Raw genomic sequence first — 70,265 nt, forward strand, 5'->3', positions numbered from 1 at the left:
TCTTTGTCCCCTACTTGCAAAGATAAGCCGTTAACTTACCTTGTCAGGGAGAAATTCAGCAGAACTGCTTTAGGGTAAAGATCTTAGGACCTGTAAGGAATTTCCTTGTGGGCAAATTGTGACAGAGCACCCCTGGGGAGGGATGTGGGCTTTTATCTTTGTAGTAACAAAAATAGGAGGCAGTTTTGTGCGACTCAGGTCCCAAGCTTGACATTTTTCTTTGGCTTAGTGAGTTGGGGTCCCAAGATTTTATTTTCCTTTCATAAACATAAAACCTGTTGAAACATTCCAACTTTCATAATTCTATCACCGCTTGCATTTTCATGTTCTGGTCTCAGGCACCTTGTCCTGCTGCAGATCATTTTACCCTCCCTGGTGAAAAAGACTTTGAGTCCCCAGCAGGGGGCGCTGAATGAAGGAACCCTGGCTCCTTTCATCAGTCTTCTCTTCATGAGCAAGGTCCCAGACGACTGTTGTTCAGCTTTCTCATTGTAATCTCTGCCCTCATATTTTTTTTCATAAATCTCTCCAATCTAGAGTAAATACAGCAGACTGATTTGGGGCCCTTGGAGGACAAATGTTAGAGGACCTGCTGGGACTTCCTTTGCTTCCCCAACTTCTTCTTCTTTTTTTTTTTTTTCCTTAAAACCCTCATACAAACACCCAGCTTTCAATGGTGTTGTAATAAGACCTTTATTTTAGCACCAATTTTCATTTTGTTCATTTCCTCTTCTTTTTTTTTTAAATTTGTATTATTTTGAGGTGGAGTTTTGCTTTGTCACCCAGGCTGGAGTGCTGTGTGATCTTGGCTCACTGTAACCTCCACCTCTGAGGTTCAAGCAATTCTCCTGCCTCAGCGTCCTGAGTGGCTGGGATTACGGGTGCTGCCACCATGCCCAGCTATTTTTTTGTATTTTTAGTAGAGACAGGGTTTCACCATGTTGGTCAGGCTGGTCTCAAACTCCTGACCTCAGGTGTTCCACCTGCCTTGGCCTCCCAAAAAGTTGGGATTACAGGGGTGAGCCACTGCGACCAGACTTCATTTCTAATAACCATCTAAAGATTTCCACCCTGCTGTGAAAGTTTCCATGATTCTTCCTTTCTTTTTTCTCTTAGTTTCACCCCATCAATTATTTTTAAGTTTTGCCTTATTTTGTAAAAAAAAACATTTGAAAGTTCCCACCTTTTTGGGATGATTCCTTTCACTCCCCCTTCTGCCCTCACAATTTTTTTTTTTTTGAGAAAGAGTCTCACTCTGTTGCCCAGGCTGGAGTGCAATGGCGTGATCTTGGCTTGCTGCAAACTTTATATTCTGAGCTCAAGCAATTCTCATGCCTCAGCCTCCTGAGTAGCTGGGATTACATGCGTGCACCACTGTACCCAGCTAATTTTTTGGATTTTTGGTAGACATAGGGTTTCATTATGTTGGCCAGGCTGGTCTCAAACTCCTAACCACAAGCAATCTGCCTGCCTCGGCCTCCCAAAGTGCTGGGATCACAGGTGTTGAGTCATCATGCTCCTGGAAGCCTTCATCATTTTCTTGTTAATTAACCTAATGTGTTTACTAGCATCTGTAAGATCCATCAGGAGAAGTTAAGACAGCAGATTTGATAAGGCCTCCTGAACTGTCTTTTGGTTTTGCAGTGGTGTTACTGGAAAGGGTCCCAATCCAGACCCCAAGAGAATATTCTTGGATCCCATGCAAGAAACAATTCGGGGTGAGTCTATAAAGCGAAACCATGTTTATTAAGAAAGTGTGGGACTGTGTTAGAGGGACTCCCGGGGTTAGCTGGGGGTGTTGTTGAGAGTGCAGGAATTTTCCAGTTTTCCGCTGCCTGCTTGGGCCCTTCGTTTAGTTTCCCGAGCCAGGTGGGGCCTTTGTTTTTGATTTTCCACCACTGGCTTTTGGAGGTGGGGGGCTTTGTAACTCAGGTTAATAAAACAAGTAGCCAATCTGGTAACGGGAGAACGTGAATGGGGAGGGAACAACTCAAGGGTAAAAACTCCAACTGTCCTTGCCTGGACGGTATCCTCTTTCCGATCCCCTTCCAAGAAAGCCTGGGAGCTGTCCTTTCACTCTGCCTAATAAACTGCACTTTCGCATGCTCTGGGGTCACAAGTTTTATTTCAGCTGTAAAACTCACTGATCCTCTGGGGCCCCTTTCCCCATTCTTTGGGGTTAGAAAGGCCAAAAACCTAAGTGTCGGCTGCAGTGGTAGTTTCTCGTGGCCTAGTGGTTAGGATTCCTGGTTTTCATCCAGTCAGCCCAGGTTCAACTCCCAGTTATGGAAACCTGCGAATCTGGCAGAATTATAAAGGGAAGGAATAAAGAATGGCTACTCCGTAGCAGCCCTGAGGGCTGCTGGTTACCCATTTTTATGGTTATTTTTGATTATATGCTAAACAAGGGGTGGGTTATTCATGCCTCCTTTTTTTTAGACCATATAGGGTAACTTCCTGAAGTTGATTAGAATAAGATATCTCCAAAACTTTATTTTCAATGATTTACTTAGTTCTAATAGTGACTTAATCCAAAAGCCTCTTTCAAGCCTAGGTGGAAAATTTCCAGGTTTTACCAAGTAAGCAAGAGATATTCTAGAGAGGGTGTAGAGCAGTCATCTTCATGATCCCTCAAAATTCACTCTTAGAAATAGACTTAAGATAGCAAAAGATGACAAAAGCCCTGTGGGGATGAGACCTTTTAAGACAAAACTCCCATAACAGCCTGATATTTTCAGAATAAAAAGTGTGCTGCTTAAAATACTACGTGTCTTGGACCCTCAGAAAATCAGATGAGGACCCAAAAATTCACATTTTTTGGATGACAGAGACCAAGAGTACCCCATGTAGTTACAAAGTGAAGCTCTCAAGGACATGAAACCAGATGAGTGGGAAACTTCATGTGGTTTTTGTTTCAGGAACCCACAGCAAAGTTTGTCTTAACAGACACTGGTCTGTTCAGAACCACAAAAGACTGGGCAGGCTGCAGTGTTGTTTTGAACAGTAGGCTTACAGAAGCTTACAAGAGTTCTAGGCCCGTGTTCTACCCTATGGTACCCCCCCTTTATTGTTACTGAAACCCCAGAGGTTTAGGCTAGGTCCACTGCTCACCACACAGAGAGTCACTTACTGAGACCACCAGTCTTGCTAGGCTTTAAATGGGTGCTGCAGTAGGGAGATGGGAGATGGTCACAAATCTGTCTCCTCACTGATTAAAGTTAAGCATTTATACAACAGAAATCTAACAACGTGCAGACAATAAGAATTAGGAAGGGGTAGGAAAGACACCTTGGTCAACAGACAGCAGGTGATAGGTTAGGTAATCATAAAGGGAGAGAGAGCTGGCACCTCATTATCCAGATGTGGTGATCCAATGAGTTTTAATCCTCTGATGCTATCTGGGAAACCTGATGGCTGGTTTCTTGAGAAAGGAACTCACATAAGACAAATGTAACTTTCTCAAGTTTCAAGATTGAAAAGGTCAATTTCTGTTTCTTTTTTGCTGTTGTTGTTCCTTTTAAAGGTCAATTTTATGTTTATTCAAAAGAAAGTGTAAACATCTATGGGATGGTGAACTGTAAAGTTCTATGGGATAATTGGGTCAGTTTCACTCTGACAGAAGGACACAGAAAATAGAAGGAAAGTGGCAACATAAAAGAATATTAGGGGAAAAGGGATCAAATGATGCGAATATTCATGACACAAAATACCAGAGTTACAGCAGAGTCACCACAAGGCAAGACTAGTCACACAAATCCTTGTTTCCCATAATCAAAACTTTGCAGATGAGGTTGGGCATGGTGGTTCCCAACTGTAATCTCAACACTTTGGAAGGCTGAGGCAGGAGAATCACTTGAGCCCAGAAGTTTGAGATCAGCCTTGGCAACACGGCAAAACTCTACAAAAATTACTAAAAATGTTAGCTGGGCATGGTGGTGCATGCCTGCAGCCCCAGCTTCTTGGGGTGGGGGCTGAGGTGGAAGGATCACTTGACCCTGGGAGGTCGGGGCTGCAGTGAGCTGTTTGTGCCACTGCACTCCAGCCTGGGTGATGAAATGAGATCCTATCTAAAACTAAAATAAAAACAAAACAAAAAAAGAACCTTGGAAATGAGACAGTGATTTTTACCATCTATCCAGCTGGAGTCCACAGAGAGCCTGGCTGGTGAGAAATTCTTTGTTCTTGGCCGGCAGATCAGGTTCCTGGGTTCTCTTCACTGTGGTTTCCAGAAGAGAAGAATGGCTTTGTCCACCCTGCTTGCCATGCCACACTGTGGGAGTCATAGGCCCTTGACCCCCTAAAGGTTCACTGAAAAAATCACTGGTGTGAAGCAGATTATTAGTAGGAAAGGCAGTCACATTTATTTAACACGTATACAAGGGAGCCTTCAGAATGAAGACCTTAGCTAAACTTTCCTAGATCCAGACTAGAGAAAGTCTGGCAGGGCTACTTTAAAATATGTCAAAGATATATATTTTGGCCAGCCTGGGTCACATAGTGAAACCCCATTTCTACCACAAATACAAAAAATTAGCCAGGCATGGTGGCACACACCTGTAGTTCAAACTACTGGGGAGGCTGATGTGGGAGAACCACCTGAGCCTGGGAAGTCGAGGCTGCAGTGAGCTGAGATTGCGCCACTGCACCCTAGCCTGGGAGAATATGTATACATTGCGGGGTTGGGGTGGGGGGGGTTGAAATACTGATTTTTCTTAATCAGCTAGTGTTCCTAGGGTTGAAACTTGATTTTCTTCAGCTGCAGGGGGGTTTTAGTCAACATGGTGGTGGGGGTGGGGGAAAGAATTGGTCAAATCTAACAGAAGATGGACTGAGACCAAAAAAACAAAACAAAACAAAAAACAGAAAAAGCAGTAGCAAAAGTTACATATTGCTGGGATCTCTGAAGATAAATAAGTTATAGTCAGCTATCAATAAACCTTGACCTTCAGCTACCAAATCCCCAAATGAAATCCCAAACCACCTCCTACCTGGAGATGCAGCCCGAGCCAAAGACTGCTCTTTGTTGGCATGGAAGCAGAAAACTCCCCTTTCTTATCTGAGGTAAGCAAACTCCTTCCCTAGAGGAGTTCTCTAGCAAAATAAACCTTGAATCTCAAACCAAAAATTTCGGGAGATCAGGGAACCTCAGTAGAGAGAGCAGGCTTTTGAACCTTTTGCAATTTGGACAGTCAGAGAGAATCTCTTGCTGGCAGGAGAATTGCTGCAGGTCCCAGGAGCTAATCTTTTCTCCTTGATCCCTTTGTGGTTACCAAAATGACAACCAAAATGAGTGACTGAGGCACTAGGTCTCAAACCACCGAGGTTTATCGAACCAGCTTGAGGGTGCACAGGGGAAAATCACAAGTCATAGAAGAATCTGTGGCTAGTTTTCCCAAAGAGATTCTTAAAAGATTCAGTATTTATTACATTTTCCTTAAAAGAGGGTGGGGGGCAGTAGTGAGGCAAACCGATTACATACTTCTAAGACTTTAGTTAGTGCTCAGAAAATCTACATTTTTCATAAGACAAGGTGAAGGGTTGGAGAAAAAGGGAATAGAAAAGGCAGAGTCTCCGGGAGGGGTGAAGGAATGATTAGTCTCATGTTATCCTTGTTCTGTGCCTGGGAAGATGTGCTAAGTAGTCTTTTGCAAAGACTGGTTTGTTTAGCCTTTATGGGAGAAAACCTAAGGACGGTTAGTGAGGGAGTCAGTATAATGAGGCATGTTCCATCTCTGATCTTATCATGGCTGTGAACTCAGCTTTCAAGGTTTCTCTGGAGTTCCCTTGGCCAAGGGTGGGATCCATCTAGTCAGTTAAGAGGCTTAGAATTTTTTTTTTTTTTTTTTTGAGATGGAATCTCACTCTGTTACCCAGGCTGTAGTGCAATGGCATGATCTTTGCTCACTGCAACCTCTGCCTCCTGGATTCAAACAGTTCTCCTGCCTCAGCCTCCCGAGTAGCTGAGATTACAGGCCCCTGCCACTACGGCTGGCTAATTTTTGTGTACTTTTAGTGAGATGGGGTTTCACTGTGTTGGCCAGGCTGGTCTGAAACTCCTAACCCCTCAAGTGATCCACCCACCACAGCCTCCCAGAGTGCTGGGATTGCAGGTGTGAGGCACCGCCGCTATCCGAATTTTTTTATTTCTCATTGGGAAACACTTTCATTGTGCCTTCTTTCTCAGGTCGATCACCATGTTCTCCTCCAATACTCATGGTGAAATGTCTAAGTCTTATTGGGAGGGGTGTGTGTGTTAATCTGTAAAATATAACTCTTGTTAAAAGTGTAACTACAACACCATTATCTCATGTTGTTTTTTTTTTTTTAATGAACTCTTAAATATCTAGCTAGTATTTAAATTTCCACAATTGTCTCATTTTTAAAAGATACTTTATTTGAATTAAGATCTAAATAAGGTACATACAGTGTTATACGTTCCCTACCGTTCTTTTTCCTTTTGTAGCAGTTTATTTCTTCAAAATTTCTTCTTTGGTCTTGAAAAGCAAGTTTAAAGCTTTAAGAAGCATACAATTTTTGTAATTAGAAAAATTTTAGGCTGAACACAGTGGCATTTGCCTGTAATCCCAAGCACTCTGAGAGACCAATGCAGGCAGCTTGCTTGAGGCCGGGAGTTCAAGACAAGCCTGGGCAATGTAGCAACACCTCATCTCTACAAAAAAATAGAAAAATTAGCCAGACATGGTGGTGCATGCCTTGTGGTCCCAGGAGGGACCTGAGCCTCCTGGGACCAGCCTTTTTTACTTGGGAGGCTGAGGTGGGAAGATCACCTAAGCCTGGGACATTGAGGCTACAGTGAGCTGAGATCATGTCACTGCACTTGAGCCTGGGCAAGAGTGAAACCCTGTCTCAAACAAACAAACAAACAAAAAACAGAAAAAAGTTTCAGAGGAAAAATAAACTATAAAGGAAATAAAATTCACCTATAATTTTATAAGTTTCTGAAACATTATTTTTAATATTGGCAAAATACTTCACTGTGTGACATGCCATAGTTTAATGATTGTTGTATTTGTGGACTCCTTAGTTGTGTCCAGTTTTCTCTTCTGGTTAGTCGTGTCTTATTGTGTCTGTAAAGCATGATGCACATCTGATTATCTCTGTGGAAGGATAAACTCCTAGAAACAGAATTAATAGTCACAGTGTATCTATATATATGAAGCCTGCTGGGAAGATTCTTCATAAAGACTTACATTTGGGCCAGGCAGGGTGGCTTACTAGTAATCCCAGTGCTTAAAGAAGGCCAAGGCAGGAGGATTGCTTGAGGTCAGGAGTTTCAGACCAGTCTAGACAATATAGTAAGACTTCCATTGCTACAAAGAGTTAAAAAAAAAAAAGTTAGGCTAGTGTGGTGGTGTGTGTCTGTAGTTCCAGCTGCTCTGGGTGCTGAGGTAGGAGGGTCCCTTGAGCCCAGGAGTTTGAGGCTGCAGTGAGCTGTGATTGTGTTCACTGTACTCCAGGCCTGGATTACAGAGTGAGACCCTGTTTCAAAACAAAGCAAAAAACAAAAAAACCCAGACATATTTATAGTAAGGTATCTTAATCCATTTTCCATTGCTTATAACAGAGTATCTGAAATTTGGTAACCTATAAAGAACCAATTTGTTTCTTACAATTCTGGAGGCTGGGAAGTACAAGATCAAAGGGGTACATCTGGCCTTCTTGCTGGTGGGGACTCTCTGTAGAGTCCTGAGGGGGCTGAGCATGCTAGCTCCGGTCTCTTTTCCTCTTGTAAAGCCTCCAGTCCTACTCCTGTGATATCCCACTAGTCCATTAGTCCATGAATGGATGAATCCACTCATGGGGCAGGGCCATGAGCCAATCACCTCTTAAAGGCCCCCCTCTCAATAATGCCACATTGGGGGTTCAGGTTTTTTCTTTCTTTTTTTTTTTTTTTTTTCTGAGATGGAGTCTTGCTCTGTCACCCAGGCTGGAGTGCAGTGGCATGATCTTGACTAACTGCAACCTCTGCTCTCTGGGTTCAAGTGATTCTCCTGTCTCAAGCTCCTGAGCAGCTGGGATTACGGGCACCTGACACCACACCCAGCTAATTTTTGTATTTTTAGTAGAGACGATGTTTCACCCTGTTGGCCAGGCTGGTCTCAAACTCCTGACCTAAAATGATCCACTTGCCTCAGTTTAACATGTGTTTTAGAGGGAACAAAAATTCAAACCATCGCATCAGGAGTGTAAGAAAATACCACCTCTACTACAGTCTTGCAAATACCAGGTATTAAAAATAAAAACACAAACTTCCCAAGTTGACACATAGTCTATTTGTTTTAGTTCATTCTTTATTATTCATAATGAATTTGGGATATAATTTCTCCATATTCTCAGTAGTCTGTATTTCTTCTTTGTGAATGATCTGTTTAAGATATTTGCCCATTTCCTATTAAGAGTTACATTGGTCAGGGGTTCTAGCTGTCTGTTACTAGGTAACAAATTACCCCAAAATGTATTGGCTTAAAATGACAACGATTCTTATGCTTCTGTGGGCCAGGGAATTCGGGCAGGACTGAGATGATCAGTTCTTTTGCTTCATGTGGTGTTCACTGGAATTTCTTGGTGATATTTATTGGTGGCCGGGGTGGTCTGCAGGGTTCAAGATGGCCTCAGTCACAGGCCTGGGCCCTGTGTGGGGACCGCCAGGCTCAGCCAGGTTGCCTCTCCATCCCTGAGCAGCTTTAGGACTTTTCCTTATGGAGGAGAGCTGCTGCTTCTCTCCACAGCTAGGTGGCTTAGTGTTATGGGTTTTATGGCCGTGAAAAATATACATTGGGATGAGTCTGCAAATAAACCTTACTAAAGTCACCTTTATCTTCCATTACTTTCCCCCGTATATTTACCTTCCCACAACTTACTGCCCCACAGGAGCTCAAAACCCTTTTCCTTTGTCATGTCCTGTTTCCACAATTTATCGTTCTTTGATAAAATGGTATATTCTCAGTCTAATTGCTTCTTTGGGTCTTCACTTTTCTATTTATTTATTTATGAGACAGAGTCTTGCTCTGTCGCCCAGGCTGGAGTACAGTAGTGTGATCTTGGCTCACTGCAACCTCCACGTCCAGGTTCAAGTGATTCTTGTGCCTCAGTCTCCAAGTAGCTGAGATTACAGGCATGCACCACAATGCCCGGATAATTTTTGCATTGTTAGTAGAGACAGGGTTTTACCATGTTGGCCAGGCTGGTCTCAAACTCCTGACCTCGGGGGATCTGCCTGCCTTGGCCTCCCAAAGTGCTGGGATTACAGGCATGAGTCATGGCGCCTGGCCCTGGGTCTTTACTTTTCTATGAAGACCTCCATATGCATATGTAATGATAAACCTTTTCTCCTGTTAATTTAATTTGTCACTCTAATTTGCAGGGACCTAGCCATTGAACCTAAGCGGGTAGAGGAAAGGGTTTGTTTTCTCTCTCCTCTACAATGACTTGCTTTACTGAGTGGCATATTGGTAGATGTGATACAAACGTAGTTTTCAAAAGTGTGTGTATGTGTTGAGGCTTGCTTTTTAAAAAAAAAAATTATTGTTGTTATTAAGACAGAGTCTTGCTCTGTCACCCAGGCTGGAGTGCAGTGGTGAAGTCTCAGCTCACTGCAACTTCCCTGGTTCAAGTGCTTCTCCTGCTTCAGCCTCCTGAATAGATGGGATTACAGGCCTGTGCCACCACACCTAGCTAATTTTTGTATTTTTAGTAGAGACAGGGTTTCACTATGTTGGCCAGGCTGGTCTCGAACTCCTCACCTCAAGTGATCTGCCTGCCTCGGCCTCCCAAAGTGCTGAGTTTATAGGCGTGAACCATCACTCCCAGCTGAAGCTTGCTATTTTTTTTTTTTTTAAACTAAAGGACATTTATTTATTTTTACCAAGACTTTATCTTGAGGACATGGCTAAACTGTGTTTCCACCCACTACTCCATCTTGAAGAAGGGTTAGTACAGTGAATGTTATAAAGTAGATATGAACGGTTGAAGGACTGGAATCAACAGCAACTGATGAACAACTTCCATCTAAATCATTATAAAAATGTTTAAGTAAAAAAAAAAGAAAGAAAGAAAGAAAAGATAAAAAGAGGGGGCAATGGGGGCTTCCGATTGAACAAGATCCTCACATTTCATCGAATACAGTCAGTCTTGGCTAGAGTATAACAAAGTGGAAACAGGATTAGTATGATAGAAAACTTCCACGACAGCACGCTGTACACGCTTGTGTTCCAAGCCCACCTCCAGCCTCCCAGTGCTTCCAACACAATTATTTCCCAGCCTGTCGGGCCTGCTGACGAAGGAGCTGCCACAGTCCCTCTTTGCTTACTGATTTGTCAAAGCTCTTTATATTATCAAGGATATTAAGTCCTATTCATGAGGCTATTAATGTTCTCTATATTTGTTTATATTTTCTTTTGTTTATGCAGCTTCTTTGGTGTATCGAAGTCATCAATATAAGTGCACCAAATCAATCGTTGGCCTGGTAGTTTCTTGTCCACACGTCTCATTTTTGCCATTCTCCTATGCAGATATCCTCTTGCCATCTGATAATATTGTTTCTAAAAATATGCCTAAACATCTTAAGAATTCATCCCCAAAATAATTTTTTTTTAAACCTAGAGTCTCAGATTCTTCAAAGTCAGATGACTTCCCAAACAGCAGGGTTGGATTCAACTTTCTTGAAGTCAAGGCTCTAGGCAGTGACCTGGGAGACTGCTTTCCTGAGACTTGCACATCAAATCTTTTGGAACTGGGCAGAAGGGACAGTTGGACTGTCTTTGCCTTCCTCCCTCATATCTATAGGAAATGAAAGGCCATATTTTTGACCTTTACCCTCTTATCATACTTTTGAAGTAAAGAACTGGTCTAATTACTGCTGACTCAACTGTTTCACTGAGATAAGTTTAATAATTATAGCCAAATTATCTAACTAGTGCAAAGTTCTCTGACGAATGGCTCATTTTTAGCAATGTCATTATGGAAATCTGAGAATAATCTATTCATTATACTTTTATATAAGGAACCCCATCAACCCCCATCATCCTGGTTTAGCAATGAACACATTGACTGTCCTGTTTCATAAAATCTCCCTTCACTCCCACATTCTTCACCCCACAGATTTGTTCTAAAATCAAAGACAGCTTCCACGTCCAATGGTAAAAACTGCTTTATTGGTGGTAGTTAGTCTGAGTCAATAAATATTGATACCCAAAGAAGAGCTCAGTTGTTCCGTATAGAGCTCAATGAAATTGAACCAAGTGATCGCAGGGACAACTGAAGTCAGTCTTGCTTCTTGGGAAAGGAAGCCATGGCCAGCAGATATGTGGCATGTGTTGTCCCACCAACTCTAAGAACCATGGCAACTCTATGGAGGAGTGAGGGAATGTGTTCTCTTTCCGAGTCCACAAGGGGGCGTAGTTTTAAGGGCAAGAACTTCTGAGCGCCATGCCCCACTCCCATCTCTCTCCATCCGGAAGATTTAACGGTTTATGTTTAAATATCGCGGGCATGGGAAGAAACTAAGAGTCAATCACTCCAGCGGAAGTTCTAAGGAACTCCTTTCATTGGCTTGGGGTCTTGGAGAAGGTGGGGGTTCCTCCCAGATTAAAAGTCCCCTTCGTCCACACCCCTTCCGACTCCACGTTTGGGTCCCCTTCCATGAACACTCTTCATGGAAACCATCTTTCTCTCCTGGATTTCCCCTCTGGAGTCCCCTTCCACACCCCCTCGTGGAAGCCTCTCTTCCCCTCCCAAACTCCATCTCTCTATTCCCTTCCACTCAGTGTGGAAGCTGCTTTCCTCTCCTGGATTCCATCTTTCTGGATTCTCTCACTCAGTGTGAGAGGACTTTCCTTCTCTGGTTTTCCCCTTCTGGGAACCCCTCTCACTCAGTGTGAGAGCGGCTTTTCTTTCTCTCACTCAGTGTGAGAGTTAGCTGTTTCTCTCTCCTTCTCCTTTTTCTCTCTCTAAGTAAATCACTTTCTACAAACACTTTTGAGTCCGGCATGTACTGCGCACTGTGCCGTGGTTCCCTCTCTCATTGTTGAGAGGGCAGGAGACCAAGAACCTGGAGAAACATCCTCTCAGGGGAGCTGAGGGCACCCTGAACCCCAATATTACAAGAGGGCATCAGCTACCCCACCCTTAAGCTGTACTGGATTTCCATTATCCTCCTGAAACAGCTTTTGCTTTTCTAGAACTTTATTTTCAAAATACCTATGAAAAGCAGTGCTTATGGTCCTCTGGGTGATCTCACAAAAAGCCAGTAGACTCCACAGCATCTTGGCTCAATTACTGCCCATCAGCTATGTCAGTGGAACACTGGGAACCCAAAGACATCTTATTTTCTCCACAAATATTCACTATGGGCCAGGTGCAGTGGCTCATACCCGTAATCCCAGCATTTTGGGAGGCTGAGGTGGGCAGATCACTTGAGGCCAGAAGTTTGAGACTAGCCTGGCCAACCCAGGGAAACGCCATCTCTACTAAAAATACAAAAATTATCCAGGCATGGTGACAGAGGCCTGTGATCCCAGCTGCTCAAGAGGCTGGGGCACGAGAATCACTTGAAACCAGGAGGCAGAGGTTGCAGTGAGCCAAGATCGTGACATTGCATTCCAGCCTGGGCAACAGAGTGAGACTCTGTCTCAAAAAAAAAAAAAAAAAAAAAAAATTCATTATGTTCCCCTAAGAGATAAGGATTCTAAAAATAAATGACCAAGCTAGGTGTGGTCACTCTGTCACTAGGCTGGAGTGCAGTGGCGCAATCACAGCTCACTGCAGCCTCAACCTCCTGGGCTCAAGTGATTCTCCTGTCTCAGCTCCCCCAGTAGCTGGGACTATAGGTTGACGTAAGATTTTTCTTTGCAGTCACGTTGCAAGCCAGGGATCCCTGGCCCGCGATATCCCACCCAGGCCTCACTTGGCCATGCTGGTGCGCCCCAGCTTGCCTGTGTTATCGCATGTACCTGCGTTCGGTGGTTCCTGAGCTCTTGTACTGCATCCAAGAAGAATGAGGATATGTAGGACATTGAAGGATGAGGAGTGCAGAGAAGAATTTTATTGAGTGATGAAAACAGTTTTCAGCAGAGAGGGGACTCGGGGTTGGTTCCCTTATTTGAAGGTGGGAGAGTTGCCCCCCACTCCCAGGTGGCTGGATCTGGGGCCTTTTATGGACTCAGAATGGGGAGTGTGTGCTGACTGGTTTGTGAGTATGTGAAAAAGGTTAAAGTGAAGACACCACTCAAAGGTGGGCATGGCAGTATATGAAACCAACTAGGAGAGGGTAGGTGTGTATAAAATAGGTGAGAAGGGTGGGGATTAATCAGAGGAAAGTGCGCCAAACAGGTAGACAAGTTCTCAGTGCAGTCCATGGATTTAACTTACAGCTAGGCTTTCAGGTTTTCAACTTCAAATCACTTTCTCCTGTTAGTCTGCAAAAACTCCCTCTGCCCCTTTTCTCCTTCCAAGGATGCCTGTGATTCTGGTTATGGCTGACCCAGATAATCCGGGATTAAGCTCTGCCTTCAGAATCCTTCACTCAATCCCATGTTGCTATGTAAGGTGATATTTAACTATTTTACCATGTACATAATGTTTACAGCTCCTGGGGATAAGAAACAGAAGTTTTTAAGGCGGGCGGATCACCTGAGGTCGGGAGTTCAAGACCAGCCTGACCAGCATGTTGAAACCTTATCTTAAAAAAAAAAAAAAAAAAAAAAGATACAGTAGTTTTTGGCATTTCTTTTAGTCTACCACAGAGGTTTGTTAGATTAACCTAGTAGAAATCTCATATTTACATGCTGCCTCCAGCATTAGAAAATAAACTCGAGGGCTGGGCATGGTGGCTCACACCTGTAATCCCAGCACTTTGGGAGGCCGTGTGGGTGGATCATTTGAGGTCAGGAATTCGAGACCAGCCTGGCCAACATGGTGAAACTCCATCTCTATAAAATACAAAAATTAGCTGGGCGTGGTGGTGCGCACCTGTAATCCCAGCTACTCAGGAGGCTGAGGCAGGAAAATCATTTGAGTCTGGGAGGTGGGGTTTGCAGTGAGCTGACATCATGCCACTATATTCCAGTCTGGGCGACAGAGTGAGACCCTGTCTCAGAAAAAAAAAAAAGAAGAAGAAGAAAAATAAACTGAAGGCCGGGCACAGTGGCTCATGCCTCTCATCCCAGCATGTTAGGAGGCCAAGACAAGAGGATCGCTTGAGCTCAGGAGTTTGAGACTAGCCTGGGCAACATGGTGAAACCCCACCTTTACAAAAACTACAAAAATTAGCCAGGCATGGTGGCCCACACCTGTAGTCCCAGCTAATCAAGAGGCTGAGGCAAGAGGATTGCTTGAGCCTGGGAGGTTGAGGCTGCAGTCAGCTGTGATCGTACCACCGCACTCCAGCCTAGGCAACAGAGTGACACCTTGTCTCTAAATACATAAATAGAAAAGAAAAAGAAAAGAAATCCAAGCACTTAGCCCCAAAGAATTGGGGTTTCTTATTTTATCTTCATGAGTCCAACTGGATCTTCCAAAACCCAGCATCCTGTTAGAGCTAACACTGGCAGGCCCCAGATCCTCCTGAGGGCAGTTGGCAGAGGGCCACGAGCTCCCTGGGCAATGTCCAGTCACCCACTAACTCTTCAGCATCCAGGAACAGAGGAGCCATGCTCTGAAGGTTGCAGAGATTGTGAATGACGGACTGGAGGAGAGGGAAACTTCCAGTCTCTTCTTCCCTTAAGTTTCTCCCTCTCCCGCTTCCTGATAAACCCCTTCCTTGGTGGGAAACACGAGCTCTCACTTGCCCTCCCTCTTTTGTGTGAAAGGGCAGGCAGCTGAGGTTTGGTGGCAGCTGAGGGCTGCCTGAGTGTTTGGCAGCCTGGTGCTGAATGCCAATGAGGCCTTTCCACACTGGCTAGCAGTAGGATGGAGGCTTGGATAGGCTGGTACTTGGCATTGTTCAAAAAGAGCAACAGATAATACTGGCTTTGTTCGCCGGCAGACCATGACGTAATCTCAACACAGAAAATGACCCAGACCAAGGATACACCCTGGGGACAACTCCAATGTCTCTGCGTGATGCTGGCGAAGATCAGGGGCCTCTTGGACATGCGTTGCACCACTACAGGCTGGCTGAGGCCAAGCCCAACATGTGCCTTAGTAACTTCAGAAAGGATGGCCATGGATCACATCGGAGGCAGAGACTCTGACTCAAAGAAAGACAAAAACCTTAAAGCTACTACATATAAAAATAAGCGAATGAGCACTACTGAATTATGAGTCTACCAAAATAGATGGAACACAGACAAATGAAAGCTGAGAGAACTCACCAGCGCTAGACCTGTGGCAATTAGAAATGCTAAAGGGAGTTCTTCAATCTGAAAGAAAAAACACTAATGTGAAAAAAGAAAGCAATTAAAGGTATAAAACCCACGGGTAAAATTAAGTACATGGACAAACCCAGAATGTTTTAATGCTATAATTATGGTGTGCAGTTCACTCATCACTCTCATATGAAGCCCAAAAGACAAATCTATCAAAAAATAATAATAGCTATAGCAACCAGTTAAGAGGTAGTATCTGATAAATAAAATGAGACAATTAAAAGTCATGTGTGTGTCGGGGGGATGGAGTTAAAGCGTAAACTTTTTTTCTTTGTTTTTTGTTTCTTTGTGATCTAAGCTGTCATTTCTTTAAAATAACTTGTCATATCGCTAAAAAAAAATTTTTTTTTTAGATGGAGTCTCGCACTGTCGCCTGGGCTGGAGTACAGTGGCACGATCTTGGCTCACTGCAACCTCTACCTCCTGGGTTCAAGCGATTCTTCTGCCTCAGCCTCCCAAGTAGCTGGGATTACAGGTGCCTGCCACCATGCCCAGTTCAGTTTTTGTATTTTTAGTAGAGACCATGTTTCACTGTGTTAGCCAGGCTGGTCCCAAACTCCTGACTGTGTGATCCACCCGCCTCGTCCTCCAAAGTGCTGGGATTACAGTCATGAGGCCCTTTGCCTGGCCTAAGATGTTTTTGTAAGCTTCATGGTAACCACAACACAAATACCTATAATAAATTCACCAACAATAAAAAGCAATGAATTAAAACATATTTCCAGAGGAAATCACTTAACCACAAAGGAAGACAGTGAGAAAAGAGGAGTTACAGAATAACCAGAAAACAAGCAACGTAATGGCAGTAGTATGTTCTTACTTGTCAGTAATGAAACAACATGAATGGACTCAGTTCTCCAATTAAGACATAGAGTGGCTGACTGGATAAAGAAACAAGACCCATATATGCTGCCAACAAGAAACCTGCCCTATAGGATTAGGGACCCTGACAATGAGGAAGCAGGGAAGACTGAAGAATCCTTGGGAGAGGCTAGCATAGCTGGGACCTGGATTGTATCTCTAGGTTTTATCCCTAGTCTCTCGTTGGCCCTGGAGAACCTAATCTCTAGCGTTTAAAACTTGAGCCTGGTTGGCATGGAGATCTGGGCTGAGGGAACTCTTGATGCCTCCAGTATGTGGGAAGTAGCCATTAGAGGTGGAATCCATGAATGTCAGAATGGTTATTCTTGGGCTCTGCTTGGTCTGCTTGGTCTGTGCTTCTTTTTTTTTTTTTTTTTTTTCCTCCTTCGAGACAGGGTCTCACTCTGTTGCCCAGGCTGAGTACAGTGGTGTAATCATGGCTCACTGCAGTCTCGACCTCTTGGCCTCAAGTGATCCTCCCTCCTTGGCCTCCTGAGTATCTGGGACTACAGGCACACACCAACCATGCACAGCTAATTTTTGTAGCTGGGACTACAGGTGCATGCTACCGTGTCTGGCTAATTTTTTGTTTTGTTTTTTTTAGAGACAGGGTCTTGCTGTGTTGCCCAGGCTGGTCTTGAAGTCCTGGGTTCAAGCAATCCTTCTGCCTTGGCCTCCCAATAGTGCTAGGATTATAGGTGTGAGCTACACAACACCTAGCCTGGCCTGTGCATCTTGACGGAGTAGCATCAAACCTGTGCACAGCAAGCCCGTAGTGAAGTATCACCTGCTGGGACGTTGAAGACTTCTTGCTCAAGCTGAAGCCAGCAGCTGATGAGCTCTGCGTGTGAGTGCCTGATGTCTTCCATCTGGACAGGGAGCACTCTGCTCTTAGCATGAAGTTTCTTGTGAGGGACCATTGCTTGGGAGACTGTGATCTTCCAAAAGCTGGTCTTGATAGCACTGATCTCAAGTGACCTTCACCTACACAAATTCTGCTGTCGAGTAAGTCTGAAGCCCTTTCATCCAGCTACTCGTGATTCTGACGATAGTCACTCCATCACAACTGCAATGCTACAACCATGGTGTGTTTTGGATTAAAATGGCAACAGGCTGCATGCATGGAGACTTTTTTTAGGTGGCCTAGAACTTTGCTCGAAAGCTTCAGTTCATATTGGCCAAAGAGGATTAGGAGTTCTATAATTTTCTTTGTCAGATTTTCCACACCTTGTCGTAGATGGTGGGGACTTCATAAGCTGGGTTCAGAAAGATGTTCTCCAAAATCGGCAACCCGAATTTTGCAGGATATGCATTTTTGTAGGCTTGTAGAGTGCCTCCTGAATTTGTGCCTTCTGTTTGAATCTTCAGATCTTCCCCCTATACAGAATAGCGTCCCCACACTTGGCTTCCTTCTTCATCTTGAAAACAGAGGTTAATGCATTCGGTCCAAGAACTCAAGAATTCTTACTGCTTTTCAGGAGTCCTAGAAGCTGGTTTTTTTTTTGAGACGAGTCTCACTCCTTCACCCAAGTTGGAGTGCAGTAGTGCAATCTCGGCTCACTGCAACCTCCCCTTTCCAGGTTTGAATGATTCTCCTGCCTCAGCCTCTCGAGTAGCTGGGATTACAGGCACACATCACCATGCCTGGCTGATTTTTTTATTTTGTTTTATTTTGGTTTTTTTGAGACCGAGTTTCACTTTGTCACCCAGGCTGGAGTGCAGTGGCACTATCCCGGCTCACTGCAACCTCTGCCTCCTAGGTTCAAGCAGTTCTCCTGCCTCAGCCTCCCAACTAGCTAGGATTACAGATATGTACCACTGTGCCCAGCAGTGTACATTCTGTGTTTTTAGTAGAGATGGGGTTTCTCCATGTTGGCCAGGCTGGTCTCAAGCCCCAACCTGAGATGATCCACTGCTTCAGCTTTCTAAAGTGCTGGGATTATAGGCATGAGACACCAGGCCTAATTTTTGTATTTTTAGCAGAAACAGGGTTTCACCATGTTGGCCAGGATGGTCTTGAACTCCTGATCTCAAGTGATTCACCTACCTTGGCCTTGCAAAGTACTGGAATTACAGGTGTGAGCTATTGCGCCTGGCCCTAGAAGCTGTTTTCTTCTGTGTCTTTCACAATTGTCCAAAGACCAGCTCTGCCAGGGGCCTGCTTGTGTTTCCAGTGGTTGCAGTCCTTTACGGCCTCTGGCATGAAGTGGATACACAGGAGGGGTGGCAGGGCTCTAGTGCTCCTGAGCTTGGACACGGGGTGAGGACCAGCACCAGCAGCACTAATGATGTGAGCAGCAATGGCACTTCCAGGCCCCACAACTGGGACCTTGCTACCTCTGGTGTTTCTCCCTGCTGTGCTCTTCCTTTTAACCATCCCCATCAAGCCCTCACCCACCCAGAAAGCAGGTGACATCACGTGGCAGAGAGAGATGGGAGTAGTGACTTGAAGAGCTGCTTTTTGAAGTTACGTTTTTTGCAAGTGCGTGTGTGTGTGTGTGTGTGTGTTTCAACATAGTTTCACTCTGTTGCCCAGGCTGGAGTGCAGTGGTGTGATCTTGGCTCACTGCAACCTCTGCCTCCCAGGTTCAAATGATTTTCATGCCTCAGCCTCCTGAGTAGCTGGGATTACAGGCATGCCACCAGGCCAGGTTAAATTTTTGTATTTTTGGTAAAGATGAGCTTTTGCCATGTTGGCCATGCTGGTCTTGAATTCCTGACCTCTTTTTATGAGACCAGCATCATCCTGACACCAAAATCTGGCAGAGACTCAACAAGAAAAGAAAACTTCAGGCCAATACCCATGATGAACATAGATGCAAAAATCTTTAATAAAATACTGGCAAACTAATTGCAATAGCATATCAAAAAGCTTATCCATCACGATCAAGTAGGCTTCATCCTGGAGATGCAAGGCTGGTTCAACATACACAAGTCTATAAATGTAATTCACCACATAAACAGAACCAAAGACAAAAACCACATGATTATCTCAATAGATGCAGAGAAGACCTTCGACAAAATTCAACAGCGCTTTATGCTAAAAACTCTAAATAAACTAGGTATCTACGGAATGTATCTCAAAATAATAAAAGCTATTTATGACAAACCCACAGCCAATATCATACTGAATGGGCAAAAACTGGAAGCATTCCCTTTGAAATCTGGCACTAGACAAGGATGCCCTCTCTCACCACTCCTATTCAATATAGTACTGGAAGTTCTAGCCAGAGCAATCAGGCAAGAAAAAGAAATAAAGGTTATTCAATTAGGAAAGGAGGAAGTCAAACTGTCTCTATTTGCAGATAACATGATTGTATATTTGCAAAAACATTTCTTCCAAAGAAAAGATTTACAGATTCTGACACATGGACATATCTTCTTGGCGGCTACCCTTCGATCTATTACTGTTCCCCAAAACGGGAATTCTGGGATAGATGACTTAAAGTTATAGAATTGTGGTGATTACAGAAAAGGTAGGGGCTGACTTTCTGCAATGCTAGTATGACCCTAAATCTCCATTGTTGTCTTTTAGCATCAGGATTGGGCAGTTCTGAATGGCGAATCCTTGCAAGGGATATACCTTCCTGGGGTAGTCCATATCCTAAGAAAGGTACCTTGTTCTGCCAAAATTATACTTCGTAGGGTATGGATGCCTTCTCCCCTGTATAGATCCGAGTAAGTAACCCAGCTAACGGAAGGCATGGATTCTGACCCTGTGTCGTGAACAGCTCTTCTTTCCCTTGTATCTCCGTGTGCCCTACTGGATGCTGCTTTGTTCACAGCCAACATGTCTGTCCTGTTTATCTGAGACTAACACCTTGTACACATTCGAAGTGGTATTGAGACCTGTTTTTATAGAGATGTCAATTCTCTGAATTGCTCCAGGCTGAAGGTGACTCATGGCTGCAGGCCAGCATGGCTGGGTTGGGGCTGTGCGGTGGAATTAAGTTCTGTGTTCCAGTGCTGCAACTCCAGAGGTCTGAATGTTCCAAAAAGTTTTCTAATGCCCCCATCCTGGGTCTACCCTCTCCCCGAGCTGTGCATTGGGTCATGCCAAAACATAGCCCTCTTTTGATCCTACCTGAACCCAGCAACGGTTTGCAGGGTTAAGAGGTCTGCCTCTCTGAAAGCAAAACTGGATAGTGGTGGGTCAGTAGGGGGCCTGAGATAGGTAGCAGTTGATCTAAAACTATTTGGGAGAACCCCAAAGGGAGGAAAACACATGCCAAGTAATTTTCTTGGTTGTGCATCCATCACCCACTGCAAAACGCAGACGTTTGCTCTATCTTAAGATGCAATGAATTTATTTCCACAGTAACTGCTTCTCAGGACATCGATCTCCTTTCTTAAGAGAAACTGAAACTTAAGAATTTGAGAAAAAAGATATCCTGTAATTAGACTTCCAGGCATGGCCAGGCAATCTCTTTGTGGTTCCTAGTGTACCCTCAAATGGGAGAGAATGTTTAAGAAGCTTCTACTCTGCCCTAAGCCGTTTATTGGAATGTTTTATCTAATTGTTACATAACCCGTTTGCTAAAAGTGTCTGCATTTTGTTTTGTCCAAAGTGACAGTTAATATGTAAAATATACAGCATCTCCCCATGAAATGTGTACCCAGAAAACAAAGGAATTGCCAAAGGCGTGTCAAGGTCAAGGACGGGCAATTGGATCCCTTCATTCATCGTCTTCAGTGTAACCCACATGTGTTTGACCTGAGTGTGTTTGATTAGTGACTCTGAGATTAGCAGAGAGCTACCATCTCATCATGACTCAGCTTCACTCAAGCAGGTGTGGTCAAACTGTGCCCTGCCACCCTGAGTCCACTTTCTCTATCAAACTCAAGTCAATAGCTGGGCACCTGCAGTGTGTGGTTCCTTTTATGCCCCAACCACTATTTCTTTATTTCCATTTTTTCCAAAGAGTATTTGAAACCTCATTTTACAGATATAGAACTATTTAGGTTTTCCATTTCTTCAGTGAGCTTAGTGTTTTTTAAAAAAATATTAATAAATGTGTAGATTTTATGTAAGCTGCTAATTCCATTGATATGAGGTTGTTGGTTATATGCTCTTATTATCTTTTTTTTTTTTTTTTTGTCAGAGTCTTACTCTGTCGCTCAGGCTGAGTGCGGTGGTGCGATTTTGGCTTGCTGCAACCTCTGCCTCCCAGGTTCATGCGATTCTCCTGCCTTAGCCTCCAGAGTGGCTGGAATTACAAGTGCCCACCACCATGCCTGGCTAATTTTTGTATTTTTAGCAGAGACGGGGTTTCACCATGTTGGCCAGGCTGGTCTTGAACCCCTGACCTCAGGTGATCCACCCGCCTCAGCCTCCCAAAGTGCTGGAATTACGGATGTGAGCCATGGTGCCCGACCCCTTATTATCTTTTTATTAATCATAATAATGCTACTTTTCATTTTTGACACTGGAAATCTGTCCCTTTCTTTTTTTTTTTTTTTTTTTTTTTATCTGTCTGGCTAGAGGTTTAGCACTTTTTTTTTTTTTTTTTCCCCTTAAGGAACTGGCTTTTAGCTTTATTGATTTTTTTACCTTTATTGCTTTCTTCTGATTACATTGGTTTCTGTCCTGATTTTTATTTCCTTTCATCTGCTCATTTGGGGTTTCATTTGCTCTTATTCTAATTTTTTACCATGGAAGCTGAGGTCATTGATTTGAGACAGGCTCTTCTTTTCTAGTGTAGAATTACGTGGTATAAATTTTCCTCTAGGTGCTGCTTTAGTGCCATCTCACAAACATTGATATGTTGTGTTTTCAGGTTCATTCAGTTCAGAATACTTTTGAATTTAATTTACAATGTCTTAAAAATTTTTTAAAAATTTTTTGTTGTCTTAACTTTTGGACTAATGGTGTTTGAAAGTGTTTTTTTTCCAACGATTTGGAGATTTTCTGGCTATTTTGCTATTGCTTTCTAACTTAATTCCAGTATGATCAGAGAACATACTTTGTGTGACTCAACTCCTCAGTTTTAAAAGCTGGGAGAGAGATATTAAAGCACTTTTTTTGCAATGGTAATCTCAGAGAGGTGAACTTTGGTGAAGGAAAGAAAGGGAATAATTACAAGAACAAGATGTTTGGGAGGATGATAGTGGATGAACCAGGACTCAGGTGGGGTGCTGCCTGGGAAGCAGTGCACCTCTTCTTGTAATGGAAGGGGAGGCCGGGGTGTTGTCTGGTTGCAGGTGTGTTGAGTGACTGTCCTCAGGGGCATCTATTTTCTTTTTTAGGGAACAGATTGGAGGACATCATCTAGCACGATTAGTCTGGGAGATGCGGAAAGAATAATCATCTTACAGAGTAGGAGAGTGAATTTATTAGGGGAAAAGACAGCATTGGCTAGGAGAATTGCTTGTCCGTTTGGGATTGTGGTGGGAACATAAAAACGAGCACAGTCAGCTTCCGGTTTCCTTTCTCCCCAGCGACATCATCTGTTAGGAGCTGCTGGAGCAGGCTGGCATGGTTATTAAGCATGGGGACGGGTGCTTTGCCAGACTCAGACAAAGGGTGTTTGCAAGGCAAGAGTTGTAGCATCGAGCTGTGGCCCTGTTCATTCTTTGCAACATTTTGCATCTTTCTAAATTGTAGGTAATAGAGGTGCAAGTGCTGTCCTGTCTGGCAGTGACTTAATTGACCTCCTCCTCCCTGTGAAAACACCAACTTTGTCTTCATTTGCAATTCAGCTCAACATTTGTTGATTCCATATAACCTGTGCCCTTTTAGCTTTACCTCTGAACCAGTTATAACATTTTCCTGGTTCCCTCATGAGTAAAATATATTTTTGAGTATTATTTTTACATCTGTATGACAGTCATGATTTTACCTTTTTCCGAAAATTTTATTTTTATTTTTTTGAAAGGGTGTCTCACTTGCTCTGTTGCTCAGAGTGGAGTGCAGTGGCGCGATCATGGCTCACTGCAACCTCCACCTCCTGGGTTCAAGCAATTCTCTGTCTCAGCCTCTTGAGTAGCTGGGATTACAGGCACCTGCCACCACACCAGGCTAATTTTTTTGTATTTTTTAGTAGAGATGGGGCTTCACCATCTTAGCCAGCTGGTCCTGAACTCCTGACCTCATGATCTACCCATCTCGGCCTCCCACAGTGCTGGGATTACAGGTGTGAGCCACCGCACCCGGCCTGAAAATTTTAGCCTCATATGCCTATGACCTCGCATGAGAAAGAAATCCTTGGCAATGGAGATGAAACCATGTGTGTGCCAAAGAAATCCTTGTGAATACAGACGAAACCTCCCCGACCCCCAGAGGTAAACAGGTACTTGAATTTGGAACGATGCTTTCTCTAAATCTCTTGAAGAAGCTAGGTGTTATTTTTAAGTTATTAAGGGAAAAATATCTTTGCAATTCAGGTGTACATTTCTAAACTAGCATTTGAGAATACCAAAGTCTTGCTTTAGACATGGTTGTTTTCTAGTGTCTGTTTACAAAAACTAGGAAGAAAGGAACAGCCCTATTGAAAGGTGGAACTTGTTAGAGTAAACTTCACTTTTAATATAAGGGACCAGACCAGGTGCAGTGGCTTAGATCTGTAATCCCAGTACTTTGAGAGACTGAGCCAGGCAGATCACCTGAGGCCAGGAGTTCGAGACCAGCGTGGCCAACATGGCAAAAGCCTGTCTCTACTAAAAATACAAAAATTAGCCAGGTGTGGTGGTGGGCGCCTGTAATCCCATCTACTTGGGAGGCTGAGGCAGGAGAATCGCTTGAACTCCGGAGACAGAGGTTGCAGTGAGCCAAGATTGACACTTTTTATAAAAAAAAAAAAAATTAATAAATAAAATAAGGGCCTCTTCTGAAGCAGTTTGGAGATTTAAAAAAAAAAAAGATAAAATAAGGGCCCTGTCCTTGTTTTCATGGGCGATCACTCTTTTTCTCTAATCCTCAATTCTCACTGGTGAAGCATGAGAGGTCAGGACAATGTGATTCTGTAGAAGAAAGAATGGTGTGGGCATTTACCAGGTATTAGACAGTGAACATCTTTACCAGTAGGGAGTGTCAGGCCCATTTACAGAAACTAATGACAGCAGGGGCTGTTCTCAACACTATTTTTTTTGGAGATGAAGTCTCGCTCTGTCACGCAGGCTGGCGTGCAGGGTGCAATTTTGGCTCACTGCAACCTCCACCCCCTGGGTTCAAGCGATTCTCCTGCCTCAGCCTCCCGAGTAGCTGGGATTACAGGTCTCTGCCATTGCCCGGCTAATTTGTTCTCAGCACTTTATCTCAACACATATAATCCTATGACTGTCATCCCAATTTAACAGTTGAGGAAACTGAGACAAAGCACTCCCAACCCCAGGTTTTGAAAGCTTTCAACAAACAGAAAAGTTCAAAGAATAGAGTAACAGATACCCATGCCCTCACCACAGTTCAACAATGTGCACATTTTGTTACATTTGCATTATCTGTTCATCAGCCAGTATATCCTTTGCTGAAACACATTAATGTTGCAGACCTCCTGACACTTCATCCCTCCATAAATAACACATTCCTATGGAGTCGTGATAGGTCCCTCAGCAGCTCCATGTTCCATACAAGCGCACACTCACGTTTCACACATTACAACTGGTTGTTTTCTCTCAACGACTCTGGCTTTTTAAAGAGACCAAGTCAGCTGCCTTTGCCTTTGTGGTACTGTCTATGTTTTCCTAGAGGCTGGGATGGGCCAGGGCCAGCTGTGCTCACTGGCTTACATGCTGTCAGCTTTTGTTACACAATGCGAATTTGGAGAGTTCCAATGGACTGTTTGACCTACAACATTGAAAACATTGAGTAACTGGCCCTTTCTTTACTTTCTGGGTTTGCTCACCCCCGAGTTGTACTGTCCCTTCCCTTGACCTTTTAGGTTGATTGTACTTGAGACAAAACTTATTTAGCATCTAGACAATCTGTACAAATGGACACTTATAAAGAACCATTTATTCATCTGTTGATTTTCATTATTTTCATTAATTACAATCTCTCTCTCTGCATCAGAGGAAATTATAAGATGCCACAGATTTAGGTAGTCACAGATTTAGGTAGTCAACTGAGTGCGTAGCCTGCTCAATTAGTAGTGCATTAATAAGTACTTGACAGAGATATATATTTTTTCTTATATAAGGGTATTTATGACATTGTAAATGCCCTTTGGGTCAACGCAGGACAGCATACAAAATGGGGCCCATGGATGGAGCTGTGAACCCAGCTCACCACTGTTCAACTTTCTTCTCTGAAACAAACTGTCCATGGGGCCCCTCAGCATCTGGGGGCAAAAGGGCCAAGTACACAGGGGTCTCTGCTCCTTCTTCTGGGCTCTTGGTGGCATTGGGTCCCGCCATGTCGGTTCTTACCCACCCTGGGCAGCAGGCATTCAGGAGGATCTTGTCTCCTTTCCTCTGCTCACTCAGTTTCCTGGCGTGGATCCTGGACAGCACGGTGACGCCGATCTTTGTCACCCCATATGCGGTGTTGGGCCAGCCTGCTTTCTGGTGCACTCCCTTCTTTGTATCCTCCACGAACTTGTTCATGAGCCCCACCAGCTCCTCCTCAGTGATGGTCTCACTGCGGAACTTCTGCTGCAGCTCAGGGCTGCAACTTTTAAGGGCCCTGAGACTCACGGTGCTAGATACATTCACCACTCTCCCTAAAATACACCACAAAGCATTATGTAGAAAGGTGTGCACTCATCCTGTAGAAAGGTGAATGCCAAATTTGCTGGGATTTTGGAGCAGCAAAGGTTCATATGAGAGACAGTTACTGGATGAGTTCCAAGAGGAATGAGCATAGGTGTGATAGTTGCATAAAGAACTTCATCCCTGCCTTCAAATTGAGGCTGAGTGGAGTCAGGTGAGAGTTGGAAGAGCTGCCCTTTGACGTCCTGGTGAACCAAAGCCTTAGAAGTAGCACAACTTAACAGGATGACAGGACGTGGAACAGGATAAAAGCTGAGAGTAAGCTATACATGCAAGTACCCAACTCGAAGGCACACATTTAAATTTTTCTAAAAGTGGCTGCTTAATTGCTGTGTTTTTTAATGGGTGGGTTCATCTCTTGTCCCATTACTTAGGGTAACTATCACAGCAGTTCACAACCAAAGAAATGTGATAGTCATGTCCAGCACCCTGAGCACACTGAAGGGGAGTTAAAATGAGCCCGGAGTTAAGCAGGGACAGATTATGGACATCTCTGTGATCCATGCTAAGGGCTTGGACTTTCCTCTTGAAGGATTTTTGGGAGAGGCATGACCACACAGACAGTATGCAGGATGCTGGGAAAGGAAAAGACTCAAGACCGGAGGCGTCTTGTGAGGGTTTGCAGTCGTCCAGAGGGACAGCAGAGGGCCTGCTGTAGAGCCGGGATGAGATGGATTCAGCAGAAACTCAGTGGGCACAACTCCTAGGACCTGTTAAGTGATGATGAGGCGTGGGGCATGGTGACCTGCAAGACCCTGGTGGGTGGATGGTGGGGTCAGTGTCCAGATGACTTAGGGAAAAGGATAGGGATTCTCTGGAAAGATCTTAGATTATGGGGAAAGGCATCAGGAAGAGATGGAAAGGCAGGAAGACAACTATGTGGTTGGGAGCTTCAGGAGTGTCCCAGGCAGGTGACAGATATGAATTGGTGGTAGTAAAAGCTCCACCAGCCTGAATAAGATCAGTCTGAAAGAGCAAAGAAAGGGTACAGGATGGGCTCCCATGCTGACAGACACAGAGCAAATAAAGAGCATCTCTCAGAGGAGACATTTGAGCTAAGACCTGAAGGATAACAGAGAGTCAGCCAAGTGTGCAAAGCCCAGTGGGACAGGGAGGACCAATGGCCAAGGGAGTGGGAGAAGTCAGGACAAAGTCCTGAGGCAAAATGGCACCTAGCTGCTGGCAGGAGACACAGCCCAAAGTTCTGTGCTTCTGCAGCGTGGAGAAGAAGCAGGGGCCTGCAGAAGAGATCCCAGGCAGGCAGGGGCCAGATCAAGCCCCAAGCAGAAGGCGCGGCTGTTTCCCATCAGACTCACCGTGGGGTTTTATTAGAGGGAGTAACTCTGTGCAGACATCTCGAGTACCAAAGAAGTTTGTTTTCATCGTCACTTCAGCTTGAATATGAAAGGGTGTGGGATCAGCAACTTTTAGGAGAGAAAGAGAACACAGTTAATAAATTGTACATATAGGGTAAAAGTCTATAGAATGACACTGAAAAAAAAAATTAGTGCCTTCTGCCTAAAGTCTGTGTCTGGTTACAGTGTTGAGCCAATGTCAATCTCCTGGTTTGATAACGTTCTAGTATTTTTGTAAGATGGTACCATTGGGGGAAGGAGGATGAGGGGGGCACACACCGGATCTTGGAGTATTTTTTTGTTGTTGCAATCTATCGTTTATTTTAAAATTAGTTCAACATTCATCCAATTGCCCTAAAGCTCAATTCAGAAAAACTGAAAAAGTTACAGAAAACCTCAAGAGGCTGAGCCAGGGAAACACAAAGTTCCCGTTGGCTGGAAATCTCTCTCTCTCTCCATGGATTCTGCACTCCTTACATCTCCTAGCTCCTCCCTGTCCTCCCTAGGGTGCCGTTCTGGACCTCGCAGCCGACAGGGGCCTCAGTGCAGCGCTTCTTCGACAGGCGCAGCCCACCCTGGCAGAAGGCTGTCGGGGAGGCCAAGTCCCCTCGGAGGACCCCAACCCCTTACCCTTGAAGGCGATGCCCGCGTTGTTGACCAGCACGTCCAGGCCTCCGTACTCCTTGCGCAGGAAGTCGCGCAGGGCGCGGATGCTCTGCAGGTCGTCGATGTCCAGCTGGTGGAAGCGCGGGCTCAGGCCCTCCGCCTGCAGCTGCTGCACGGCCGCCTGGCCCCGCGTCGCGTCCCGCGCCGTGAGCACCACGTCCCCCGAGAACTGCCGGCACAGGTCGCGCACGATGGCCAAGCCGATGCCTTTATTGCCCCCAGTCACCAGCGCTACTTTGATGCAGGATGACATGGCTGAACGGGGCTTGCGGGACACCTGCGTGGAGAGCAGACCAGGCTCAGACCCTGGAGCCGAATGGCATGCCCGAGAGGCTGCGCGGGTGTGGCGGGCGGGGGCGCGCACCCGTAGGTTATACGTCCGGCCGCTGAGCGCGCAAGCGCAGGCTCAGGCTCCGCCCCTGGATGGGTGGGGCGGAACCACCCCTACCCCTTCCCACCGGAGCTTTCTCGGAGCAGGCGGACAGCGACCCGGCCTGAAGTTGTGAAACTCGCTGGCTGAAGACCAAGGCTGTCTCTAGCTGCTGGCTGCCCACATGGCAGTGAAGAACCATTCCTACTGGCCACGTCCCTAGATCTGAACTCACTGCATGTCTTTGGTTCTCTGAGGGGTTTTCTTCCTATTCTTCAGATGTTCAATCATTCCTAGTTGTGTTTGAAGAAATAGGACGTTTGTAAGTTTTTTTTTTTTTTTTTTTTTTTCTAGTGTTCTGAAAATATTACTGCAGGAACTGCAGTGTCTGGAGCTAGAGTTGCGGAAGCTAGAAGAAAATGACAGGTCAGGGCATCAAGTTTTTGTTGATTTCCCCCCTAAATATATGAAAGCAAAGCTACTGACATATCCGTAGCCAGATTTTCCAATAATGGTGGGAAACATTTACTAAATCTTTACAAGGTTACTTCTCTGGGCACTTGCAGGGCCATCAGTTTACCTGTGCACAGGTGTAAGGAGGTTTCACAGCCCTATTTTACACTGAAAATAACACTCTGGGATGCACCTTTTAATCCCCATCTTAAAATGAAGAAACAGGAATCCATCCTCAGAGTTTATAACTTAGTTCAGTGGTGGGAAATTGTTAGACAAAGGCCAGGGGTTTGGTCTAGATCCGGTAGTTTACAACACAGAAAGCCAGTCCCTATTATTGCCAGGGAAGAAGGCATTATTCGGTTGCTACAGCCTAGGGGAGGAGATCAGTCTCAAATCCATCTTCTCAACTGATTAAAATTAGGATATAGTGGGGAAGAAATGTAACTGCATACGGGAAAACAGGACTTAGGGAGAGGTAATGAGTGGGTCAACAGGCATCAGTTAGGCAGTTGTGGCAAGTGAGGGGTCTGGTGTCTGTGCAGTTGTGGTGATCTGATAAGTTTCACTTACTTGATGCTATCTGGGAGGCCTGATGGCTAGTTTCCTAAGGAACTCAGATAAGACAAATATAAATTCCTCAAGTTTTTAGACAGAGAGGGTCAATTTGTTTATCCAAAAGAGACCATAAACATGTGTTTTGTGAGACAATTGCGTGGTTTCCAAATGAGTGTTCTTCCTTCCTGCTTACAAGGGAACAGGGAATAAGGTCAAGTTTCATTTCTGTGCTGTCCCCATAGGTTGCCACTATCACAGACGGCCATTTAAACATAAATTCAAATTAAGCAAAATTAATGCAATTTGTAATTCAGCTTTTTAGTTGCACTAGCCACATCTCAGGTGCTCAATGTGCACATGTGTTAGTGGTCACTGTATTGGGCAGTACAGACTTAGGATATTTTCCTCTGTGCAGAAGGGTCTGTTGAGCAGCACTGCTTTAAACAGATTGCAGTTACACTGCAATTTCAAGGTAGGTTTCCAATCAAGTCACTTTCAAACAAGTTAATAATCAAGGAAAGACCCTTGCTTTTTTCAACTGAAATTTTTGTTTAGATAATTATAGATTCACATGCAGATGTAAGAAATAATACAGAGATTCCTTACCCTTTCCTCCGTTTCATTTGATAGTAACATATGCAAAAGTGTAGTACAACATCACAATGAAGATATTGACAGCAAAACAATCCACCAGTCATACTCAGATTTCCCCAGCTTGATGTGTACTTTTGAAGATGGAAATTAAATAATAGCAATAATAGTAAAAACAAAACCTTATAATTTGTAGTTGCTGTATAATAAATTTTGCTGTGTTGTGTGCTGTTTAATATAAAACCTAACACCCAGCTCTGCTTAAAACTAACCAACTCCCTGTAAAACCTACCTTACCTATTCTCACATTCTCAGCAAAGTTTCCAGGCATCTCAAGACTCCTGTTTTTCTTGCTGACTGGCTGCAAGGTCACAGGGCAAGATAACATCCAAAAAATGTACAGTGCATTTCTCAAAGTGCAATTTTTCAAAAGTAATGTACATCACAACACATGTTGCAAATTAATTAACTGTTCTTTGTTCTGACTTCTGTAAACTTGTTAGCTGCTACGTCATCCTGAATGTACAAAAGTACCTCATTTTCTTTCTCCGGGGCTCAGACCCCGGATGAGATGGGATGGTATGCTAATCCTCTGAGCCGGTGGCCACATTAATAACATTCTCCTGTTTCACCCATTGGTTTCTCTGGTCTCCTGGATATTCTGTAACACTTTGTGTGTGTGTTTAGTCCTATATACTTTTATCAAATGTTGGTTTGTGTATCCAACATGACAGTTAAAAGATAATGTTTCCATTAGCACAAAGAGCCCTCCTGTTACTCTTTTATGACCAAACATACCTCTCTATTACTCCCCAAACCAACTCTATTTCATGGCAACCACTAATCTGTTCACCATTTCTACAAGTTTGTTGCTTCAAAAATGTTAGATAGATGGAGTCATACAGTAAGTAGTGTTTGTTTTTTTCCCACTCACTCACTCTGATAATTGAGAGCTCTGTTTTGCATTTTCTTTCCTAGTCCAGTGTGTGTGTGTGTTTGGTCTGTCATTGGCTGGCTTCTCTCCGCCTCATTAGCCCATGTCTTCTGTAGCGGGGGGGGGAGTCAGTGTTACAGTGGGATGGATTACATTTATTTATTAAGAGGGCCAGTCAGCAGTAGCACATGGTGTACGGGGAACTTTGGACAGGGTGAGGGTCCTGCTGTTTCAAAAGGCAAATCCTATGAGGGCAATGAATCATGAGTTTGAGTCCGATTTATTTATTTTTTTTAGGACTGGTACCAACATAAGAATTGACAGGTACATTGGGCAAGATGCTCCAGAAAATATATAAAATATGTATTAACAAGGATGTACGATATGATAAAGGTGGCCTTAATAATTAGTGAGGGAAAGAATTATTCCAAAATTGGCCCTGGGGAAAGGGCATAATGGTTGGAAACAAAAAAGATCCCAGCAGGGTGTGGTGGCTCACGCCTGTAATCTCAGCATTTTGGGAGGCTGAGGTGGGTGGATCAACTGAGGTCAGGAGTTCGAAACCAACCTGGCCAACATAGTGAAACCTTGTCTCTATTAAAAATACAAAAAATTATCTGGGTGTGATGGTGGGTGCCTGTAATCCCAGCTACTAGGTAGGCCGAGGCAGAAGAATTGCTTGAACCTGGGAGGCGGAGGTTGCAGTGAGCTGAGATAGCGCCATTGGACTCCAGCCCAGGTGACAAGAACGAAACTCCCTCTCAAAAAAAAAAAAAAAAAAAAAGAAAGAAAAAGAAAAAGAAAAATGATCCCTGAAAACATATACTAAATAATTTCTGAAGAGAAACAGTGATTTATAAATGAATCCATAAGACAACTAAAAGAAAATAAAGGTAACATTTATGTTTTCAATAGGGGAAAGTGCTTTATTTTATAAGCATAAAGACAGAGGAAGAATCATAAATGTCTGATGGGTTTGACTATGGGAAACTTTTTGAAAATTTGTTTTTGAAAAGTGTAATTTAAAGCCTGTGAATTAAGCTCTACTTGGATGATTTTGTATTGTTTTCTGTGTTACATCTGGGTCTTGATTCTGGTGGCGTGTGTGAGAAGGCTCTCATACGTAGCATCTTGTCTGGATTCTGAACAATTTAAGAAATAAAACAGAAATTTAAAGATGGAGTTTCCAGATCTCGGCTATTACTGCTATTGGCTAAATTGGAAGACACACCTTAGTTGTGAGAATCAAAAGTCTGAGACTATATTGGCTCTATATAGGTAAAGAATTTTATCACATCAATTAATCTGGGGAATACATTCGTCATATCTTTACTACCCACTTTTTTTTTTTTTTTTTTTTAAAATTAAATGCTTCATGAATTTGCATGTCATCCTCATGCAGGCACCATGCTAAATCTTGTCTGTATTGTTCCAATTTTAGCATATGTGCTCAAACCAGCACTACTACCCACTAGTTGAAAGCAATCAAACAACACAGTTTCCACAGCCATAAAAAGAATGGAATCATTTCCTCTGCAGCAACATGGATGCAGCTGGAGACTATTGTGTTAGGTGAATTAACGAAGAAACAGAAAACCAAATAACACCTGTTCTCACTTGTAAGTGGGAGCTTAATATTTGAGTACCCAGTGACACAAAGATGGGAACAATAAACAACTGGGGATTCCAAAAGGGAGAGGGGTAGGCAAGGGTTGAAAAATGACCTATTGTGTAAAAAACCCAAAACACAGTTCCACGGTGTATATTAAAAGAAAAGATGATGTTAAATTACGAACAATGAGGCTCTCTGGGTCGTTTGCCATGCTTATTTGCCCTCACGGAATTCTACATGACACTGGCTATGCTCCTCTTTCATTTTATGCTTGTTTACAATGTTCAATAAGCCTTCCTAGAGGGGTAGACCATGGACTTTGAGACCTGGAATCAATCTGTGGCTCAGGTGCATAGTAGTTATGTAACTCAAGCAATTTACTGAATTCTGTGAAAGATAAAGCCAGACACTAAGGTGATAAGGACAGATTTTAATCAGTAACGAACTACTGTAATGGGAAAGAGGGTCCAGTGTGAACGACCTTTCATTTGTACAGAGGCGACCGTGCCTTTTAAAGGGAGAATGAAGGATCAGGAAGTGGAAGCAGGGTTGCTCACTAGAAATGTTGGTTAGGCCAGCTGTGTCTGATAGCTGGCAATTAGCAAAGTTAGGATTCTATTCTCCCACTCTGAAGACTGAAAGACAGAGGTCTCAGCATTTCTGATGAATACGTTTCAAAGGAATGGCTTTCAGGCTCTTGAAAAAGACACTCTTCTTTTTTTTTTTTTTTTGAGATGGAGTTTCTCTCTTATCTCCCAGGCTGGAGTGCAGTGTCACGATCTCGGCTCACTGTAACCTCTGACTCCTAGGTTCAAGCAATTCTCCTGCCTCAGCCTCCTGAGTAGCTGGAACTACAAGTGTACACCACCACGCTGGACTTTTTGTATTTTTAGTAGAGACAGGGTTTCACCATGTTGGCCAGGCTGGTCTTGAACTCCAGACTTCAGGTGATCTGCCTGCCTCGGCCTTCCAAAGTGTTGGGATTACAGGCATGAGCCACCGCGCCTGGCAGAGAAACACTCCTGAGTCACAGGAGTTACATCTCAAAGGGACAGAGGAAGAATTCACAACTGTAAGCCCTTTTCAGTAAATGCTTTAAGAAAGGGCAGTCAGGGGCCTATTGTCAGAAGTTGGTTAGTACAAACACCAAATTTTTGGCAGCCTATACATTCTCTGGAAGGGGCTAGAGTCATCCTAGTGGTGCTAGGGTCATCATAGCCATGCAGCTTTGAGCTATGTTAAGTTAACCCCCCCACCCATGTATAAATTTAGAAAAGGAGATGGAGACTGTTTCTTCCAAAGGGTTACAACCTGCAAGGTAGCCATTCCGGAGGCTGGGGAGCTGCCTCCAGCAGAAACTCAGAGACCAGCACTTTGAAGGAGGAGGCTTTGAGGTAGGAGCTTCATGTGGAACAGGTTGGCTAAACCTATACATTCAACAGGTTACAGGAGGAGCTATGAATATTCATGAAGGTGGTCCTGCTACAAGTGTATTGAAGAAACATGCATGTAACATACAACTCATGTATATTCACTTGGGGATGGTGACTTAACATTTAAATGTATTATGATTAGGCCCTATATGTCTAAAGGTCTTTCAGGACATAAAGACATGCAAGTGCACAGCCTCTGTAAACCAGAACCAGTGCATTTCATAGTCAGTGATCTTCTTATCCGGAGAAAGTTATTGAAATCAGTCTCTTGTCTAATCAAAGTTGTAGTTATGGCTTGTGGGTAAGAGTTAAAGAGGATCAGGTGCAGTGGCTCAGACCTATAATCCCAGCACTTTGGGAGGCCGAGGCGGGTGGGTCAAGAGGTCAGGAGTTTGAGGCCAGCCTGACTAACATAGTGAAACCCCATCTCTACTAAAAGTATCTAAATTAGCCAGGTATGGTGGTGCGTGCCTGTAATCCCAGCTAGTTAGGAAGCTGAGGCAGGAGAATTGCTTGAACCTGGAGGTGGAGGTTGCAGTGAGCCGAGATCCCACCACTGCACTCCAGTCTGGGACTCAAAAAAAAAAAAAAAAAATGTTAAAGAGGAAAGAAACACAAAATGCGCTGGCAGTTGAAGACAGATTTACTTTAGATGAAACCTGAGAGGAGCTCCTGGCCCACTTTGGTCAGGAGTGCTTTCTCTTACAGATTAAGAGTATATATTGGTTTTAGGGTGAGGGGGCTTATCAAGCAAGCTTGGAATGTTTGTGCGTGGAGACATTTACGGTGGTTTGGAATCTCTCTGGGAGGCAGGGAGGCATCTTGGGGCAGACATCTTTCCAGCCCAGAGGGGAATTATCTCGGGGCTAGAATCTTCCCAGCTGGAGGGGGGTTTATCTTGGGTTTAGCAGGTCTCTGGTCGGGGAGGAGTTTGGGATGTTTCTGGTTGGAGATGTTATTTGTGGTTTATGGTCACGCTGGCCTTAGCCATTAGGCTGATGCCCTTTGGATTTAGGTGTTTTTTTTTTTTTTAATTAAGGTGAACTTTAGAATGAGGGGCTTTTCCAAAATGGCAATGCTCCTGCTTTGTCATTGTGGAAGAGCGGGTTGGTTAGATGGCGTCTGGTGGTGTATGGGTGGTAACTGCTTTACTATTGCTTATGGGGAGGCCAGTGCTTGTTTGGCTGCTAAAGAAAAAGAAAAGCCTTGTAGCCATTAGAACAGAACTTATTCTTGGAGTGACTTAACTCTTGCCTGGCATGGCCTTAGGTCTTGTTTATAATTTTTGTATCTTATTGCCACAAAGAGTCTGTTCTGTCAGTCTCCTGGTCTCTGTTTTAACATCAATGCTGGCCAGTTGTGTTTAAACTGTAAGAGAGGGTATAGGCAGGTACAGTGGTTCACGACAGTACTATGGGAGGCCAAGGTGGACAGATCACGAGGTCAGGAGATCGAGACTATCCTGGCCAACATGGTGAAACCCCATCTTTACTAAAAATACAAAAAATTAGCTGGATGTGGTGGCACGTGCCTGTAGTTCCAGCTACTCAGGAGGCTGAGGCAGGAGAATAGCTTGAACCTGGGAGGTGGAGGATGTAGTAAGCCGAAATTGCACCACTGCACTCCAGCCTGGGCGACAGAGCAAGACTCTGTGTCAAAAAAAAAAAAAAGAGAGAGAGTTTAATGGTATAATGAGGCATATCTGAACTCCCATCAGAAGGGAACTTAGCTGTGAACTAAGTTTTTAAGTGTTTTTTGTGAGCCTTCTTGAGCAAAAGGGGTTCCATTCAGTCAGGAGGGGCTTAGGATTTCTTTAGTTTACAGCTGTGAAACTATGATACTGTTTAAGTCTTTTAATGTTGGGGGACATGGGTGGATAAAATCATTTGTGTTGAGAATCTGTAGTTTAAATAGGATTTGTGCTCAGAGGAATGTGTCTGGAGTTCACTGGTCAAGGAGAGAATCTTTGTTAACTGTCATGTAAAAAATGGGAGTATGTATTATTTCCTCCTTCATAAAAGGAAAGTCTCCATTTCCTTCCTCATAAAAGGAAAGTCTCCATAACTGTCTTGAATGCCATTGTATGAGAGCGTGATGCCTGGAGCTGCAGCATCTACCTTGAGACCACGAGGAAACAAACAGAAACGTGAATAGCCAACTTCTTAAGGATGATAATGTGGAAACTTAGAGTGTTGATCTTTGATGACATCATGGAAACATGGATCTGTTAAAATAATTAAATAGGGGGCCATTAGACTGAGGTAGCTCTAATACCATGGGTTTCTACATAAGCAAACCAAAGCCTAACTCAGAATTTAAAAGAAAATGAAACTTAAGCTCAGCTAATCACAAGTGGTCAACTGGGCATTAGTTGAATTGTGTTGAACTTCCCATAGGAATAATTCAAATAAGGTACTTGATCAAACTTTAATCAAATAGTTTCCTTGCTCTATGTGCACATCAACTCTACAAAAGCCTTCCTCTGGTGCCACTATTAAAAAATTCTTCTTTTCTGCTTTTAACAAGGTCCATTGCTTCAACAACTGGCGGCACTTTATTTTTTTTCTTTTTTTTTTTTGAGATGGAGTTTCATTCCTGTTGCCCAGGCTGGAGTGCAATGGCACGATCTTGGCTCACTGTGACCTCCACTTCCTGGGTTCAAGCAATTCTCCTGCCTCAGCCTCCCGAGTAGCTGGGATTACAGGCATGTGCCACCATGCCCAGCTAATTTTGTATTTTTCGTAGAGATGAGGTTTCTCCATGTTGGTCAGGCTTGTCTTGAACTCCCCACCTCAGGTGATCTGCCCCCCTTAGCCTCCCAAAGTGTTGTGATTACAGGTGTGAGCCACCGCGCCCGGCCACTTTAACATTTTAATATACCAAAATTTATCTTTTAACAATTCCAAATCTGGATACATCTATTTCTAGCCCCCTGCCCCTTTTTAAAAAATAAACTTTAAATTTCAGAATAGTTTGATTTACTGAAAAGTTGCAAATGTAGTACAGAGAATTCCTGTGTATCTCTCACCCAGTTTCTCCACAAATCATCTTACTCCTGTGGTACATTTGTCACAACTGGAAACCACGATTGTAACAGTACTACTAACTAAGCTCCATGCTTTATTTGGATTTCGCTACCTTTCCTCCTAACGTACCCTTCTATTCCAGGATCCTCTTCAGTGTCCCACACTGCATTTAGTTGTCACAGCTCTCTAGTTTCCTCTGGTTTGTGACAGCTTGTCAGAGTTTACAGCTGGCCCTCTGTATCCTCATGTTCTGCATCTGGGGATTCCACCAATGAAGGAGGGAAAATTTAAAATAAAATAATTAACAATATAAAAGCAAAAAATACAAATTATACATATAACAAGTATTTACATAGCATTTACATTGTATTACGTATTATAAAAAATCTAGAGATGATTTAAAGTATATGGGAGGATGTGCATACGTTATATGCAACTATTACTCCATTTTGAAAGCTGTCAGAATCAAAATGGAGTCACTTCGTCAAAACCGTGATAAATGGAGCTGGGGAAGGCCTTGAAGGAAGGGTTCTCAAGCACTATGCCTCACAAAAGACTCCGCAAAAACCATAACCTTGCATAAAGGCCCAATCTTACATAGAAGATACTTCTGCAGACATCTGTCCAGCAACTTTAGACTGCTACCCTTGTTATTGATCCCTGCAGCCAAGGATAACTGATTTAAAGCAATTCATGTAATCTTAATTTTCCTTTTAAAAACATCTCTTTGCCTCAACCTCCCCCAAAACGCACATAGTTTACTATGGCAGCATATTCCCATTGCAATGCTCTCCCAGACAAATATATTTTCTTTTAGGGAGCCTCTTTTGTTACTTAGGTTGACACCATCATTGTATATAAGGGACTTGCACATTCTAATTCTGGTATCCGCAGGGTCCTGGAACCATTCCCCCACTGCCACTAAGGGACGACTGTACTTGTTTTTCATGACAGAAAACATGTTTTAGGAGTACCTTTTTTTTTTTAATGGAAGAAGTAGGGTTATGGGTTTTGGACAGGAACATACAATCCGTATGACTTCTTCCTGATGGCGTTATCCTTGACCACCGGGCAAGGTACTGTTTGCCCGGTTTCTCCACTGTACCCCCAAGCACCTTTCCACACTGTACTCTTTGGAAACAAGTCACTAGTCGTAGCCCATAATCAACATGCGGGTGGGTGGGGCAGAAACAGCTCCTGCTCTTGGAAGAAACGGGTATTTAGAGATATTATTTAGAATTTTCCTGTGAGGCGGGTCCAGGGACTGGACTGAAACGATGGAAGCGGGGCGGGGACTGGCAATCGAAGGGACTGGACCCGGCAAAGTCAGCCTAGTAGGAAAGATCGAGGGCGGGTCGGAAAGAGCCGCGCGCCCTAGGTAGTTTAACTCCGTAAGAGAAGACTCCGCAGGCCGACTCTTCAGAGCGCAGCTTGCCCGCCCACCGGTCACTGAGGTTTCCGACCTCTGACTAGACGTAGGGGTTATGGGCGTTTCCGGGCGCGCACCTCGAACCTGCCTGGATTGGGCATGGGCGGCGAGTCAGGGAAACTGCGCATGCGCGAGCCGGAAGCAGCAGCCCGCGAGGGGAGAGGCGGACCCGGTAGACTGACGACTTGGATTGCTTAAGGACGCGAGGCAGTTGCGACAGCCTTCAGCCTCTCCCTCTGCGACTCTGGCCCGTACCTTTAACTTGCGTTCATTTGGGGCTGTTTGGTGTTTCCACGTGCCTTGGACCCGCCCACTGCAGCCGCCATCTTGGAGGCGGTCGCCGGCGCCTAGGTAAGCTGGTAGGACTTCCGGGTCGGGCCTCTAGTTGCCGGGGTAGCCGGAGCAGAGTTCCCCTGTAGCGTTCGTTAGTCTTTCATCCATTAGCGTAAAAAGAACTGACTTCAGGTCGCAGGTCCCTTCCATGGCGGGCATTATCGTGTGCGCTGCAGTAACCTCTCATCGTGTGGAATCGTTCACTTAGCGCATATTGCTCCAAGGCGCTGCGGAACGCTAGGGAGCCTGCGGCCCGGGGATCCGATGCCCGCCTGGCTGGCTTGTGGCGGCGGGAGCGGTGTGTGTCGGACTGTAGGGCGGCCTCGAGGCTAGCGTTTGACTATGGGGGCGAGGACCGTGCCCGTGTCTGTGGCAGTCACCGGTCTCCACGTGGTTCTCAGCAGCGTGTTAGTGGACAGCTCTCTCGAGGGCCCGGAAATCTTGGAACTTCCCGGCGCGGTCTGTGGACAGAGCGCTGGGCCCCGGACCGCGCTAGGTGCGATTGCCTCCGGAGCTGGACTCGCCGACTTTCAATAAGTCAAATAATGAACCTTGCTTAAACTGCCGAAGTGCGGTTTTAATACTGCCTGGAGTTCTTGTCTCTTAACTCATTTCTGCCCTCTTATGTTTTACGAGTAGATTTATTTCATTTTTATTTATTTATTTTTGAGATATAGTCTCCCTCTGTCGCCCAGGCTGGAGTACAGTGGCGCGATCTTGGCTCACTGCAGCCACTACCTCCTGGGTTCAAGTGATTCTCCTCCCGCAGCCTCCTGAGTAGCTGGGATTACAGGAGCGTGCCACCACGCCCAGCTAATTTTTTGTTTTATTTTTAGTAGATTAAGCTGTAGTTACTAGGGCCGAAGATTAAACTGTTTTAGAGGGGCTGATATAATGGGAATTCTGTTACTGTAGGGATCATGATTTAGCTCACAGTATAAACCTTTTATGTAGAAAAACGCTTGAGAGAATCAGTACACCAAAGTACATAGTTGTTTACTTAAAGGTACAAAGAACAGTGATAATCATATAACTGGAAAAACAAAGGTTTTTATTTTAGATTGAGCATCTCCGCAGAAGTTACAGTTTTATCCTTTTTTAAGAAATAGAGCTGTGTTTCCGAAAGAAGAAACTACAGTTTTAGCATGCAGAAAGGAAAAGGGAGAACAAGCCGCATCAGAAGACGAAAACTCTGCAGGAGTTCTGAATCAAGAGGAGGTACAGTTTTTCTTTTAGTGCCAGTGATGAAAAAAGAAATCCGTTTGTGATTGCTTGTTTGTTCATACACATAGCTTTTTTTTTTTGGACTGAGTCTTGCTCTGTTGCCCAGGCTGAAGTGCAGTGGCGCGATTTCTGCTCGCTGCAACCTCCGCTTCTCTGGTTCAAGTGATTCTCCTGCCTCAACCTCCGAAGTAGCTGGGACTACGGGTATGCACCACCACGCCCAGCTAATTTTTGTTAGGATTAAAATTTGTTAATCCTAACAAAAATTCAAAAATTTCAAATTTCGAAAATTTGATTTGAAAACCTAGATATAGGAGTTCACCATGTTGGCCAGTCTGGTCTTGAACTCCTGACCTCAGGTGATCTTCCTGCCTTGGCCTCCCAAAGTGCTGGGATTACAGGCATGAGCCACTGTGCCCAGCCTAACACATAGCTTTTCTTAAAGGCACACAGTGTTCAAAGAGAATCTTTCTTGGAGTGCAGTGGTGTGATCATGGCTCTCTACAGCCTTGAACTCCAGGCTCAAGTGATCCTCCTGGCTTAGTCTCCTTCCTGCCTCAGCCTCCCAAGTACCTGGGATTACAGGTACATACTACTGCACCTGGCTACTGTTTTCTAAAATTTTTTTTTGCCACAGGGTCTCACTATGTTGCCCAGACTGGTCTTGAACTCCTGGGCTCAAGTGGTCCTCTGCTGTGGCCTCCCAAAGCATTGATTACAGGCGTGAGCCACCGTGCCCAGCCCAAAGACAATATTTCTTAAATAGCAATCTTTTGAATGGTGCCCTTGAATTTTTTTAGATCCTGGTGGGAATGTGAAGATATCTAACTCACTGTTTTCAACTGTCTTCTCTGGGAATGACTTCCAAGTTTCTTTTTCTGGTCTTGACCTCTAGCTACCTGTAGGATAGCAATGTTTGGATATAAATTTATCATTTCGAATTCAAGGTAACCCAATCTGAAGAAGATTGTATCTTGTTCAGTACAAAAGTGCTTAGCCATCTGGAAAGTCCTATGTAAATGCAACTGGATATGGTACAGGATATGGATAAGTTCCCCTGCCTTTTTTTTTTTTTTTGCTTATGGAGATCAATAGTTGTTTGATCATCATTTATTAAAGAGACTGCCTTTTTCCACTGAATTGCCTTTGCACCTTTTCAAAAATCAGTTGTCATTTATGTGTGGGTCTCTTCCTATTTTCTGTCCTGTTCCACTGACCTATTTGTCTGTGTTGACAATGTCACACTAATTTGATTCCTCTAGCTTTATAGTAAGTTTTAAAATCAGTCTTTCAAAGACATTGTGGCTATTCTAGGCTTTCTGTATTTCCATATGATTTTTGGGATCAGCTTGTTAATTCCTATACAAAAGCCTGCTTGAATTTTGATTAGGATTACATCGAATGAATATAGTCATATGTTGCATAAGGATGTTTTGGTTGATGGATTACATATACAGTGGTGGTCCTATCAGTTATAATACTGTATTTTTCTTTTTTCTTTTTTTAGAGATGGAGTCTTTCTATGTTGGCCAGGCTGGTCTCAAACTCCTGGCCTCAAGCAATCCTCCTGCCTTGGCCTCCCAAATGCTGGGAATACAGATGTGAGCCACTGTACCTGGCCAATACTGTATTTGTATTGTACCTTGTCTATGGTTAGATACGACAGTGCTTACCATTCTGTAAGTCTGTCTATACAGTTCATCAGACATGTTCTGTTAAAAGACAGATCCAATTATGTAGTGGTTTTAATCACCGTTTGTTCTCTCCTTGCCTGATAGTGAATGAGAGCTACAAGTCTGAATTTATAGAGCTAAGGAAGTGGCTGAAAGATAGGAAGTTTCAAGATTCGAACTTAGTGCCTGCTCGTTTTCCAGGTAAGATCTGTCCTTCAGCCGTCCTGCCCTTTCCTACATGACGGCCAGGTAGACAGCAGGGGCAACTCTTGCAGCTGGCATCAGCAGATACTGCCCTTCAGCTGGTTTATAGCTGTGCTTCCCTTGGGTTGGAGGAGGAGCCCCTCATGTGTGGCCATTTAATTGCAGAGCAGTGGGCTTCAGCACTGAGCTGAGGTAGACTGACATTCTCTTCTGGAACTTGCACTTATTATGGAGGTTAGGTTAATGTTTTACCAGGTGCAGTGGCTCACGTCTGTAATCCAGCACTTTGGGAGGCTGAGGCAGGTGGATCACTTGAGCTCAGGAGTTTGAGACCACCCTGGCCAACATGACGAAATCCTGTCTCTATTAAAAATACAAAAATTAGCCAGGCATGCTGGTATGCCCCTGTAGTCCCAGGTACTCTAGAGGCTGAGCCGGGACGATTGCTTGAGCCTGGGAAGTTGAGGCTGCAGAGAGCCATGATGACGCCCCTGCACTCCAGCTTGGGCGATAGGGTGAGACGTCGTTTCAAAAAACTAACAAAAACCAAACAAAAAGCATTTTCTTCTGGAACATTCTCTCACAGAAGTTGGACAGCTTGCTGTGGGTGTGCGTCTGCATAGATGGCCACTCCACTCTTCCCACAGGTGGGCAGGAGATAGCCACAGGGAGGACCAAGATGCTCTTTAAAAGGATTTGGAGTCTGCTATAGCACAGAGGTAATGGGGTAATTAGAGCCCCAAAGTTCTACATCATAGGGCAAGCTGTTGACATTTCACCTTATAGAAAAGTTAAAGCATGCCACAGAATGCTTTCCTTGGCAGTTAGAATTATTACTCAGGTACCCATTAGATAATTGAACTTTGAGCAAATTAACTTCCTCATGTACCCCCGCTTAGGCAAATGATTTCCCATGTGTGCCCCTTGCTGAGTGAGGGGATGTGTGTAAAGTTGTTCTCCATGAGTCAGTTACACATGATGACTTTGAACTAAAATGCTTGATTTGAGCCATTTTCTAAAGCTCCTTCTAGTTGATGGTCATGAACCATATTGTCATCCTCTAGCGTAATGCTTGACTTACTATTTTTATGTGTCAAAGATGATCAGTAAAAGCCACACTCTTAGATGTTACTGAATGGAGTTCTTCCCCAGACGAACAAGAGAGTTAGTAGTGTCAGCAGTAGACTTGCCATGTCTAAGGCCTGCCCACTTCTCAGGTGTCATTTGCCCTAAGAAGGATGGGTTTACAATAATCAAGTAGGAATCAGCAAATGGTTTAGATGGAATACCTGAGAATAGGTCCATCTGTCTATAATTTGGAGCAGTAAAGAGTTCCCATTTTTAAAAGTGAGAACGATCTGCCCTGGCCCCAACCCCAGATTCAGGGCCACACAGGTGCTAAAGTGCAGTGATTTGGCAGTGATCCGAGCCAGTGCTTACGGTTCTGGGGTCAGGGAACCTTCTGTATATGGAACCTTCATATATTTTTTAGCTCTTAGTCAGTGTATGATAGGAGGTAACATTTTTGGGCTTCTGTCAAAATGTACAAAATTCCGGGACTTAATCTTAGTTTGTGGAGGGGTACAGGAAATCTCCTATGCGGGATTTCATCTGTAGACTCTCCCTTCTTTTCTGCCTTGGGAACTGACAGCATTTCCTTTCACCACCAAAAGCGCTAGCCAGATCTGGGCCTCCCATGTAGATTTATGACAGTGGGAATTTTGAGGCTTTAGGACGTTTGTAAATAAGCTTTACTGTTATGAGCTCCTAATGGCCACTTCTACTTTGCCTAGGATATCCAATATAAAAATGAAAGTTAGTGTAGATTACTATATGTTTTTTGATATTAAACACTATCTTTCATAGAAATATAGGTAAAAGATCTTCTAGATGTATTCCAGAGGCCAGGTTTTGTTCATATTTATGTTTAGAGAGAAATTTTCACTTATTAGTACGTAAGTTTTTGGAAGGATAACCATGTAGAAGAAAATCCTCCTGTTAGTAATTGATTCTAGGAGGAGTTCTGGCCCACAGGAATGATTAACTCCATGATGGGGTGCACAAAATCAGTAAAATTAGTTCTTAACACCAGAACCAACTGTATGAGCAGACAGTGTCCTCCTGGGAGGGGAGATAAATTGGGACTCATCAAATCCAACTTGCCGGGAAACTGATGGGAGACTTGAGGCAGGAATTCCCACCTTGAGCCAGGAGCTCCCAGTAGTCCTGTATTGACTTGGCTGAATTATTTTTCCTCCCAGCTAAGAGAGGAAAAGTGAAGAATGATGAATTGGAGGCATGACTACTCTAGGCCTCATATGGTCATATAATCCCTGTGCCTGCCAGAAAGCTGTCATCTGAGCATCTTTTCAATGTTCATCTGCCTGTTCCAGGAACAGAAGCTTAGGCATGGAGGGAGAAACTTCTGGAAGTTGGTGGGACATTAATCCAGCTGCTGAGGTTACTATGGTGACTGTGCTCCAGCCAGAACCTTGGCTCACAGGGAACAGCTGGATCTGACTTACCCGGCTGAGCTCAACAGGTCCTGCAGAGCCTATCTCATGGGTTACCTGATGGGGGGGGGGGATGTCTGCAGTCTTTGTGGGGACTTGAGTGGGGTTTAGTGGCTAGCCGGACAATCAGAGGGGTCTCAGGTCTTTACTCTGGAGAGCTGAGTCTGGCAATGGGGATAAGAGCCTGGGGCTCTAGCTTCAGAGGTTGGCTGGGCGTTGGGAGTCGCCCCTCATTAGCTGGTAGGCCCCAGGGGAGAAAGTTCAGCTCAAAGCTTCCTGCAAGAGGCCCAGCAGTAGATCTGTATAAAGTCCATGGTGGTCTTTAGGTCTCACCTCTGAAGCTGACTCTGCCCTTCAAGGATTATACCTCACTGGAGGTCAGGGCATTTCTGACTCCCTGTTTTCCCTGGGAATTAAAGGCTGAGAGACATCCAGCTTCAGCCTTGTGTAATTTTGAGGTTCACATTTTTTTTTTTTTCCCGTAATGGTATCTCTAGGACCTTGAAGGGATAGTGGGATTTATTTGTTTTTCTTTCTTTGCTTTCCTAGGTACAGGAAGAGGGCTGATGAGCCAAACATCCCTGCAGGTGAGAACTTTTCTTTTATCCTTGAAACCCAATGTAGATTTTGCTGCTTTGTTTTTGTGGTTCAAACAAAGTGGATTAAAAATATTTCAGACATACAGTCATTTCTTACTTACCTAATAGATATGTTTGAATATGGTTCTATCAACCAGGATTAAGTTTGTTGCAATAAAAGACAAGCCCAAAGCTGAGGTACGTAAGCAGCATGGAAATTTATTCTGTTCTCACCCGGAGAAACAAGCTTGGGGTGGGCTGACCCGGTCTGGTGGGACAGTCCTCTGGCCAGCAAAGGCCCCAGCTCCTTCCAGCTCTCTTATGTCCTTAAGGGAACTGCACCTGCAGATCAGGGTGTGGGTCTTGGAACCTGAGCAGCAGGAGAGAGCAAGGGGGTGAGGAAGGGCAGGCCTCCTCCCTTTAAGGAAAGTCCCTTCCCTACGTCCTTGGATATCGATTAGGTACACAGCCCTGGCCAGCTGCAAGGGAGGAGAGATGTGCTGGCCTTTCCCCAGCTGTGTGCTCTCTAAGTAGGATTCTGTTAGTGAGGAAGGGGAGAGAAGGGATGTTGGGATAGGCAGCCAGCAGTCTCTGCCACAACACATGTTACATGTCAGATCATATTTTCAGTGTGCAAAGGGAGCTGCTGCTGTTTGTGAGGCAGCCATGGTGTGGCAGGTAGAAGCCAGAGTTGGGGAGGGCGAGACCTCAGGCTTGGGCCCCAGTTGCCTTTAGCTGCCTGCCTTCAGCTGCCTGGGGGCCCTAGCATGAGACCTCTCATCCTTCACCTACAAAATGAGGAAGTAAATGAGGATCTCCAAGGTTTCTTTTCATTCTCCCAATGCTATTTTAAAGGATCTGTAATACACAATTTTATGTAAAGCTAGAAGTTAATTTCTTCTTTTATTTAAAAATTATTTTTAATTCTTTATTTAAAACGTTCACTCACATGTGTACATATGTTTTGCCTAAGGAATGGTGTCTTTTTTTTTTTTTTAAGTAGATAAAAAATAATTTTTTTTTTTTTTTGAGACATAGAGTCTTGCTGTGTCGCCCAGGCTGGAATGCAGCGGCGTGATTTCAGTTCCCTGCAACTTCCGTCTCCTGGGTTCAAGTGATTCTCTTGCATCAGCTTCCTGAGTAGCTGAGATTACAGGCATGCACCACCATGCCTAGCTAATTTTTTTGTATTTTTAGTAGAGACAGGGTGTCACTGCCTCGGCTAGGCTGGTTTTGAACTTCTGACCTCATGTGATCTGCTCACCTCGGGATTACAAGCGTGAGCCACTGTGCCTGGCCCAAAAATAATTTTAATTGTTGAAAATGTTGTGTTAAAAATATAAGTTTTTAAAATATTAAAAGAAAGTATAATTTTTTTAAAATGCAAGCACAGTCAGCAAGGGAATTCGGGTTATGTTTCCTAAACAGGTGAAAATCACAAACACAAGAAGTCCAATGTCTAAAGAATGGTATCTTTTAATGTTGTGATTCTGTTACACTGTGTTAATGTTTTCATCATTTAAACATTTTAATTGTGGTAAAATATATGTAACATAAAACTTACTATCTTAACCATTTTGAAGCTCAAGTACATTCATATTGTTGTGCAATATTTTTATTTTTGGAGGAAGGTGTATTTTATTCCGTAGCAGAGTTTGGGGATGAGAAATGTCAGGTAGCAGTAACTGTAGGTAGTTTTTGTTTAGATCGTGAAACAATTGTTTTACATGTACATTCAAATGCAGTTGTTTTGTCAAAACTTTTTGAAAATTGAGACATATTTTACATATAGTGAAATGCACAGTGTAGTGTGCAGTTTGCACTTTGATGATAAAGAGATTTACCTGAGTATTTTCAAACCGGAACATTGTAGGATGTTGGAATGGGAAGTAACTATGGTGATCATCCAGCTTAATCTTGCTTTACAGATGAGGAAAGCAGAAATTGATCCCAGAAGATTTTTTGGCTGAGATTTTTTTGTTTTGAGGCTGAGCCTTGCTCTGTTGCCCAGGCTAGAGTGCAGTGGCGCCATCTCGGCTCACTGCAACCTCTGCTTCCTGGGTTCAAGCGATTCTCCTGCCTCAGCCTCCCGAGTGGCTAGCATTACAGGCACCCACTGCCCCACCCAGCTAATTTTTGTAGTTTTAGTAGAGACAGGTTTCACCAACAGGAGTTGGCGAGGCTGGTCTTGAACTCCTGACCTCAGATGATCCAACCGCTTTGACCTCCCAAAGTGCTGGGATTACAGTCATGAACCACTGTGCCTGGCCTTGGCTGAGATTTTTAACCAACTTAGATGCCAGTTAAAATTAAAGGAGAATCTTATATCTAACTTCTTAGTGCTATGTTTTATTTAAACTTGTTTTCTATTACTTTACATCTAATTGTTCTTTCTATGGTTCTATCTCAGGAGACACTGAAAATGATACTTTTGCAAGTGGTAGAATTCGATCCTTATTGTGTTGGGCAGGGCAATAGGTGTGGGTTATGTAGAGAGCAGATCATTGCCTGGCCACTTGGATTTCACTGGATACAATTTTTTTTGGGGTAGTTTCTGTCTGTTTCCTGTTGGTAGCACTATTTCCTGGCATAAGAAAGCGAAGAAACAGTATAATTTGAATTGTTAAAGTGTTTCCAGCACTCTGTTTGGTGAGGGGTTGACTGCTTGTGGGTGTCAGTCACATACTGAACCTTTAATGTTTATTGGGGTTGTGGGATCTGGCATTGGAGCAGCCTCGTGTGCATCTGCTGACTTTCGGAGTTGGGAGCTCCTCCATTGGTGGGCTCATTGGTGGCTTCTGGTTGAGTTAGAGTGGGTTCTTGGTAGGTGATGTGGGATCAAACACTTGATAAGACTCATACTTATGGGTCCTTCCCAAAGCACAGGCATCCTCAACTTTACTTTCCTTTTGACCAGGAGGGACAGATGATTATTTCATTGCCAGAGAGTTGCCTGCTCACCACTGACACAGTGATTCGAAGCTACCTAGGGGCGTACATTACTAAGTAAGTGACCACATGCATGCTTACCTGCTGCGAGTGCTGCTCCTTAAAGTCTGTCACTGGCAAATATGTCATTTGAAACGGAATTCATTAGGACCCAGTCCCTTGTAGAGCTGATAAATACCTGAAATGATTTGAAAAGTTTATGCTTTTCTAGAAAGTTTCTTCTTAATTCACTGTAAACCATATTTTTAAGGTTTTCAATAGGCTTCCTGGGGTGTGGGTATGAGTCCTGATCCATCACTTACTAAGAAATAAAGATTAAATGGGATAACATATGTAAGTCAGAGTGCCTCAGCTTTCAGTAAGCCTGTTTTCTTCCATCATAGTAGCTCTTGACAAATTTATATTACTGTCTCTTATTTCTACCCTTACTGTACTTCAGTTTTGCTTTAACTCTGAAGGGCTGTTGACATGATGAAAGAATTAGTTTTATTTAGGTACAGAAGAGAGGAGGCTGATGTGGGAGTTGTCTTCTGGTTCTGCTGGGCCTTTGTTTGGGGCATTTTGAGGACAGAGTGAGAGAGACCCTCAGTGGAAGGGGTTTCTAAATTATGAGGGTTGAAAGAGGATGCTGTTTCTTTCTTTCTTTTTCTGTCTTTTTTTTTTTTTTTTGAGACAGGGTCTTATCCTGTCACCCAGACTGGAGTGCAGTGGCGTGATCTTGGCTCCCTGCAACTTCCACCTCCCAGGTTCAAGTAATTCTCATGCCTCAGCCTCCTGAGTAGTTGTGATTACAGGCATGCCCCACCAAACCTAATTTTTGCATTTTTAGTAGAGACAGGGTTTCACCCTGTTGACCAGGCTGGTCTCAAACTCCTGGCTCCAAGTGATCTGCCCGCCTTAGCCTCACAAAGTGCTGAGATATAGGCAAAGAGCCTCTGTGCCTGGCCTCTACTGTTTCTTAACCCTTAGGTAAGTTCTTTTCTGCCTGGCATGTTTTTGCAAGAAGGTGAATAGGTCTTTAGGCCTGTGTCAGGCAAGGATGCTGTCATAATAACACTTTCTAAATCATTCTGAAATTTTGAGTAGAATGTATGGCAGTATAGGAATCTGGACATTGAAGTGTTGATGAAAATGTTTTCTAAATACATTTAGGCAACATGAGATCTTTTTACTGGCATTATGCAAAACAAAAATACTGTGATATATAACTTGTAATAGAGCAGGTAAACTTAGGAATAAAAGCTTTAGAGCTGCAGCGAGTGTATATGAGCATAGTCAGGTTTGGTCTAGGTTAGTGCCGTCCCATAGAACTTTCAGCAGTGACAGAGATGTTTTTTCTGCATTGTCCAGTATGGTAGCCACTAGCTCCGAATGGCTGTTGCATGCTTAAAACATAGCTTATCTCACTGAGGGACTGAATTTTAAATATTATTTAATTCTAAAGAATTTAAATTAGCTCTGTGTACAGAGGTGCAGGTCTCAGTTCTTCCCATCATTTTATATCTTTATTCAGGTGAGACCAATGGACTTAGGTCAGAAGCTTTACAACTGGAGAACCAAGTTGGAAGCAAAGAGGTTTTTTTGCAAAGGGGAATTTCTTGCAACAAACCTGGAACTTGGCTTAGTGAGTTAGTTTTTCTGACGGGTAAATATGGCTCTTTCAGAGTGCTAGCATTGGGGTTGTGCTCCACCAGAGAGGAAGAGCCTTAAGGAAGGAAGGAAGTCTTTTGAGTCTGTTAAGTAAACTGAGCATGTTGACAGTTTGAACACATTCCTTTTGGCAGCAAAACCAACTGCTTAGCTTATTTCGTATTTTGAATCAAAGTAACTCCTTTAAACCGGTTTTTAATTTTCAAAGGTGGAAGCCTCCTCCATCTCCTCTGCTGGCTCTGTGCACCTTTTTAGTTTCAGAAAAGCATGCTGGGGACCGATCTCTTTGGAAGCCTTACCTGGAGATTTTACCCAAGGCCTATACCTGCCCTGTTTGTTTGGAGCCGGAAGTGGTGAACCTTCTTCCCAAATCTTTAAAAGCAAAGGCTGAAGAGCAGAGAGCCCATGTGCAGGAGTTCTTTGCTTCCTCCAGAGACTTTTTCTCTTCTCTGCAGCCTCTGTTTGCTGAGGCTGTTGACAGCATCTTCAGCTACAGTGCCCTGCTGTGGGCTTGGTGCACTGTCAACACCAGAGCCGTGTACCTGAGGCCCAGGCAGCGGGAATGCCTCTCTGCAGAGCCGGACACCTGTGCACTTGCTCCGTACCTGGACCTGCTGAATCATAGCCCACATGTCCAGGTGAGAAGCTGACAAGGGAGCAGCTGTTCTATTTGGATAGGAAGGCTTCCACTGCCTAGAACCTGTCACTGCAGATGATGGGTGACACCACAGGAAGAGGTGGCGGCAGCTTCAGGTGACTGGGCTGGGTTTGCCTGCCATCAGGAGTGCTCCAGTTGTTCTTCCAGACCCCACTGTCCCTCCTACAGTGCTTTCCCTGCCCATTTCTCCACTCTGCTCTTCAGGCCTCCAGAGCCTCGGGCTGCGCCCCTGTTCAGTCTTTCCCAGCAGCCTGTGGGAAATTCCTTCTTTGTTCTCCCCCGTTCCTCCTTCCAGACTGAGACTGAAGCCCAGCTTGGTTTCCTGCCCCGTCCCTTTTAAACTTGGTGGCATAGCTGTCACAGCATTTATCTTTGATTTGATCGCTGACTGACTTGTTCTTTTTCCCACTGAGCTCTGAAATCTTTGCGAATGGGGTCTTTGTCTTGTTCCTCTTTGTTACTCCTGTGCTCATGGCAGGGCCTGGCACATAGCAGGTGTTGAGTAAATGTTTATTGAATGGATGGGTATTTGTGGGGAAAGTGTTCTGGGAAATAATGAAAGAAACCTGATTAGGGAGGTGGTCATCGGTCACTTCTTCCCCTGCCTTTTTCCTGGGTGGCTCTTTTAGGAAACGAGTGTATTTGCAGGGCATGCGTGGGTAGGGGCCTGGCTTGGAGAGCAGAGAAGAGTCCATCAGTCAGCTCACCTGTAACCCATTTGGGGTATGCTGTGGAGGGTCATGTCTGGGATCTGTGTCCTGGCTGTCGCCTTCACGTGACGTTCCACTAAGAGAAGAGCAGTGATGGCCTTGTGAGCCAGGTGCCAGCTCATGTGCTCTCCACGTGAGAGCAGAGCTTAGCGAGGTTCCTGCTCTGCTTTCTTAGCCCAGGAACAAGCCCTGGGCCTGTCTGCTTATTACTTTTATAGAAAGAAATGTCTCTAACAATCAGAGCAAAGGGGGCTGGGATTGGATGAGTGTTTCTGTGGTTGATGTTGATGAAATGATATCAGGGGCATGTAGAGCAATAGGATGCTAGATATGGGGAGTCCTTAGTCCCCAGCACAGTGACTTTATTTTTAATGGGGCCATTGTACATTTATGTGCCAAACCAATGATTTGATAGTCTACTGTAATAAGAGCACACCACAGACTACAGCCTGTGGGCATGTGGCCCGAGAGCCCTGAGCCAAGAGTGGTTTTTACAGTTTTAAAGGATGTAAAAATACAACAACTTGGACAGAGACTACTAGGGCTGGCAAAGCCAAACCTATTTACTCTCCAGCTTTTCACAGATGACGTTTATTGGCACCGCCATGTCCTCTTTCCCTGGGTCTGAGTGGATGTGGCCAGTAAACTGGCAATCTCATCTGTGCTGTGTGGGGTATCGGGTGTGGCCATCCTTGGGTGGGACTCCCTCCCTCACCAGTGGGGTGAAGTCAGGGTGGGTGAAACTGAAGTGGCATCTTCCCTAGGCGGAGTTACATTTATTGATGAGTGTTTGAAAACTGCACCTGACTCACATTAATATTATGCAATAACTTAATCTGCTTTGTAGTTTCACACCTTACTTTAGAAAAACCTTTAACAATTTTTCTCTGTAGGTAAAAGCAGCATTTAATGAAGAAACTCACTGTTACGAAATTAGAACGACTTCACGTTGGAGAAAACATGAAGAGGTGTTCATCTGTTACGGCCCTCACGATAATCAACGGCTGTTCCTGGAATATGGATTTGTTTCCGCACACAATCCTCATGCTTGTGTTTATGTCCCGAGAGGTTGGAATCAACTTTGTTTTTGACATTAACACTATATATTTTTCCCCCCATTTGGAGATGTTTGTTTTCAGTTTTCATAAAAATATCAAAACCTTAAGACTGACATAGACATCACTAATTTTCCTCTAGGTAGGCCTAGCCTCACACTTACTGACTGTGGTTTCAGTGTTGAAGTAAAAACAACAAAGCTTTCATTGATGTTTAGGATAAGAAGAATTGAGAAGTTTTCATTGCATTGGGTCAGAAGTTAGAATGGAAGAAAAGGAAAACTGCTAAGGAACGACATACAATATTAAAGGATGGAAATGTTGTACTGAAACATTGTCACTGTCACTAAAGACAGAATAGGATTAGGGAGCAATAAATAAAAAATATTTATTAAGCACCTACTGTGGGTAAGACACTGTGCTAATCACAAAGGTAACTCTATTATATATATTATGTATTATATAGTCCTTATTTCGGGAGGCTGATGCCGTGATGAGATGTGATTTCATGTATGTTCTTTTGTGATCCTTAACTAGGTCACCATCATTGGTTTTATTATTTTTGAGTCAGAGTCTCACTCTATTGCCCAGGCTGGAGTGCAGTGGCATGATCTTGGCTCACCACAACCTCCGCCTCCCAGGTTCAGGCGATTCTTGTGCCTTAGCCTCCTGAATAGCTGGGATTACAGGCACACACCACCACGCCCGGCTAATTTTTGAATTTTTAGTAGAGATGGGGTTTCGCCATGTTGGCCAGGCTAGTCTTAAATTCCTGACCTCAAGTGATCTACCTGCCTTAGTCTCCTAAAGTGCTAGGATTATATGAGTGAGCCCCTGTGCCTAGCCTGGTTTTATTATTTTTAATTTTTGTTTTTTCATATGATAGAGACAATGTCTTGTTATGTTGCCCAAGCTGGTCTTGAACTCCTGTGCTCAAGAAATCCCCTGTGCTTTGGCCTCCCAAAGTGTTGGTATTACAGGCAGGAGCCACATTGGCTGGCCCGGTTTTATTATTTTAAAATAGTAAGTTAACCATTAAACTTAGGGTGTGAAAATTCCAAGTATAGTGTTAAAAAAGTACATAGAAGAATGATTTTTTTTTTCCCCTTTCTGAAACAGTAACGAAGCAGTTTTCTAGGCCATGAAAAAATGGCAAGGGATTTATTATATATATAATTTGAAGCATTTTTAATATAGGTTTGGTTGGAAATAGAAACTTGGTTAAGCTGATACCACTCTATTTCATAGGCAGAATAATAATGTGATTTCTTAAAAAAAAAAAAAAAAGAAAAAAACGGGGTCTTGCTGCTGGAAAGCCAGCTTTGAGATTGGCCTCATGTTTTCAAAGTCCTGATAAATTTAATATTGGTGTCCATGGAATATTCATTTGTTGAATAATTTGAGCAAAAATTATATTTTAGTTATTTTTACATTTTTAAAAATAAAATAGAAAAATCCCTCAGTGCCCTGTTTCTCCAGATAGCTTAATTTGTACATTTTTACTTTAAGCTTTGTAGTTATAGTCACTAATGTCCAGACTGCTGTGATTCTGGTTTTGAAAAAGCTCAATATTGTAAAGCTTTCCTCATGTTTTGCAGAGCCTCTACTTTTGCTGGTTGTAATTTTCCAACAGTCATGCTGATGTCATATGACCTGATTGTTTTTGGTGGATTTACTTAGCGGGAGCACGAGCTGAGGTTGTGTGTGCTTAGTCCTCTAGACTCGGAATTCTTACAGCTTTTCAGGGACTCAGTACTGATATGACTGAATTGGACTTGAAGAGTAGACTTCTCTTGTGTGAATTAGGTTGAACTGTTTATGCATGTCTGGATTGTGAATTAGGTTGAACTGTTTTTGTATGTCTGGATTGCTAAGGGGAAGGGAAGTGAATTGAAGGGAAGGGAAGTGAAGGGAAGGGAGACATACTTTTGTCCAAATTTACGCCCTAATTCTCAGTCTGTTTTTTTCTTTTTTAAATTTAGAAATACTTGTTAAATATCTTCCATCAGCAGATAAACAAATGGACAAAAAGATTTCCATCTTAAAGGATCATGGCTATATAGAGTAAGTGTTTCTCTTTCCCTCTCAAAATTATTCCTTCAGGAAGTTTTTATGGAATATCTGGGGTTAAGGTTTCCATAGGGGTGAGACACCTCTTGACCCTGTATCAGCTGATGAGTAGGTATTAAGCACTTACTATGTGTAGTAAAACTGTGCTTGATGTTGTAGAGGACATAAGGAGTGTAAGACACTTGAAAGAAACTTATTTAGGGACATAAGGTACAAGCTGGAAATATTAAATTGTGGTACCAAAAGAGAACCTGGATGTGCTGATGGGTGGCCCAGGGTGAGTCTGTCTATGCTGCGGTCATGTAGGAAGGCCAGGCTGGCCCTCAGGAGAGCCCAGGCACCTAGCAACATGATGCAGGATCTTGGGGTAGGTGGGTAGCTGGGTGATTCCATGCCAAGTGGGTTAAACGGGGTTCAAGGCTCTCCCTTTTGGATTTTCTTTTCTGAATGAAATTAAGTTTTAAAAGACCCAGCCATGGTATGAGAGCAGCCTGGTGGTGGCGGCTGCCATCTGCATGATGCCCAGAGTACTTCCAGTTCTTCAGCGTTTCCCTCACTGGGAACTCCTGCGCGTGTGCCCTGCCTGAGGTCCCTCATTCACGTTCAAGCTTCTTACTACAATTATTGGAAAAGAGCCATTTACTCTTCAAAAAAAATGGAGAGAATTATCTGTTACTTAAGCTTTCTTCTTAAGTATTTGCAGACTGATTTTCTCTTGTCCTTTGACCATGAGTGCAGGTTACATGACATTTAGCAACCCCTTTAAAAAGGTGTTTGGCTCTTCAGCCAGTTGCTATGAGGCCATGAAATACTGAAATGACAGATTTGTCATTATTTGTTTTTCTACTTCAGAAATTTGACATTCGGATGGGATGGACCATCTTGGAGGTTACTCACAGCCCTTAAGTTGTTAAGTCTGGAAGCTGAAAAATTGTAAGTTTCACATGTGTTGGTTTTAAGCTGCAGCACCAGTCTAGATATAACTCTGGAGGGTTTGTTTGTTTTTGGCTCGCATTCAGATAGCCAGGGAGGAAAAAGGAATGCCATGCATTGGAGTGGCTTTTTCGTTATGTAACTTGCCCAGGTAGTGAGTGTTTCATTTCTAAGTTTTAACCATTTTGGAATTCTGGTTTAGAATCAATCAGAGTACATGGTTCTGAGAATTTTTCAGTTTCTACTCATATTTTCCTCCTCATGACCTGAAATCCTTTAAAAAGTGTGGGCTTTGGCACTGTTCAGAGGAAAGTCTCAGAGTAGGTAGGAGCAAGAGCTTCCTGGGAGCAAGAGCTCCTAACAACAGTCCGGCCCTGGGGCAGATCCCAAAGCCCCGCTGAAGGAGAGGCCTGGACTTTTCCATGGGGGAGGTGGGTCGGGGAGCCCCCAGTGTGGGCATGCATCCTGGCCAGGGTCCCTCATGCTCCTGCCCAGCTGTCAGTGCTGCTCCCCTTAGCCACCTGTCGGCACATCCAGCTGTGCGGGACCCAGGGCAGGGGCAGCTTTAGCCAGAGTCCCTGGCAGGGAGAGCCGCTTACAGCCTTCTGCTGCTAGATATACAGGGAGAACTTGAAGATGGTGCAGCCTGTCCTTGAGCGGTTGGGAGGACTGGCTGAGATGAGGCCCAGAAGCAGTGCCTGGAGCAGTCGGTGCCCCTGCAGTGATGCCTGCTCTTCTTCTGGATGAGATGATGCTGCTTCCTTCTTTTTCTCTAGGAACTTTTGGAGGAAAATTTCTCCCTCATCTCCATACCATAGTTTTTGTTTTTATTTTTAGCAAATGGAGTGTTTTTATCTTACAGATCCTATGATTTCTTTAACTGATGTTTCCTTCTTTTTATTGTTCACTGGAAAACTGAGAGGCAGATCTGAAGTCCATCCAAACGTACCGGATGTGAAGGCGTGTGGTTTCTCACTGACCCGTTCCTGCTGTGTCTTGGCTTTTCTCCTCTCATCTTCTTTTGTCTTGCTGTCAGCCATTACTCATCTTACCTTTTATTTTGTGTGTATTCATGTAAGCTTCTTTAAATACTTCTTGCAACAAGGTATGAGTCCTTTTCAGACACTTCAGCCTAAAATTAAATACAACTGGTTGTTTCCCAGAGGTCTTCTTTAGGCCTCCTTCCTTCCGTTTGAGTTATTTGAGTTGCTGCTTACTGAGTGGGATGGCAGAAAAGCATGTTTGGGGCTCTGCCTGGTACAGACATGTTTGCAGTTTTTTTCTGTCTCTCATTGGCTCTGTCACTTAGGGTGAGTTCTCCAACTTTCCTGATTCTATTGCTTTGAGTCTAATGTGGGGACAATTGTGCTTTCTTTGCTAGGTAATTGTGGAGAGTAAATTAGATAATGGTTATTCACGAACACTGTGCCTGACACTCAGTACTTTCCTTTTTTCTTTCCTGAGAACTCATCGATTTCCTGAGCTTTTCACCTGTCATCTCTAAAACTGAAGACTTCTGAGTCTATTCTGTCCTGTGTCTTGCCAGCTGTTCTGAATTCTAATGGGCTCCTGTTTACTTCCATGGCAGCCGTTGTTCCTTCCTGTTGAAGCCACTTCCACTGCCAGATTCTGAGTGTTCAGAATCCGGCCCTCCATCCTCTTTCTCCCAATAGTTCTTATTCCTGGTGTCTACATCTGGTGCTGCCATCTCTGCTCCGCATCCTGCTGTGGCTCCCTCGCACCTACCACAACAGACCCACCAGAGTGGGTCCTGCCTGCCAGCTGAGCCCCATTTCCTGGAGCCTTTGTAGTAGAGCATTGGAATGACCTGCATGGAGAGAGGGCTTGGCTGTAGATTCCTCCTTCCAGACGCAGAGCATTTGGCTTTGTGAAATGTGTTCAGTTTGCTACTGTTTTGGACAGACTGTCACTTGAAGAGAAGGAAAACTCCTACATTTGCTCCTTAGTCCTCTGCCTCTTGGCTGTAGACTCCCTTCCTGTTCTGTCTCTTGCGTCGTTCCCATAGCCAGGGACAGGACTTCATTCACTCGTGTCAGACGCAGGTTTGTGATGATGATAACATTCAGTTCTTGCCTGCAAAAGGCACCCACCCCCCGTGCTTTTTATTCTCAGCTCCTCCTCCTCCGTTCTTACTACCTGGTTGGCTTCCACGCAGGGACTGCAAGTGACATGGGTCCTTGTGGAATCTGCTTATGGAATGAGTTGTATTTATGCTTCTGGAGAAATAGAAGGAGTTTATTTGTTGCATTGAAATGTAAAAGTCTGTTTTTCGAGAGTCTGCTAAAATTGTGTCATGGAACATTTCGGTTCTAGTATGTGCTGGAGAAAAGTACTTCTTGGGGAAGTAATTTCAGATACGAATGAGAAGACAAGTTTGGATATAGCCCAGAAAATATGCTATTATTTCATAGAAGAGACTACTGCTATGCTTCAAAAGGTATGTTTCTAGAATATTACATCCTTAAGAAATGTCTTGATTAAGCAGTTCCTTGTTTTGTACATGTTACCAGGGATAGTGCATTTGATAAGAACATTGTTCAGTGCCTTCAGTAAACAAATGTTGATGTAGTCTCTATTTTTGACTGTTAACATTGGACGTGTGCTTTTTCTGTCAGTGTTTTTTTCTTTCTTTCTTTATTTTTCCTTTTTCTTTGAGACAGTCTTGTTCTGTCTCCCAGGCTGGAGTGTAATGGCGTGATCCCGGCTCACTGCAACCTCCGCCTCCTGGGTTCAAGTGATTCTCCTGCCTCAGCTTCCTGGGTAGCTGGGATTGCAGGCGCCGGCCACCACACCTGGGTCATTTTTATATTTTTAGTAGAGACAGGGTTTCACCATGTTGGCCAGGCTAGTCTCAAACTCCTGACCTCAGGTGATTTGCCCACCTCAGCCTCCCAAAGTGTTGGGATTACAGGCATGAGCCACGGCACCCGGCCTCTTTATTTTTAATTGGTCAGTAAAAATTGTATATATTTGTATACATTGTGGATAGGTAAATCAAACTATTTAATATATCATGATCACATATACTTCTTTTTTTGTGGTGAGAACACTTAAAATCTACTCTTAGCCATTTTCAGGTACATAATACATTGTTTCTAACTGTAGTTACCATGACATACAATAGATCTCTTGAATTTGTTCCTCTGGTCCAGCTGAAATTTTGTGTTTTTTGATCAACATCTCCCCATTTCCCCTCCAACTCCTTAGCCTTGGCGACCACAATTTTGCTCTCTGCTTCTATGAGTTTGACAATTTTAGATTCCACATATAGTGAGATCATGGAGTATTTGTCTTTCTGTGCTGGCTTATTGCCATGTGACAACATGTCCTCTGGGTTCATCCATGTTGTCACAAATGACAAAATTTCCTGCTTTTATAAGGCTGAATGTACTTCACTGGGTATATGTGCCGTGTTTTCTTTCTTTATTCATCTGTTGATGAATACTTAGGTTGATTCCATATCTTTGCCTATACTTTTTATTCAAAGGTAGAAAGTAAAAAAGGTAAAAAGTAAAAAAGTACTGCATGACTTCAAGCATTTTTTTCTCATTGATGTTTTATTTAGTAAATGTTTTAGTTAAATGAGAAATCAGCTCATTTGTGTGAAAACATGACTGGGATTTAAAGTGTGATTTTAATGAACCTTGAAAACATTGTGCTAAATGAAATAAGCCAGACACAAAAGGACAAATACTGTATGAGTCCATTATCTGAGGTTCCTAGAACAGGCAAGTTCATAGAGACAGTTCAAGTTCAAAGAGCGGAATAGGGTTATTGATGATGGTTGTAGAGTTTCTGTTTGGGGTGATAGAAAAAGTTCTGGAGCTGGAGAGTGGCAATGGTTCTGTAGCAATGCAAATGTGCTTCATGCTGCTGAGCTGTGCACTTGAAATCAGTTAAAAGGTATATTCTATGATATATCCATGTTTTACCTCAATAAAAATAATAAATAACTTTCAGGTGTCTCGTACAAAGGATGAAAAAGAGGCTCTGATAAACCAGCTAACTCTGGTGGAATCCCTGTGGACGGAAGAGCTAAAGATTCTCAGGGCATCTGCCGAGACTCTGCATAGTTTGCAAACAGCTTTTACCTGACTTCACCGAAGCGTGTTTGGTCACCTCCTCTGGTGGGTGTGACTTACACATTTTAGACTAAGGTTTGATGGACTAAATTTCCATAGTTTAGAGTCGATGAGTGGCTTCTACTCAACAGTTAGGAGCTTAGTCCTTTTCCCTTTGCTTTTCCACAGAAACAGAAGTTAATTTGAAGACAGCCATCAAGGGCTGGGGTGGTGGCCGCCCCCAGGACATGCAGGAGTCTGCAGGGGCAGCACAGGCTCTGGGATTGTGGGGCAGAGTGCAGGTGGACCAGCTGTCTGCATGGCACCTCTAATGCTCTTCAGAAGAAAGTGCTGAGCTGTGAGGAGAGAGGCGGACTGCAAGGGAGCCAGCAGCCAGCCGCACTCCGTGTGTGTGATCTGTCACCATGGGGCCTGCTTCTTATCTGACACAGCAGCCATCAGAGTCAAGCGGTCGTGCTTTTAAGATGCTCTGATACCATTGGGTTAAGGGGCAGGTTGGTGGGGGGTGGCTTTGGGCTGTGCGGATGGGGCAGTGGGAGGCAGTTCTGGGTCCCTGACAAGGTGGCCCAGCCTCCAGCCCTTTCCTGTGTAGACTCACTGGTAGGTGTTGAAGAGCCCTCCAAGGGGACACAGGGATTCCAGGAGGAGGGAGTTTCCCCCAAACATGCTCCTGGCCTTTCAAATGCCCAAGGCAGGGGCTTGTCTAATTATTAACTTGGGAAGAATGGCCGGCTCAGCCCTCGGCTCTTTCTGCTTTGTTCTGCCGTCTTTCCTGGGCAGGCCTTTCCACCAGGGGAGCTGGCCCGCCCTCACAGCGGGGCCTTGGTGGGCCTGTCTGCTTGATTCTGGGCTTCAGTGTACATCAGCTGATGGCAGACCATGGTGGTGGTTTGGCCTCTGTTCTTATTCTTTGAGTTTCGATCCCCCTCAGATCTGGGGTGGGGAGGAGGGGACGCTTCCTGCACAGCTCTCAGGGAGCTTCTGAGGGTGCCACCCCCGTAACTGAGGGGCTGCTTGTTCTGTTCAGGCCTGTGCCGGGGTCGCTGCTTAGTCACTGTTGCCCAGAGTCCTGTTTTCCCTCCCAGGGGTCCATCCTTCCCAAGAACTCAAATTCCTTTCTCACTGGAGCCCAGCAAAACTAAGTGAACGGGGCCTGCTGGCCTCAGAAGGCAGGCAGAGTTTAAAATAAGACATTCTCATGATTTCTTGATCATCTTTCCCTGTTCGTATATACAGTTTATTTTACCTAATAGTTGCAGTACCTTCCTTTCTTTTCTTCACTGTTCAGTATCATGCAGTGTATTTCACAGTGTGCTGTATGGAGGGTGGGCAGACTCTTCTGTAGAGGGCCACATAGTGGCCATTTGAAGCTTCCTGGACCGTGGTCTTGGTCCCAGCGATTCTGCGGAGTAGCCGTCAGCAGCGTGGCAACCACTGCAAGGCTGGCTCTGGGAAGCTCTCCAGAGACAGCTGCGGGCTGTAGTCTGCCGACCCCTGTGCTGTGCCAGAATTTCTTTCTCCTGTTCCCTATTGGTGGACCTAAATATGTTAATTCCTTTACCGTTTTCAAGATGGACACCCCCTTGAACATTAAAAACCTTGCGGACCCTACGTGGTCATGGTGCTTTGGTTGTCCAGGGATTAGAACAATGCGCAATGGGTGGGTGCGGTGCTCACACCTGTCATCACTTCAGGGGAGGCTGAGGTGGGAGGATCTCTTGAGCCCAGGAGTTCAAGATCAGCTTGGGTGACATAATGAGCGCCCTGCCTCCATTCCTACAAGACAATTGAAAAAATCAGCTGTGCACAGGCCGCAACTGCTCGGAAGGGTGAGGCGGGAGGATGGCATGAGCCCAGGAGTTTGAGGTTGCAGTGAGCCGGGATCACACCACTGCACTCCAGCCTGGATAACAACTGAGTGAGACCCTATCTCTGAAAATAATAAGAAAAATTAAAAAATATGCAGGGACAAAAAGCAACTACCCAGAAACATTTACAACTGAGTAACACTGCCTCAGGCACAGCAGATCTCCATTTATTTGAAGAAGAGTTGTATAAGACCATCTGTTTGTAGACAGTGCTTGTTAGGTGAAATCACAGACCCCTTGCAAGAAACCTGCAGTCCCTTGTGGGTCAGTCTGTGGCCCACAGGGTGAAGCCACTGTTCACAGTCCATATACTTCCTTGTTGGCTGTTTTGTTTTGGATTCAGACTTCAGTGGCAGGCTGTTCTTGTAAAATCATTCTGAGGGTAGCAAACCCGTCTGTCCCCACATAGACAGCTTGCGTGCTGTTTAACCAGTGGCACTGTTTCCTCCCTTACGCTCTAATCACCACGGACTCCCCCTCCCCACCGTTCTAGGTTTTCTCTACTGGTGCATAGGGTGTGCCTGAGGCTCCTAAGGACTCCACCCCTGTTGGGGTCTGGTTCTGAGTTTGGGTGGTAAACCTCCACCTGCTGACTTGGCCCGAGGGACAGACACCTAGAAGTTAAGGCGATTGGAGGCATTCCTCTGTCCTCTTTCCAGCTGAGAATAGAATTAGGCCCTCCTCTGTGAGAGTGTTGTTTGGAGGCTGGCAGTGAGGTTTGAGGAAATGGTCTATACTTCTGTGAAAATGACTTTCTCACTGAAGCACCTGGCACGCCCCTCGAGGGCCCTCGGGGTCTAGCAGAGGCTGGATTCTGGCTCCTCCTTGGTGATGCCTGCTGTGCCCCTTATGGTAGGTAAATGCTTAAATGCTGGGCGGCAGGTTTTGTCCTGAGGGGCAATGTGTGTTGACTTGTGGGCTGATATGTGAACAGAGCCTCGTCAGGAACGCCACCTGTGGGATCCCTTGGAAAACTGCTTTCTCCCACAGTCCAGAAAGTCACATGGGAACTAAAGGGAACAAATGGAGGAAGGAAGGAGCAGGTAGAATGTGCCTCTCCAGCCCGGCCAGTGTATCCATACAACAGTGCCCCGCACAATAGGACAGTGATCTCCACACACCAGTGCCCCCCCAACACATGCCAGGGTCCCCACACAACACGGCAGTGTCCCCACACAACATGCCAGTGTCCCCACACATGGCAGCATCCCCCCACCCACATGCCAGTGTCCCCACACATACAACATGCCATTGTCCCGCCCACACACCAGTGTCCCCACACAACATGCCAGTGTCCCCCACATGCCAGTGTCCCCCCTACACATGCCAGTATCCTCCCCACACACACCAGTGTCCCCATGCAACATGCCAGTGTCCCCACACACCAGTGTCCCCATACACGCTAGTTCCCCCGAACATGCCAGTGGCCTCCAGACATGCTAGAGTCCCGCTGACAACACGCCAGCACCCGTCCCCGCCAACAGCCATTCCTGTCCCATGCTCAGCCCTCTCACCTTTCAGACAGCATTCCTCCATCTTTATTGTCCTGTTGTAACCTTTCACTTTTTTCTTGTTTTAATATCCTTTTATTCCATGTAGTTTTAACATTAGGCTATAAAAAAATTAAAACAACAACTCCCCAGTTGGGTGTGGTGGCTCACTCCTGTAATCCCAGCACTTTTGAGAGGCCAGGGTGGGCAAATCACGAGGTCAGGAGTTTGAGACCAGCCTGGCCAACATTGTGAAACCCTGGTGGCGCCTGCCACCACGTCCAGCTTATTTTTATATACAAAAATAAGCTGGATGTGGTGACAGGTGCCTGTAATCCCAGCTACTTGGGAGGCCGAGGCAGGAGAATTGCTTGAATCGGGAGGCAGAGGTTGCAGTGAGCTGAGATTGTGCCACTGCACTTCATTCTGAGTGTCAGAGTGAGACTCCATCTCAACCAAACCAAACAGAACTTAGGCGATAAAGTGAGACTGCGCCTCAAACAAACCAAACCAAACCAAACCAACCAAAAACCTCCCTAAAATATAACTTACTTAATAAAAATGTAAGGTTACCACTCCACACCTTGATAGCTGTAATCAACAAGGCAGATAGTAGCAGGTGCTGTTACTATCCAAGGTGGGAGGATCACTTGGGGCCTGAAGTTTGAGACCAGCCTGGGCAACATAGTGAGACCCCCATCTCTACCAAAAAAAAAAAAAAAAAAAAAAAAGGCGGGAATGGTGCTGCATGCCTGTAGTCCCAGCTACTCTGGAGGCTGAGGCAGGAGGATTGAATGAGTTCAGGAGTTCAAGGCTGCGACGAGCTATGATCGCACAGCTGCACTCCAGCCTGGATGACAAATCTGTAGACTCCTAATTAAGGCAAAGGAGTCAGGCTGGTGGGACAGAGGGAGATACAGAGATAAAGCAGGTAAGTTATCGGCTTGCCTTTCTTCATGGTCCAGGACACGTAGCCCTTCTGCGCAGATAACGTACATTACCCACAATCCTCCTGCACCCAATTTCACATCAAACACTTCAGTTTATCATCAGATGTCTTGGCTGAGAGAGACATGCAAGCTAGCTCCTTGCAGCCCTGGTGTTATCAGTATTGCGCGTAGACCTCTGCAGCCGAAACCATCCTATAAAATCTCCAGGAGCCTCTGTCTCTGGCAGTCCGCTCCTCTTCTGCTGATCCGCCCGTTGTCTCCTCAAAACCTCTTTTCATTCTTCCTCGCATATATCGGCCTTTCTTTACCTACGGCTGTCTTGGTAAATTCTTCACCCCCGTGTGCCACTGGCCCAAATGGTTGTCGCCCACCCGCGACAAAAGTGAGACCCTTTCTATAAAAAAAGAGGGGAGTGGGACTCACAGCCACTGTGCCCCCCTGGTGCCCGGCACGATGTCCCTCTTTCTCATTTAATTGTCACAGTAGCTCTATGAGGTGGGTATTCCATCTTTTCTTAGAGTTGAAGACACAGGGACGTAGGTCAAATGACTTCATCCACATCACCTAGTGGGGATTAGAACCCAGGAGTGTCTGGTGTCTGGATCCCCGTCTCTGATGTGCCAGTGCCACCTGCTCCTGCCTCCTCAGGCAGTCTAGGCTCCGGGATGGGACCCACGACCTTCAAGCAGTTTGTTTTGTCTGGGTTTTGCTTTCTGAAAGGCCACGTGACCTCCTCACCTTGCAGACTGTTCTGGTGGAATCGGGCGGCCCTACTCCCTGGCCCAGCAGCAGGGGCCAGTGCCTCTGGCTGCAGCCTCTCCTCGAATGGCCCCATTTCAGTTTTACAGGCCCTTTCTTGTCATACTGACAACTCATATCTCATAAAGGGCATACCTGTTATTAGGAGGCCGAGAAGGGGGAGTGAGCCCGAAGCAGGCCTTTCCCTGTTTCTGCGGAATTCGTCCCGGGGGTGAGGCTCTCCTGTTACAGTTGAAAGCATTCTCTTGGTGCCACAGAAACTGCTCAGAACCCCGAATACTCTTCCTAATGCCCAGATTCAGAAGACGAGGACCGCAGAGAGCCCACTCAGCAGTGATTGGGACAGTCAACAATTCCAGTTTTCACTGTGATAATCACAAAGGGAGACTAAACTGTTGACAGATGAAAGGAGTTCAGGACGTCACGGACGAAGCAGGTCAGGGCCAAGGGGAGTGTCTGGGACAGGCAGCACCGACCTCTGCTTCTCGTGTAGTGTCTGCGACCTCTGTCACCGGACGTCTTTGCCTTCCAAGCCTCTGATGGTAAAGGCTATCGCAGTGGTTTGTGACTTTGCTGTTCACGGGACTCACATACAGAGCTTTAAAAATTCTAAGTCTGGGTTCCCACTGTGGGGGTCTGAATTAGTTGGCCTGGAGTGTGCCAGGGCACTGGAGATTCAAAGCTCCTACATGACTGATGTTTACCGGAGTTCCCTTTCTGAACCTTTGGGATATGGGAGCAAGCTGCTTTACCTTTTCCCAGCTGGAACTTCCTGGTTTTCAGAGGTTTGGGAGGCAAGCTGGAGAGTGTCAATTTTTTTTTTTTTTTGGAGACAGAGTCTCGCTCTGCCGCCCAGGCTGGAGTGCAGTGGCATGATCTCGGCTCACTGCAACGTCTGCCTCCCGGGTTCAAGTGATTCTCCTGCCTCAGCCTCCCAAGTAGCTGGGACTACAGGCACATGCTGCCACACCTGGCTAATTTTTTGTATTTTAGTAGAGATGGGGTTTCACCATGTTGCCCAGGCTGGCCTCGAACTCCTGAGCTCAGGCAATCTGCTGGCCTTGGCCTCCCAAAGTGCTGGAACTACAGGCGTGAGCCACTGAGCCTGGCCAAGAGTGTCACTTCTTTTTTTCCTTTTCTTTCTTATTTTCGTTTTTTTTTGAGATGGAGTTTTGCTCTTCTTGCCCAGGCTGGAGTGCAATGGCGTGACCTTGGCTCACCTCAACCTCCGCCTCCGGGTTCAAGCAATTCTCCTGCCTCAATCTCCCTCCTGAGTAGCTGGGATTATAGGCATGTGCCACCATGCCCGGCTAATTTTGTATTTTTAGTAGAGCCAAGGTTTCTCCATGTTGATCAGGCTGGTCTTGAACTCTTGACCTCAGGTGATCTGCCCGCCTTGGCCTCCCAAAGTGCTGGGATTACAGGCGTGAGCCACCGCGCCCTGCCGAGAGTGTCACTTCTTATACTACAACAGTTTATGCTGCATAAATGAACTTTTAACTGGTACCACTCATGTTGAGTACAGATGAATCCAGAGATCAACTCTTTATCATTTGGCTCAGTAAATACAGTTGGAGGGCCTGCCCAGTCCACAGCAAGTGATTAGCGAATGTTAATTCCACGTGTCTCCTTTAAAAGGCGCCACATCTCTCCGTGTCCAGAGTGTTTGGGTTGATGCTTGTTAAGTACCAGGTGGATCTTGAAATCCTTATGGGACCTTGTAATGTGCTTGAGCCACTTCCACCTTTTGTACACTAGATGGCGCGAGGGGAACGTCGAGCTGACGTGGGTACTGAGGCTCGGTCAAGTCAGGCCGCAGAGAGTGGGTTTCCCAAATACTAGCAGCATTCAAACACGGCAAAAGCTGCTCTCTGCATTTCTTCTGGAAGGAAATGCCAACGTTTACATTCTCCTTTGGGTGGATAAACACTACTTCAATGTGACAGCTGCTCTGGAAGGGACCTGGCCAGGTGCGGCAGGGGCTGGAGAGGGCAGCGGCTTAGCGGTCATGGCGAGAGGAGGAGGTGGGTGAGACCATGCAGGAACCATCCTGGCTCTGCCTGCAGAGGAACCACAAATAAAGGCATATATTTAATCTTTCCTTTTGAGAAGGAAATAACTTTTCACACTGGATAGCAGGTGTCAATTTCTATCCTAATTAATTGCAGGTAGACTCAGGCTGTTTCAGGCAGGCCAAGAGAAGAAGGATGGCTTTTAAGGAGTTGAAACTGACCACCCACACAAAGACACAGGGACGACTCCTGTGGCTCCAAGCGTCTCATTCGCCAGGTGTTTCTGGAATATGAACGTGAAGCATTTTGAGGTGAGCTAGAAAGAATCCATTTCTAGGCCAGGCATGGTGGCTCATGCCTGTAATCCCAGCACTTTGGGAGGCCAAGGCGGGAGTATCACCTGAGGTCAGGAGTTCGAGACCAGCCTGACCAACATGGGAGAAACACCATATGTACCAAAAATATAAAATTAGCCGGGCGTGGTGGTGCATGCCTGTAACCCCAGCTACTCGGGAGGCTGAGGCAGGAGAATTGCTTGAACCTGGGAGGTTGAGGTTGCCGTGAGCTGTGATTGCACCATTGCACTCCAGCCTGGGCAACAAGAGCGAAACTTGTCTCAAAAAAAAAAAAAAAAGAAAGAAAGAATCCATTTCTGCTGACTGAGGCGAGGCCTGGCCCATCTGCTGTTAGAGGTGCGTGACTGATCTGAGGATGGGGCCTCCAGGTAGAGTGAAAAAGACCATCAGGGCGCCCTTGGGCGTCTCTGTCCACAGGTGACTGAGAGATTGTAAATCCCCAAATGGCTGGTGACGTGGGCTGACTCAGTACAACATCAAACGATGACTTTATGCTGATGGCCTCACTTGAAATGATTTCTTTGGTCAGCTGCACTTTCTCAGTGGCTCTGTCATCTGCTCTTACGTGTAGACGAATCCACCTTGTGAACTGGGAAGCTGCTGTAATGTTTTTCCCCCTCCTGAGAACCTTCTCCTCCCCCACCCCATGCTATTTATTCACATTCTGGCTTTGTCTTGAGTGGAAGTTTGTTTTCTCTTTGGCGTGTTGATCTAGAGAGTTGCTATACAGACCTGGATGAGGCCAATATTCGTTATCACAATATTGAAGGTTTTTTTTTGTTTTTTAATTGGAACAGTAGAGAAAGGTATACATTACTGTTTATCTGATTGGAGTTGCCTCACTAGTGATGGTGGTTATATATATGTTATTCAGATATTATTTAAGAGTATTCAGGTTGGGACTCATGCCTGTAATTCCAGCACTTTGGGAGGCCGAGGTGGGTGATCACTTGAGGTTAGGAGTTCCAGACCAGCCTGGTCAACACAGCATAACCCAATTTCTACTAAAAAAAATACAACAATTAGCCAGACATGGTGGCTCGTGCCTGTAATCCCAGCTATTCAGGAGGCCAAGGCATGAGAATCACTTGAACCTGGGAGGCCCAGGTTGCAGTGAGCTGAGATCATGCCACTGCACTCCAGACTGGGTGACAGAGCAAGACCCTGTCTCAAAAAAAAAAAAAAAAAAAAAACTATTCAGGTTGGAATAACAAGAGTTTTTTTTTTTTTTTTTTTGAGATGCTCTGTCACTCAGGCTGGAGTACAGTGGCACAATCTAAGCTTACTACAACCTCTGCCTCCTGGGTTCAAGTGATTCTCCTGCCTCAGCTTCCCAAGTAGCTGGGATTACAGGTGTGCACCACGATACCACTCCCAGCTAATTTTTTGTATTTTTTTTTAGTATTGATGGATTTCCGCATGCTGGCCAGGCTGGTCTGGAACTACTGACCTCAGGTGATCTACTTGCCTTGGTCTCCTAAGGTGCTGGGATTACAGGCGTGAGCCACCACACTCGGCCACAAGTGATTTTTGATTGTTGAGGTTCAATGTTGAGAGTAGGTAGCCACCATGTAGTCTAGGCTGGGAGCCTTGACTCACAATCATAGCAGGAATCATGTGAGAGAGGAAATATTCTGTCTATTCAGAGGGCAGTGTCTCTGATCCAGCAAGAGAGAAGCATTGGCAGTAGGCAACTACTAGAATCTATCTTCTTTTATAGGTTACCGGGGCAGAAATCTATAAAGGAGGCCACTACCACCAGAAAATGTCCCCCAGGAAGCGAAATAAGTGCTTTCAGCCTTGTTGATTGGGGCTGTTTGCCTTAGAACCCTGCTCCTCACAGGGTGATCTGCACAGCACAGCGTCAGCACCTGGTAGCTGATTAGAAATTCAGGATCTCAGCCAGTCACAGTGGCTCACGCCTGTAATCCCAGCACTCTGGGAGGCTGAGGCGGGAGGATCACCTGAGGTCAGGAGTTCAAGACCAGCCTGGCCAACATGGTGAAACTCCATCTCTACTAAAAACACAAACTTTAGCCTTGTGTGGTGGCAGGTGCCTATAATCCCAGCTACTCGGGGAGGCTGAGACAGGAGAATTGCTTGAACTGGGGAGGCGGAGGTGGCAGTGAGCAGAGATCGCGCTACTGCACTCCAGCCTGTAGGACAGAGCAAGGCTCCTCTCAAACGACAACAACAACAACAACAGCAAAATTTAAGATCTCAGGCCCTGCCCTGGACCCACTGAATCAGAATGTGCATTGGAACAAGATTCCTGTGTACGTGAAAGTTAGGAAGGCATTGTCTTAGAAGTGTGACTGACTCCAGGGACCGAGTCAGCTGGCTGGTTTATGATCCGTCTTCTGGGCTGTCCATCAGCAGTCCCTTTAGCCCTGTTGGGGTTCACCTATCCTTGACACGAGGTGCCAGTGGAGATGGCTCATTTACAGAAAGTGAGGTGGGACTGGGGTTCTGCTCAGAGGACCCCCAAGGCTGGATGATCAGCACGATGGCTGATAAGAACAACCTCCTGTGGTTTTGCCCTTTTACTCTGGGGCACGGCAGTTCCCGAAGACCTCTTGAAGTGGGAGGCAGCTGGACAGAAAGCCCCCAGCCCCTTACTCATACCACATGCTGGGAAGCCTCTGCGCCGTCAGGCTGCGGACCCACAGCCTAAATTACACGCATTTGGGAGTTTCCCGATGCAGCAGTGTGGTTATGAAATCACCGAGCCCTGCAGGGGCATTAGGACTGGTGAACCCTGATTGGAGGGTCCCAGGATATTCAGACGGCGCTGTGGCATTGACTTAGCATTTCCAGGTGTCAGCACAGTACCACAGGCTGCCAGCCATCAATCAGTTTTTTCCTCAGTGGCTATACTAGTGCACTCCCACCAGATGGGGAAAGTCCAGCTCAGTCAGTCAGACCAGCTTGTTATTATTATTTTCTGAGACGAGGTCTTACTCTGTCGCCAGGCTGGAGTGCCACAGTGGTGCAATCTTGGCTCACTGCAACTTTCGCCCCCTGGTTCAAGTGATCCTCCTGCCTCAGCCTCCCGAGTAGCTGGGACTACAGGTGCGTGCCACCACGCCCAACTAATTTTTGTATTTTTAGTAGAGACGGGGTTTCACCATGTTGGCCAGGATGGCCTCAATCTGTTGACCTTGTAATCTGCCCGCCTTGGCCTCCCAAAGTGCTGGAATTACAGGGTTGAGCCACCACACCTGGTCAACTTATTTTTATTAGCTAGCAAAGTCCCTTCCTTGTTCAAGGTTCGTGGCTGGTCTAGACAGACCAGCTTTGAGTCTTGGTCTGCTGGATACCATGTGGGCACTTGGTACCCACTCAGCCTTGAGAGACAGGGTCTTGCTCTTTTGCCCAGGCTGGTCAATCATAGCTCACTGCGACCTCAAATTCCTGAGCTCAAGCAATCCTCCTGCCTCAGTCTCCTGAGTAGTTGGAACTACAGTCATGCACCACCACACCTGGCTAATTTAACAAATGTTTTGTAGAGACGGGGGTCTCACCTTGTTGCCCAGGCTGGTCTCAAACTCTAGGCTCAAGTGATTCTCCTAACTTGGCCTCCCAAAATGCTGGGATTACAGACATGAGCCACCGTGTCCAGTCACCACCCAACCTCTTTCCAGTCATTTCCTCTGGCCGCTGTCTGATTCCCCAGAGCACTGAGGTCAAGGTTGAGTTTCACCGGAGTCTTAAAGAACGGGGAGCAGAGAAGGATGTTGGGAAAGGCGGTGGTGGAGAGGGAGTGGACTTCACCTTTGCTCTGTCTTGGCCATCATA

At 44.9% G+C, this 70,265-nt stretch overlaps 2 protein-coding genes, 1 long non-coding RNA gene and 1 other non-coding gene across 9 annotated transcripts; 1 reads left to right on the forward strand and 3 right to left on the reverse strand.

Moving 5' to 3' along the window:
- Window positions 1-25,177: 25,177 nt before the first annotated feature.
- On the reverse strand, window positions 25,178-28,420 carry LOC116550843 (carbonyl reductase [NADPH] 1). The gene is made up of 3 exons (XM_032276935.1): window positions 27,938-28,420; window positions 27,269-27,376; window positions 25,178-25,903 (listed from the first exon to the last, which is right to left on the reverse strand). Exons 1-3 carry the CDS (start codon window positions 28,224-28,226, stop codon window positions 25,467-25,469), a joined length of 834 nt encoding a protein of 277 aa, XP_032132826.1. The 5' UTR covers window positions 28,227-28,420; the 3' UTR covers window positions 25,178-25,466.
- A 3,816-nt stretch (window positions 28,421-32,236) lies between these two features.
- Window positions 32,237-32,341, reverse strand: LOC116551094. Its single transcript, XR_004268717.1, has one exon. It is a non-coding gene; the product is annotated as a U6 spliceosomal RNA (small nuclear RNA).
- A 3,424-nt stretch (window positions 32,342-35,765) lies between these two features.
- Window positions 35,766-39,101, reverse strand: LOC116550845. Its single transcript, XR_004268603.1, has 3 exons — window positions 38,635-39,101; window positions 37,063-37,206; window positions 35,766-36,148 (listed from the first exon to the last, which is right to left on the reverse strand). It is a non-coding gene; the product is annotated as an uncharacterized LOC116550845 (long non-coding RNA).
- SETD4 (SET domain containing 4) lies at window positions 39,100-60,651 on the forward strand. Of its 6 annotated transcripts, XM_032276938.1 has the most exons (12): window positions 39,100-39,245; window positions 39,816-39,930; window positions 41,715-41,810; window positions 44,876-44,913; window positions 47,822-47,910; window positions 49,712-50,141; window positions 51,765-51,939; window positions 53,909-53,990; window positions 54,849-54,929; window positions 57,264-57,387; window positions 58,911-59,077; window positions 59,201-59,780. In XM_032276938.1, the coding sequence occupies exons 2-11, from the start codon at window positions 39,858-39,860 to the stop codon at window positions 59,043-59,045; spliced, it is 1,323 nt and encodes a 440-aa protein (XP_032132829.1). In that variant the 5' UTR covers window positions 39,100-39,245; window positions 39,816-39,857; the 3' UTR covers window positions 59,046-59,077; window positions 59,201-59,780. The 6 variants fall into 6 exon arrangements, with proteins under 6 accessions (XP_032132829.1, XP_032132830.1, XP_032132831.1 ...); XM_032276937.1 differs by lacking the exon at window positions 39,100-39,245 and having other exon boundaries at window positions 39,477-39,930; XM_032276941.1 differs by lacking the exons at window positions 39,100-39,245; window positions 39,816-39,930 and adding an exon at window positions 40,616-41,615.
- Window positions 60,652-70,265: the final 9,614 nt, after the last annotated feature.

Source organism: Sapajus apella, unplaced genomic scaffold (assembly GCF_009761245.1).
Source record: "Sapajus apella isolate SASKATOON/1434 unplaced genomic scaffold, GSC_monkey_1.0 scaffold8, whole genome shotgun sequence".
NCBI lineage: Eukaryota > Metazoa > Chordata > Mammalia > Primates > Cebidae > Sapajus > Sapajus apella.

Bases quoted from the DNA above. Each gene is read 5' to 3' on its own strand.
- SETD4 (XM_032276938.1), top strand. From the start codon at position 39,858: ATGCAGAAAGGAAAAGGGAGAACAAGCCGCATCAGAAGACGAAAACTC. The intron at 53,991-54,848 runs GTAAGTGTTTCT...TTTCTACTTCAG, and splicing joins AAGGATCATGGCTATATAGA to AAATTTGACATTCGGATGGG. The intron at 54,930-57,263 runs GTAAGTTTCACA...TTTCGGTTCTAG, and splicing joins AGTCTGGAAGCTGAAAAATT to TATGTGCTGGAGAAAAGTAC.
- LOC116550843 (XM_032276935.1), bottom strand. From the start codon at position 28,226: ATGTCATCCTGCATCAAAGTAGCGCTGGTGACTGGGGGCAATAAAGGC. The intron at 27,377-27,937 runs GTAAGGGGTTGG...CTCTCCTAAAAG, and splicing joins CGCGGGCATCGCCTTCAAGG to TTGCTGATCCCACACCCTTT. The intron at 25,904-27,268 runs GTGAGTCTGATG...GGTGTATTTTAG, and splicing joins CCCTCTAATAAAACCCCACG to GGAGAGTGGTGAATGTATCT.